At 47.1% G+C, this 72,089-nt stretch overlaps 1 protein-coding gene and 1 non-coding gene across 2 annotated transcripts; one reads left to right on the top strand and one right to left on the bottom strand.

The window, feature by feature from the left end:
* Positions 1–41,305: 41,305 nt before the first annotated feature.
* LOC149366285 (uncharacterized) lies at positions 41,306–60,525 on the top strand. Its single transcript, XM_089570095.1, has 6 exons — positions 41,306–41,369; positions 44,922–44,977; positions 45,907–46,059; positions 51,928–52,054; positions 54,454–54,546; positions 60,416–60,525. Exons 1-6 carry the CDS (start codon positions 41,306–41,308, stop codon positions 60,523–60,525), a joined length of 603 nt encoding a protein of 200 aa, XP_089426221.1.
* Positions 50,476–50,547, bottom strand: TRNAM-CAU (transfer RNA methionine (anticodon CAU)). The gene has a single exon. It is a non-coding gene; the product is annotated as a tRNA-Met (tRNA).
* Positions 60,526–72,089: the final 11,564 nt, after the last annotated feature.

The following is a 72,089-nucleotide window of genomic DNA, read 5'->3' as shown; positions in this document are numbered from 1 at the left end:
TAATGCGTTATTATTTCCCTGAATCGCAACAGCGGCTGGTTAGTCTCCGAGCCAGAAGAGCTGGGATGAGGAGCCCGGTGAATAAGCGCTCGGGCAGCCGCGTCAGCGGCCTCATTACCTCGTAAGCCCTGGTGGCCAGGAGTCCAAATGCTTCTTTTCGGTGTTGGATCAGTGGCAGTACGTCTTAGAATGCAAGCAGCTAAGGGGGAGATCTCCCCTGCCAAGTAATGATCACATGCTTTTTGGGTGTCCGTGATGATTCTGGATTTGGCGTGGGCGGCAGCAAGCGCTATCGCTACTTCCTCGGCTCGCATTGAATTCGGGGCTCGAAAGGAGAGTCCATCAATGTGCATTTCCTGGTGAACGACAGCTGCCGTGTAAAATCCCGTGGACGATGGCCCTGCTACGTCTACATAATATACACCGGGTCGGGAGCCGTGTTGTCTCTCAAAGCCATATGCTCTGGGTCTCCCCGTAACTAGACAAGGAGAACTGCATATGCATTGGCAGGAAGTCGGCGTAGCATGTGGATGGGTGGCGCCATCTGTTGTAAACGCCACAAATCACAATCGTTTTAGGTAAAGGACGGACGGACAGAGTCGTCGCCGCTAGTATGAGCCATTGAAGGCTTTCGCCTCAATAAAAACGACCGTTCACGTGGAAGGGCGTTGCAGCTAGTGCAGTTTATCGACTATGCAGAACAACGTAATGTGGGAACTGATCCTCTGCACACGGCGTGTAAGCGACACATCTATGATCGCGAACGCGTTGCAGGCCAGGGGGATAATGATTTACCGCCAGTCGTTCCTAAGGGTTCAAGGTAGAAACGCGGAGTGGCGGGCTGACGTGCGATGTATCAAGGTCGGAATGGGCTGCTGCGGGATGTGACGTAAAGACACAACATGGGGTGTCGGGCTTAGGACGCGAGACTCTACAACGCTCTCGTCAATCTGTACCGGCGTAGGCAGTTCTCCCCGCAAGTTATTTTTTCATTGATTTTAGGAAACAAATTTTTCTTCATCGGTATCGCCTCTGAAGGCGCTGATTTGAGGCGATTAAAGATGACGCATTACGCCCTAGATCACCTTCTTTTATTTGGTCCCCAGATAGGAGTGTCGTTTGGCAGCAGTCGCGAAGCGAGCGCGCGATTTTGTTTGGACCAGAAAGCAACCTTCAGGCCAGCTGAAAAAAGTAAAGACGCCTTCTAAAATACAACTTTTGACAGATTACAGCATCATTTATATTAGCTGTAGCATATCGTTGTCATCTTCTATCTTTGAAGAATAAGATATGCCCGCATTCAAAAGACCTGAGTGGTAGTGCCGATAGTCCTGACAGCTAATGATTGTTTCTTGAGCAGACGGTGCTATGACTGTATTCGGGTGCTCTTCTCAGCTGCATTCTTAGTGAAATTTTCTTTATTTTAATATTCGATCCCCACGGAAGTATCCATTTTCACTGCGGCACTGTCTCTTTCATTACTGGCATTGCGTACTGATATATCTGAGGCGATAAACCGATGAATACTAAGACGACAGGTGTCAAGATGTAAACATTTTATGATTGGCGATACACGTTTTACAAGAAACATTAAGGCTTTTCTATTTTTACTCTCCATCACTAACTTACAGCTCGGATTTGTTTTCTCTGTCTAGTGCGATCCTCGATCCAGAGTGGGGTTTCATTGCGGTCCCGACTGTTTGTGCGTGCAGCCCGTCCAAGGAGCCCCTGAAATCCCGCTTCCCTGCATATGGTCTCCAGCAAGCGAACACACCCGATACAGTCGCAAACGCAAATTGTGACCGCTTCAAAGGAGGCTAATAAGAGTAAGATCATGAGAAAAAGACATTTTCAGTGCATATGCTAACAAAACAGAATGACGACCTTTGTAAAAGAGAATAAAAGTTCACGTAATAAAAGTTGCCCCTCGTCAAGATTTTAATAGGCTTTTTGGCTGCGCACCTAGCATATTTGAGATGTTGAAATAAAGATGACTTGACTCGACTTGACTTGACTCGACTTGACATATACACCTGCGCTTTTGGGATTTCATTTTATTTCCAGGAAAGATATGCGGAACATTCTAAATTTCGCGTGCTATGCATGTCTTACGGTAGTCGTTGTGCAAAATTTTGGCCAAGCGCACAACCGTCCAGTGACGCTGAAAATGAACGCCTCTTTTGCCCTTAGCATGTTCGCTGCGTGCACTCTTTTCTATATTTGGATCAGCGTGACCTGTCGGTGGGTCACCGCGCACAACTTCCAACGGGACTTGGTTCCTACGAACACGGCGTGGCGCACCGGCGAACAGACTTCTGAGAGTATCTATTTTTGTTCCTACTTCGTGCGGCCTATTTGGCACATTTATAGAAACGGACCAAGCAATCAGATAGTTCACTTCCCGCCGTGCTTTGCCAGAAGGTGTTTCACCCGGATCCGTACTCTGGGAGGAATAGATGTTAGCAATTACTGATTGATATACTGGGGTCTAACGACCCAAAGCGACTCAGGATACGAGAGACGCCGTAGTGAAGGGTTCCAGAAATTTCGACCACCCGGGTTTTCTTGAACGCGCACTGACATCGCGCAGTACAGGGGCCTCTAGAATTTCGCCTCCATCGAAATTCGACCGCCACGGCCGAGATCGAACCCTCGTCTTTCGGGTCAGCAGCCGAGAGCCATAACCACTTAGCCACCACGGCGGCCGGTTGTTAACTATTACTGTTGAAATATCGATTATCGTTTATTTCTTGTTGTTTACGAATTAAAAGCTGGTTATTTGCTTTTAGGGTGACAAAGTTAAGGGCTCCAGATTTTGAGATAATATTAGATCCTTTCCATGCAGTGGTCTCGCATAACATAGTAACAGTATATCAAAGCTAAACTGAGTAACATAAGTGCACTCGCTAAAGCGCGTACTCATGTCGGAGTGCGTTCGCAAAGCACACTTTGAGGGCTGAGTGCGTAGCCTCGCCGGCAGCGACTTCAAAGGCACAATATGTGTAGTGCATAAAAAGTACTTACAAGTTTATTTTACACGCTATAACACTGTTTTTAGAAATAGATCTCTCGTTTCAGCAACGAGCGAAGCAACAAAACAAAGGAATGAAATCAGATGCGACATCGCCACCCGCCGCCATCTTGTTTATTGTCGGAATTCATTCTGGATAGTTTTGGCTGGTCTTTCTTTTCTTCTATTTCTGTTTTGTTTTTCATCGATAAAAACTGTTGCACCTCGTTTTATTGGCCCTATCGCGTTAAGCAATCACTTATCATGAGTACTTTTTCTTTTCGATCGACCTCTTCAAAAATTCCGCTCATTTTCCGTCACCATTTTTTTTTTTTTTTACTAAGAGTGCACTTTGCTTTCCCGTTTAGCACCGCGTAGCCTGAATGTCACTCGAGATGCCGAAGCGCACTCCCGGTAAGTGCGCTTAACTTGCGTGCTTGACAAAGAATAGGTTGGGGCAACCGAAAAGGAAACAGGGGTATTACTCCTTAAAGGCGCTCTATCCACTCTCCCGTTTCGCCACCGGTCTGTTGCAGACGAACTCTAGCAGGCAGCGTCCTCCAGGGCCACCTATGCGTGTATTCACGGTGCTAGTCGTCTGCTACTGTGCGCGGCTTGTTTATTGCGCTGTTTGAGGATTTTCCTTAGTCTATATCTGGCCATCGTTCGAACGGCGGTATTTGCGAGGGAATGTAGCTTGCGCTGCAGAAATGTCAGACTACACGAGAAGCTTGCGTGATTCGTCGGAAACACCGACCGGATAGAGGGCCTTTTGGGGATATGTCCGGATTCGCAACACAGATTAAAAGGTGCTTGCCACGGAGCCTAGAGAACATGAAGCCCTGTTTACATGAATGAGATAGGAACGCATCGCAATCATGTAAACTGTGATAATGCACAAGGAAAGCGCGTCGCATCAATGCACCAGACGGAAGTACATCGAGAATGGCAAGTCGACTTCAGCGGTGAATGGAAACAGATTTGGAGGTAACGGAATGCTAAAGGTGTCTTTAGCGCGTCGGGTGCGCGAGATACGCTAGGAAATGCGATGCGCTACTGTAGCGTTCATGTAAACGCGTCTTGAGACCCCGACAGAGCAGCGCTCAAATTTCGCATTAGGGTGATTCGTAATCGTTCTTAGAGCCGCCGCGGTGGCTCAGTGGTTATAGTACTCGGCTGCTGACCCGAAAGACGAAGTTTCTACCCGGCCGCTGTGGTCGAATTTCGATAGAGGCGAAATTCTAGAGGCCCGTGTGCTGTGCGATGTCAGTGCACGTTAAAGAACCCCAGGTGGGCGAAATTTCCGGAGCCCTTGACTACGGCGTCGCTCATAGCCCGAGTCGCATTGGGACGTTAAACCCTATAAACCAACCCAACCAAACCGTAATCGCTCTTAGAATTCATTTTTTAAATAGGGGTCATCTCTTATGGCTCTGGTTAGTACGGGTCCGCGTTGGCTTGGTTTTTAGCTATGAGCCCCTAAACCATCCTGCGTAGGCTGCATAATGACTTCTTATGAATCGAAATAAACAAATAAACATGGGTAGGTGAGAACTTTGAAGAAATGTAGTCCCGATGTGGACGCACGGAAACACGATAGAAATCGTCTAATTTCGAAGGGAGGAAATTTTTCGCAATGCAATCCTTGAAGCTGCGGGCAAAAATGTGAAATTTAATTAAAATTACTCCCACGGCGGATCATAAAATCCTTAAAAAATATTGAAAAAAAGCTCATGAAATCAGTGACATTTACTTGATCAATTCGGTGGCAGTCGAAATTTATACAGCAAATTTATCATTTTTTATTGTTTTCTTGCATTTTTTTTCTTTCCACGAACAGAAGCTAATTGTCAAATATCACCTCTTCACGGCGCACGAAAAGATGTAGGAAGTAGTAAAACACTAAGAAGCTGGTATTTATTGGCCATAAATGTCACGGCAGATATCAGAACAAGCCACCCTGTCACCCTGCACTCTAGGACGATTTGAGACCTCCTGAGATGCATTCGACATTGTTCTGCCTGTGTGTTCTTTTGGCTTTGATCACAACCGCGAAGTAAGAATTATAATTTCTCATGTAATTCGCGAAATGCAATTTGGGTCGACCAAACTGCACCAGCAGCGTAAAGCCAGGGTAATCCAGGTGTAGAATGCTGTGACGTTTTCTGTTTGATGCGCCATTTATAGGGATTCCTCACTCCTAGCCAGGCTGTGTGCTAACAAAATTCATCCCAAGGGATTCAGATCGAGAGACTGCCACTATACAGGGCATTTTACCTAAGACTTTACACAATTTTTAAAGATAGGCTTTGTTAGAAAAGCAACATTTCTGACTTAGGTTTGTCAACGGTGTAGAGTATGAGAATATAGCTAAGATGTGCTAACTAGAAGGCTGGTTGACTAATGCTGAACGCTTAACTTTTTTAACTATTACTGTTAGGCTCCTTAATCTATGACTAATTCTACCCATATCAGTTTTTTCAAATTTGGAAAACTGGTTACCCTCGGCGCTGTGGCCCAACAAAATTTGGCTACATCGCGCCAATACACATGCGATTTCAAGAAGCTTGCAGGCAAAGCAACCTCTCCAGTGCACGTAACTCGTCGAAATAGCCAAAATTTGTTGGGCTACAGCGCCGAGGGTAAGCGGATTTTCGAAATTCTAGAAACTGACACGGATATTAGCTACGGTTGGCTACACGCCCCTCCATAATTCAGGAGCCTAACAGTAATAGTTGAAAAGTTGACTATCAAATATTACTTATCAAACCTGCTAGTTAGCGCATCTTAGCTGTATTCTGATGTAATACACCACTGACAATGCTATGCTGGAAAAGCGCTCTTCTAACCTTCTAACTCAAAAAGCCCGTTTTTAAACATCGTGTAAAGTCTTAGGTGAAACGCCCTTATATGTTTGTAGAGATCCAGGACATCGCAGTGCAGCAAAGTTTTTCCGTCAATGTTTCGAGTGAGTCCCCTCCACATCGAGCGTCTGCAGCAGCATTGCCTCCCAGTTCACGTAGTCTTTCAGATTGTGGGAACTTTGTTACAACTACTATGGAGCAGAGCAGCAATAAACCACCAAATGCCTTCAAGTAGCCTCTAGAACGAAACATATTGAGATGCGTTGACGGCAAGGCTGCCTGCATCCATCGGTGGGGCTTCGGGAGGACTACGAATGTGGCCGAGGTGGACCGCAATACTTTGAACGCTTCACACAAACGGCAGACCAAAGTCTCTTCAGTGCCGCTCGGAAAAGCACAGGATGGGCGCTCTCGGGACACTGCTCTTAAAGGCGCGGCACGAAAAGGTATTCAAGCCACTGTACACTTAAAGGTGCACTGAAGAGGAATCTGAACTTGTCTTTTTGCCGCTGGAACTCGATCTACACGTTCCTAGCATTCTTAGAAACTGCGACTTATTGCCCTGTGTGGCCAATTTCCCTAATTAAATCGAACTAACGTCCGGCTCCCGCCCTTTTTTTTGAATTCTGCCTCGTACGGTGGGCGGAGTCGACCAACGCGTGGAGTGCCTTTCACCCAGTCCCGTGGCGGCTTGCCGCTCTGCCATCGGCGGAGTAATACGTAGTAGTCCGTAGTAGCAAATAGTCCGCGCGTATTTTTATTTCTGCGCGCTTATTTTGCGGCTATATTATCTGCGAATGAAACTGTTTATTCATGGAAACCTAAAAAACAAAATAAAGCGAAAGCAAAGCCTCCACGGAGCTGGCTGAAAGGAACTTCACGCGTTGGTCGACTCCGCCCATCGTACCAGGCAGAATTCAAAAAAAAGGGCGGGAGCCGGACGTTAATTCTATTTAATTAGGGAAATCGGCCATACAGGGCAATAAGTTGCAGTTTCTAAGAATGTTAGGAACGTGTAGATCAAGTTCGCGCGGCAAAAAGACAAGTTCAGAATCCTCTTCAGTGCACCTTTAATACTGACCCCATTTCTGTTCTGTTTTATTTCCTTAAAGGCCTCTTCTACTGGGAGAACGAGAAGAAAGGGTGGTCTGCTCCTAAATGCGCTGCTGAAAAAGATACCTAAGTCGTTTCTATCGTATTGCTGCGTCCACTACTGTTTTCTTTTATTTCATTAAATGCCTCCTCTGGGTGTTAGAAGAAACGGTGGTGTTTTATTCGCGTCAACAAAAAACAGAGATAATTATAGAACATGGAAGGTGATTAGCAGCATTTTCTTCAAAAGCGGATGGTGAAGCAATGGCTACGATGTCAAACGGTAGGCCGTTCCAGCCTGTAGCCGATAAAAAAAAACTTAGTAGATACTTAACACACCTGAAAAGTAAAATGCGACGCCATAAAGCTCTGTACTGTGAATTGTTTATTACCTCTTTTCTGCAATTATTTCGAAGGAAATAGTCATGCTCTGCAAGCAGAAGATAAAGATGGGCAATCCTGGCTAGTCGACGCCGAGAAATGCTTCTAATTGAATTTCCTACGACTTTTTTCCTGGTTCTTTTCTTCTCGTCGCTCAATTCTCTTTCTTGCTTCTCTTCTTTATTTCTTGGGCAAGTTTTCAGTACGTCACTAGGTCGCGTGACCTCTCTCTACCAATCATAAATTGAATTCCTGCCCACCACGGTGGGCTAGTGGATCTAGTGGATCCGTTGGATTCTAGTGGATCCGTTGCCAACTGCCCCAGTGGCGGGTTTTGATGACGTCATAAGTTCATCATCGTCACTACTTATTGTCCCTTAAGGGTCCCTAGGTGAGCGTTATATAGAGGAGAGAAAAAACGGAAGTACAATGCCATCACATAGCAATGAAATAAGGCGGAGATAACTTATAACAGAGCATTGCAAAAGCATGAAAAATTACATTGGTTTATGGTTGATGGAGGTTTAACGTCCCATAGCGACTGTGGCTATGAGAAACGCCGTAGTGAGGGGCTCCGGAAATTTCGCCCACCTGGGGTTCTTTAGTGTGCACTGACATCGCACAGTACACGGGCCTCTATAATTTCGCCTGCAACTAAATTCGACCGCCGCGGAGGGAATTGAACCCGCGACTTTCGGGTCAGCAGCCGAGCACCATAACCACTTAACCGCCACGGCGGCTACATACATTGGTACACTTTCGCCATCTAGAAATACAAGTAAAAAAAAGTGCACCCATAATATGGACAAGGATGCGACTAGTAACTCGGGCAAAAAAGCTAATAAGTGCAGCAGTTTTACACGAGGAGCAGTATCCAATATGCTCAAATTGGGGCTAATTATACATATGGTCTAAGAGAAGATTCTGAAATTTGTTCACAAGCATTCATGTTAACGTTGTGAAGATTTATTATCAAACGCACCTATTGTAAACTAAACTTTCTGCAGTGACTAACTGTTGAACTTGCGTAACCCTCTACTTTGAGTTAAACTTTTGGTTCATCCAATTGAGTAGAAATAGTATAAACTCGTTTATTTTTTCAGAAAAACTATGCTAACAAGCCAATTGCAAAGTAAAGGCGCCAAAAACCACACACACACATAAGACAAGAGAACGGGACAGAGCGCCACTCAAAACGGTTGCTAGTCGCACTCTGTCCCGTTCTCTTGTCTTGTGTGTGTGTGTGTGTGTGTGTGTGCGTGCGTGCGTGCGTGTGTGTGTGTGCGTGTGTGTGTGCGCGTGTGTGCGTGCGTGTGTGTGCGTGCGTGTGTGTGCGTGTGTGTGCGTGTGTGTGTGTGTGCGTGTGTGTGTGCGTGTGTGCGTGTGTCCGTGCGTGCGTGTGTGTGTGTGTGCGCGTGTGTGCGTGCGTGTGTGTGCGTTTCTGTGTGTATGTGTGTGTGTGTGTGTGCGCGCGCGCGGGTGCGTGTGCGCGCGGGTGCGTGCGTGTGTGCGTGTGTGTGTGCGTGTGTGTGTGTGTATGTGTGCGTGCGCGCGAGCGCGGGTGTGTGTGTGCGCGGGTGCGTGCGTGTGTGCGTGTGTGTGTGCGCGGGTGCGTGCGTGTGTGCGTGTGTGTGTGCGGGTGCGTGCGTGTGTGTGTGCGTGCGCGCGTGTGTGTGTGTGTGTGTGTGTGTGTGTGTGTGTGTGTGTGTGTGTGTGTGTGTGTGTGTGTGTGTGCGCGCGCGCGCGCGCGCGTGCGTGTTGTTTTGGCGCCTTTACGTGTCAATGAATTACCAACTAGCACAGCAAGAAGTTCTCTTCAGAAGCCAACTTTGGCACCACACAAGAGGATGCACTTCTGTGATACGGTACTGTAATCATAATGGAAGCACTCTAATTGCTACCTTGTTCTTTTCAGCTCCCAGCCTAAAAAAGGAAGACCACGAATGTAAGTATTTACGTTCAATTTTCTCGCGGTTCACTGAGGAGAGTGGGCGTGTCCGAATACATAGTATTTCACTTAAGATGCAGAACAGCGCAGACAATCGCTATATCACGAACTTTTGCCGCTTTTTAAGCGAGGCTTGTTTGCACTCCTTTTTATAACTTTCTTTCCTTTTTCATTATGCCTGGTGGCAAACAGCTCGAAAAAAAAAAGAACAGCGCAGACACACGGGACGGGAAAAAACACCGTGTCGACCTAGCCATTGCTCCCCGTCCAGTGTGTGTGTGTGTGTGCTGTTTTCCCTACTTAAGCGGGATACACTAACTTGCCCAAGTCTCCGCTTTAACACATATTTCATCAACAACATATTCTTAATAGACCCCATTGGCTATCGCCGTCATTAAACAACGTCAAAATCGCGGTGTATTTACTGCACCGTCAGTGCTCTTCCTGCAGATTTTTTTTCTCTCTTTTTTCAGGATACGTCTTCCTGCGAAGGTACCACGTCAACCTTACTGTCCTCGATGGGTGAAGCGATTTCAGATGCTCTTTCGGTAAAAATTCATGGAAACAGCGTTAAATGTGACGATACGCGAGTTATCTTGCCCACGCATTCCACTCTGCAATCGCAGTTCTGACTTTTGGTTTGCTTGTTGATATGAGCGAGTGAATATTACTCCATATTCTTATTAGTAATTTTCTTATTCTGCACGCATGCACCTCGCATAAGGTGCAAGGTTAGGTGCAAGCACGAGGGGGATTTTATACAGTGAGAAAGAGTACGGAATAATTGCTTTGCAAATTGGGACTTACAAGATACTTATGAAGTTAACTTAGCTAAAACCTAGTGATCAACATCCTAAGTGATCACTCAAGAACAATATCTCCTCCGCTATTTCGCTATTGGGAGCTTTCAGCGGTTCTATTCGTTGTGAAATCTGCAAAATCGTCCTATTTTCATATCACACAAATATGGGTTTCCTCGGCACCACTTGCTATTTTATTATCGGCACGGTTAACGCCAACACTGCGTACTAACGGCCGCGCCGATAAAACTCTGAGTGATCAAGCGTCGGTTTTAAACAATTAGACTTCTGGATTACCTTTAGCGGTGCAGCTTTTAGTCGAAACATTACGCTTCTCCTATTCCCCACTGCTAACTTGCTACTCGTATTTATACTCTCCCTTTAGTGCGATCATCGATCCAAGGTGGGCTTTCACTGCGGTCCTGACTGTTTGTGCGTGGAAGCCCCACCGGCATCTTCTCCATGGCCGCTTCCTTGCATATGGTCTCCAGCAAGCGAACACACCCGATACCAAGGCGATCGCAGACGGCGACGTCAAAATATGGCAATAAACTAGGGGCGCTAACAAAAAAAAAATTGCCGACGATTACGTTATTTCGTAATGCAAAATTTGAGCGCAGCTTATCAGCTGTTTCATATTTTCGACATACTGAGGCAAAGAATGCGAGCAAGACATGTATGTACAATTACAGACAACACGTTATTTTTCAAACATATTCCTTCTTCAAGAAACACTCCAATAACCGTAAAGTTACAGTTGAGAGAGATTACAATAGAAAAGAATTATTGCACTTAAAGTGCACTACCACAAGAGAGAGAGGCAAACAAAACAAATGCAATTTGTTCACTGAAGCTTAAACGGTGGCTCGGGCGGTCAACGCCCTTCTTATGTAGGCTCGCTCCACGTCTGTCTGTTCATCGCGCCAAGGCAGGCGTGCACGTACACACAGTGTCGGCTGTGCAGTCTCCTTCACCTTCTCGCGCTGGGCACGCGTCGTCATTGGTCAATGCCCGAGGTGCATCTGGAACTTTCATTCGCCGCGCCGCCGCCGTCGCGCGAGTGAAGAGGTGGAGAGCATCTCATAGCGCACGCAAGGCTACGACATCTACATCAACATCGCGTAGAAACGACTCGGACAGTCAAGAACATTCGACAGCAATCCCCCTGCGCGCCGCGTCGGCGAGCGGTGGGAGAGGGGACAGCCACACACACAAAGCCAGTCGCTCTCCAGGGGTTCCTTCTCCCCCGGTTTACGACGCGCGCCGGCGAGAGCTGTCCGCACGGCGCTGTATTTTTTTTTTCGTTTCTTGCTAAGGGCCGCCGCGGAGGCTCAGCGGTTATGGTGCTCGGCTGCTGACCCAAAAGACGCGGGTTCGATCCCGGCCGCGGCGGCTAGAATTTCTTTGGAGGAGAAATTCTAGAGGCCCGTGTACTGTGCGATGTCAGTGCACGTTAAAGAACCCCAGGTGGTCGAAATTTCCGGAGCCCTCCACTACGGCGTCTCTCATAGCCTTAGTCGTTTTGGGACGTTAAACCCCATAAACCAAACCAAACCAAACCGTTTCTTGCTAAGGAGGGGAGGAGGTTGCGCTTTTACCCTCTCCTGGTTACAACGGACAAAGACAACAGCGACGCCGCAAAACGCAGAAACGGGAGCCTAAAGGCCGGGATACATGCGACGTTTTTTTTTTCGACGACATTCGCGCGGCAGAAAACGTCGCCGCGGCGCGACGCCCGGCTGGAGATACAAGCAGCGTTGAAGCGGCGGTGCGCCACCGCGTATCCCTCGACGGGAAAGCAAATGTGATCAACAAGTGGCAAACACCACTGTGCACGGAGGTCTGTGAAAACAGCGACGCTGACCATTCTGTTAAAATCAGGAAAGTTTCACATCGACACCACTGTACAAATTTTAGCACGCGCGCTTAAGTATCTCTAAAGATTTGCGTGTTCAAACGCATGCCGTCGCGTACCTTTGGAAGCCCACTCAGCCGCGGACACCAGCGGCTGTGGTTGTCTTCGACACATTCGCTTCAGGGAGGGAGCGCAGGCATTCCTATCCAAGATTCGGCCGTGTTCTCCAAAAAAAGCGACATTGCAAATCTGAAGAAGCGTTTCTTTTCGCGACAATAACATTTCCGTGCCAAAAACACTGCGTAGCTCGTCGGCCATGGCGGCCATGTTGGCGGCGGCAGGCAGAGGACCGGAAGAGCGGGCTTTCTGCGCTGCTATTGGCTCGCTTCAGCCGCCGCTTCCGGTCTCACCGGACGCCGCGCGTCAAAATCTAGCCGTTCCTGATCGGCGGCGGCGGGCGTTTTTCTCGAAGCCGGGCGTCAAATCTGCGCCGTCGGGCGTAAACCGACGAGTCGCCGCGGTAAAAACGCTTCATTTATTCCGGCCTTAAGAGCTGCGCTCAAAAAGATATCGTTTTCTGCCCGCATGAAAACAAAAAATTGGCAGTGGCTTAGCTCTGGCTAAGCCTGGATATACAAGCGAAAAGCTGCAGTTATGCTTTGTTTGACGTCATGGCTGTCGCAGTTCGCGCACAATGCACTGGGAGCACCACGATAACGGTGTAGGCAAGCGCGTTATATAGCCCTCCTTCCGCATGCGTAGTAACTGTGGTAAACACGTGGCTGCAACTAGTGTCATACGAGGAAGCCGAGCGCGCGCCGATGCACACTCGGTAAACACAAGCAGAGCGCGCTAACGACGGCGAAGGTCGGCCGGCGGCACCTCCGACCACCTGCGCCTCTCCAGTGACGTCACGCGGCGAACTCGCGCATGCGCAGCTGTGGCTAAAATTGATCACGGTGCGCCAGACCCGGTGTTGACTAGACTAGTGAAGCTTTTCGCTTCAAAATGGCTGGGATTTAACTCAGACCTGATGAGACGAGCGAAAGACCGGCCTCTATCGCTCAGCAGGGTCGAGCCCCCAACAGCTCCCACTGAAGCGAGCGCGGCGAGGCGCGCCCTATAAACGGCTAATCACGTGGTCACGTCACGTGGTACGGCGGAGACTCGGCGCAGCGGCGAGGCGTGCGGCGTGACGCAGACGGAGCTCGGCTCCAGCTACGACGGCCACTCACGTGGTATGACGTCAGGCGTGTGAAGCCTGGCTCAAGGTCAAAGTGTAACCTTGTTGACCTTGAAATTTTCAGCTCAAAGAGTGCACATTTCGCTATAAAAGAAAATCACCTCCGTTGTATAAAACAATAAGCAGCTCAATGATATTTTGCACGCACCTACCTGCGCTTTAGGACATTCATTTCATTACTGCAAAAGATACGACGCACACTCGATCTCTCGCGTGCTGCAGCGTTTGTTGTCTGGTGGCCGTAGTGCAAAATTATGGTCAAACGAACACGTGTCTACTGACGGTGAATACGAACGCCAGTCGTGCTTTACATTTTTGTCCCCATTCATTTTCCTGCCACATCAGAGAGCGCAGCAGCAATGGTAGCGAATCGATGCTTCCAACTGCGATCACTGAGCTTTATGTTGAGTCATAGACAAAAAATTAGCGGGATGCTGTTTCACAGAAGATATTGTTGGATTGTTAAAACGTTTATTTGGGGACTGCAGTAGAACGCGCGCTCGCGCGCGCGCGCTTCGGACGGGGCGTACGTCGTCCTCTGGGCGCCGGCCGCGCGGCCTGGGTCCCCGCTCGCCGTTGCCGGCTCGCTGGGTCCCTGCCGGGCCAGCGCCTCGATGACCTGCTGGACGGCCCAAAGTTGTCCCTCTTGTTTGTCGCTCCCTGCGGCTGCTTCCAGTCGCGGCGGGATCCTCACAGACTTAGCTTCTTCCTGGTACTTGCTGCAATTCCACAGAATGTGTGCGAAGCCGGCCGTCTCCGTTCGGCAGACTCTGCATTTGTCTGTGCAACAGCGACGGGCTGGGGAGTGAGCCCGTCTGTAGCTGTCTGAATAAAACGGCTTGCTCTCGACTGAGCCCCGAGCAAGGGGGTGAAAGGGTTCTGCGAGCTAGGCGGAACGCCTTGGTTATTTCGTTGTATTAGGTCATTCGGTCCTTGGTGCTGAACCACAGCGGCCAGTCGACCGAGGCGCGGTCCGTTAGCGCGCGCGCCTCGGCGTGTGCCGTCTCGTTGTGGTTAGCGTTGCGGTCTGACGCCTCGCCCGCGTGCGCCGGGAACCATTTGATTCTCCCTTGTTTGCTGCCATCGTCGTTCTTGGTTGCCTGCAGTATGCGCACCGCTTCCTGCGCTATCCTGCCTTTGGCGTAATTTCTCACCGCCTGCCTCGAGTCGCATGGCACCGTGTGGCAGTCGCGGTCGGCGATGGCCACCTCCTCCGCTTGCTCTGCCTTGGGGCATCTCGTGCTGGCGGTCGTGCGAACGGTGCCAGTCGCGTCGACGACGACCGTCGTGAAGCCGTGTATCTTGGCGTACTCAGCCGCGTCAACGTAGCGTGCGTGTGTGTCGGCCGCGTGCTGGTCTATCAGCGCCTTGGCTCTCGCTGCTCTCCTCCCTTTATTATACTCCGGGTGCATGTTCTTCGGTATCGAGTCCACTCTGATGTTGCGCCTGATCTCATCGAGGACGGGGAGCTGCGTCTGCTCCCTGCCTTGATATCCAATTCCCAAGTTGTCCAGGATTTTACGGCCGGCCTTGGTCGAAGACAGTCTTTCGAGTTGTGCGGCGCGTTGGGCCTCCGCTATCTCCTCTAGCGTGTTGTACACCCCCAGCTGCAGGAGGCGTTTGGTGCTCGTTGTTTCGAACAGTCCCAGTGCCGTCTTGTAGGCTCTGCGGATGAGTATATCTATCTTGTTTCTCTCGCTCTTCTTCCACTTGTGGTAGGCCTCCAGGTCCGCTACGTGACATATGACGAACGAGTGGATCAGTCTGATCAGGCTCTCTTCCCTCATTCCGCTTTTCTTGTTCGTGACTCGTTTGAGTAGTCTCGTGGCGTTCACCGCTTTCGCAATGAGCCGGGTGACGGTCTCGCCGTTTCTGCCGTGCGTCTCGATCGTCATTCCCAACACTCTGATCTTGTTGACTCACAGAAGGTAGCAATTATTTCCGTGCGGTCGGGAAATGAAAAGTATTGAACCACGAGGGGACTTGCATGTTCCATTCGAAGGAAAAATATCAGCTAAAGTACTATCGAGGCAACGCAGAAAGAATTTTTTTTCCCCATGAATCAGCAACCAACAGCTTTTGTCCCAAACTATACTTTTATGTGGCTGCGAAGCTCATCGGTACAGGCAAATGGCTATAATTCCTGGTCTTTTTTCTGGAAAAAAAAAATAAAATGGGTTGTTTTCCATGCCAGAAAATTGCGGAGAAATGACTTTTTTTTATCAGTTACGCCAAGATGGTTCATTGCGCGGACGCTGTCATGTCACTAATCCCCTACCTCTTCTAGGAGCGGAAGCAACAGCCACAGCACAACCATTTCACCCGTAAAAAAAATGGACAGATAATTGCGGCAGTCGGTACTGCGAAATTTAACAGCAATTAAAGGCTCCGCCGTTACACGAATATTAGAGAATTTTAGCCTAGCGGAGACGTACTCGCGTAGACGTGTACCGGTTTACCGGATGCTGGCTGCGCCGGCGCAGAGCATCTGGTAGATCGTTATACGTCTCCGCTACGCTAAAAGTCTCTAATGTGTCAGCATTACGAGTGGAGCCCAAAGAAAGCACGAAAAGAAAGCAAGGGAGGATACTACGTACTGGAGAACAAATTTACAGTGACCTACAAGATCTACAGGACTTTAGCGAAACAAATGCATCCATCGAACCTCATCGACTCATAATTATAGCGCAAAGTAGGGCACCTTAACAATTTGAACTAAGGGTTAACTGCGTGAATGGTTAGGATAAAAGGAAGAAACACATCGACATACACGACATTTTTCAAAAATTCGACAATGTTGAACTCGGTTACCTCTATTGCATGAAGCATTCCACGTAAAACTGAGCTACTCCACACGTTACGTCAGCTTTGAGCGCATCAGGCTTAAGGGCAGTGAGCTGCAGGTCGACTAAATTTCAAGCGTATCCTGAGCGGGGCAGGCGCGAGAAGACTCGTTAGCGCGCTGGTGTTTCTCACTTGAGCCCTTACTTAAGGACACTTGTTTTATTGCCTGAAGAAGGACATATTTACTATATCTTGTCCTTGCGTATCGAATGCTAATTGGACTAATATGCCAAGACTGAAATTTGAAAGACACCGTAGGTATGCGCAGACGCTCAACTTTAATCGCAATCACTATCTGCTGAGACGTCTCCAAGGTTTAGTCCTCTTCACCCTCTACGCCAAAAAGAAGCAGCTCTAGCCTAAAGAATCTATTTTCCATTCTTAGCATCTGTAAAAAAATGTTATAAACGTGGGCATAAATCGCGCTCAGAGTATTTTCAGTGAGAATAGAAGTAGGTGCGCCAAATGAACCTGTAATCGTGTCTAGTACTTGTCTAGTACTGTCACTCTCAATATCAGATTCTTTGGTTAGTTATCGGTAGCATCCCGCTTTTTTCTGAGGTCTGATTTAAATCAGTACTGTATTTCTGCTGGCTTCAGTCCTTTAAACAGTATGCAAAAGAGTATTGAATGTGTCCCTTTCGGTGCGCTCATAGAGGCAGGATTCTTTTCATATTATATTTTTGTGACAGCTATATATCTCATATACAGGGTCTGTTCTGAAAGTAGTAGGACTGGTTTTTTCCTGGGCGAACGGGCGGACGAAAGGCGGTCTGCGCGCGTGCAGGATCGTTGAAGGGGGATATTCGGAATGCTGCCTCTACATCAAGGATCGGTAGAGGCAGTCCAACAGGCCGTGACGAGGGAGCTAAACAGCATTCCGGTCCAGGCGTTCCTGTAGGCGTACGAAATCTGTAAAACTCATTGGCAGCAGCGTGTAGGTGCGGAAGGGTGCTACCTTGAAAAATTGTAATCGTTTGTACTATTCACTTGAATAAATCTTGTTTAAAAAAATGAGTCCTACTACTTTCAGAACAGACCATGTACAGCCGCCCAAATCTTTAGCTGGCGTGCGCGATGGCCGCTTTTTCTGCGCTCCTGCGCTTTGCGACGAAGCAAACTTGGGGAAAGCTCAATACTAAGCAAGGGTTTAGTGAGCCTGCGCTTACGTTTGATATCTTAGCAAGTTTGCGCCGTCATAGGCTGCAGGAGCACGGAAAACGCGGCCGTCACGCACGCCAGTTAAAGATTTGGCCGGCTGTACATATGGAAAAGCGTATGTTTCCATATATACATATGGAAACATATGCATATGGAAACGGTACCGGTCTTATAACATGGGAGATGCCGCAAAATTTTTTTCCAGCTGGCCGTAGGCACAGCTTCTCCTGCTCTCTGAATTAGGAGGAAGGTAATGTATATGATGTACAAAGTTTGTCCTAATTAGTTACTTCCATTGAAAAATGCAGTAGTAGTCCCACCTTCATGCTAATATATATGCGCGTTTCTTGCTGTCAGAGAGCGCTGTTCCCGCCGTCAAAACGGGCGGACGGTAACAGCGTAAGGCGAGAAAGTTTTCACGAAACATAAATAATTCAATGTTCCATTTGCTTTGCATTTTGGTAGCTTTTGTTACCATCATAATCGTTATGGACGCATTCAGTGCGGTTTATTTTGATTTTCTGAATAAAGTGTGGATTTTTTAAATATTAATTAATGTAAAGTAAGAACACCATTTCATAAATGAAAATGTCTTGATATAAAATTTATTATTTTTTTCACTAATAAAAATTGGGTACTTTTTGTCGCAAAGTATTCTATTACTCCGGAAGTGGCTGGAACTAGTATTTCATCCTAGTAAATTCTTACCGCCAGAAAGCCTAGGCTATCCTAACCAAATTTTTAATGACAGGAATAATGTGATGTGTAATGTTTCCAGGGCAGCAAAAGCGTTTTGAAACTAAAATCGGTGTCTCCACATCCCGGTATGAGAAGTAGCTCTACTCCTTTCCATGAGTGGAGCTGTGGTGGTGGTGAAAAACTTCTTTTGCTGTCCAAAGAGAAGTACGTGGGGGGTATGCATGAGCCGGTCCTTCATTTTATACGGTTACGCTACCACTCCAGACTTTAGCCTTTGAAGCTGCACCGCATCTCACTCACGGCTGCCATTGGGCTGATGAATTTTTTTTTTCATGGTAGTCCTATGTGGGAATCTGTTTATGTAGCGTTGCGCTGCTTTTGAAAAATATTTCAATATTCATGGCCAATGAAGTCTTTTATTCAGCATTATATTTCAAGTGGCTGAATGTCTGAATTACGCTTCACTATTTCAAGCAGTGAACATTCTATGTGTGCTGCAGAAAAACGGACTTGTAGGTTGAGCTATTGCTTTATGTATGACTAGACCAAGAATGTCACTTTACCAGTATCCCTCAAGAAAAAAGTAGAAAACAGCTGCATGTTAGCGGTAGTCACCTATAAGGCAAAAACATAGAGGCTGACGAAAAGTACTACTTAGCACAACGCAACCAGCAATAGAAACGAAATTTGAGAGGTGTAACGCTAAGAGACAGGAAGAGCATAGTGGATAAGCGAGAAAACTAGGGTTAATGAAAAGCTACTCCAAATCAAGAAATGGGCTCAGGCAGGGCACTTAAATCGAAGGCAAGAAGCCGATGGGCGTTAAGGGTAACGGAGTGGATTCCTAGAGGAAGCAAGCATAGTAGAGGACGGGAGGTAGTTAGGCGGGCGCAGGATATTAACAAGTCTGCGGTGATGAGGTGACCGCAGCTGGCGCAAGACATGGTTAATTGGAAAGGCTTAGAAGAGGTATTCGTCCTGCATTCGTCATATTTTGACTGCTGCTGCTGATGATGACGATGAAAAGCAAGACAAATATCTTGCGACAGATATATGACCCACAGAACGGTAACCAAGAAGCTGCTGCTGTGTTTTTGCGTCCTCTGAGAATGATGCATGCGAATACTGTGCATGCACCAAAAATCTTGCGAACATAGAAGAGCAGATGAATAGAACACAAGTCTTGACATCAAGCTCAAAAACGGCAATATTTGTATAAAATCTACGTGCTGCTTTCAAAACTTTCGCAAAAGTAAAAATATTTAATTGTTTTTATCGTGTCTGTCTCTATATAACAATAGTGCCTGTTTTCAGTTTCTCAGTTTACGGTGTGAGGTGTTTCTCCTTATTTCTAGCTTTTCTTGCGTGGCGCGGATGGCTATTATCATGCACTAATAATTGCACTCTCACTGCTTCGTATCATCAGTCGTTCCCTGAGCAGCACATTTATCCACCGTTTGTGGAATCTTTTCATACTAGTGAAATTTTTGCATAATTTTGCATAATTTCGAACACGTTTCATCTAACAAAAAACAACTTTAAATGTAATGCTACGAACAGTCAATGCTTTGGCCGCGAAAGACACAAACAATGCGCGAAGAACAGATTTACGATTGTTTAATAGATAAATCATACCGGCATAAAAATTATTTGGCGTTGCTACCAATGCTTATGAGGGTTTTGAATCGAAGTTGGAAATAAACAAGCGTTGAAGAGAGCCCTGCAACACACCATAACCGTTCACTTGGAGTCTCGATCCGTTCACTTCACAGGAGACTGCTCCTATTAGCTGACTGCAGGAAGAGAGCAAAGAATCGAAAAACACAACTTGTATGCCCAGTTTCCTAATAGAACAAAATATTATTCTAATGAGGGCTGAAATCTTGATTTAAAGCAACGAAAATACTCACGGGTGAATTTTCTGTTTTAGCTTTCTCAAAGTTACACCTTATTTATTTATTATTTTACAATACGCTGACAATTCAGTAAACAACCCTTTTGAAACCCGGAACAGTGTGCCAGCCACCTGTTTCGCAGAGGAGGAACTCATTTTTTACCTGTCCAGAAATTAGGGCAGAAATATGGCGGTGTTTGCCCAAGGCATGTTTAGTTCTTGCTTTCAGCGCCAATGATTTGTTATTCTTCAAAATATGAACGAAATCAGTATTCGATACGAGTACATTGAAATTGAAGCGTAATTACGGTTCTGAAATGCACAAAAGAGCATTAAGCTGGTTCTATGCAGTTTATCTTTGTCAAGACAGTCTGCTAGATTTCTGTTCTTTGGTAGAGTGAATGAGCCTCTGATAGCTGTCAGGAAAACTACTCGCACTGATCATTTGCATTGGTAATACCACTAATAGCTGTTTCACCATATTGCTGACAGCATAAATTAAGCATACTGCCAACTTTTCTTCTAGGACAAATCACATAACTCATCAATAATAACTTCTGTGGCGCATCTCTTTACTCACCGGAGCTTCATTCATGTATTCATACTTCCTACGCAATCTGTTCGTCGTTGCTAAGCAAACCCTCTTGCCGCATCTTTTTACTCACCGGAGCTTCTTTCATGTATTCATACTTCCTACGCAATCTGTTCGTCGTTGCTAAGCAAACCCTCTTGCCGCATCTTTTTACTCACCGGAGCTTCATTCATGTATTCATACTTCCTACGCAATCTGTTCGTCGTTGCTAAGCAAACCCTCTTGCCGCATCTTTTTACTCACCGGAGCTTCATTCATGTATTCATACTTCCTACGCAATCTGTTCGTCGTTGCTAAGCAAACCCTCTTGCCATGCTGCTTAGCAGTGCTCGCCGATCACTTTATATCTTAACATTTTTTTTCATGTTAAGGCTAAGCTTGCTATGCCCTTATATATTATAACAAGCTTCATCTATGCTTCATCTTTTTAACACTTGTAAAAATCTCCCGTTCCTTTGAATTTACACTTTGTAAGTTTGTTCTGCCTCTGGAACATTCAGTGGACAACTGAATATATAATATTGGTATCTGTTGTTCCGCTCCGGCTAACAGGAAACTGAAGTCCGGTGTCAGAAACTATTTTTCAGCTCGAAATCACTTCTACCTGCACTCCTCGCCTTTGCGCGCTTGGTGTCTGTGTATGTGTGTGAAGCCTCTGAGTGGAAAGTGAAACAGGCTGGTCAAATGTTTAGGGGAATCCCCCAAGGTGGAGTAGATTTGTAATAAGGGAGTAATTACTCATTGGCATCCACCCGAGCGCAGCCATACGGCTACAAAGGAAGGCTATACAGCTTTCTCAGAAACTTCATAGGTAAAGAAAAATTCGTCCTGGTCCGGGGTTCGAACCCGGGACCACCGCTTCACCGGAGCAGTCGCTCTACCAATTGAGCTAACCGGGACGGCAAGCTTATGGTAGGGCGAGAGCGAATTGATCAATAACTCGAAGCGGGAACAGTGTTGGTCAAATGTTTAGGGGAATCTCCCAAGGTGGTGTAGATTTGTAATAAGGGAGTAATTACTCATTGGCATCCATCCGAGCGCAGCCTTTGTAGCCGTATGGAACACTGTTCCCACTTCGAGTTATTGATCAATTCGCTCTCGCCCTACCATAAGCTTGCCTTCCCGGTTAGCTCATTTGGTACAGCGACTGCTCCGGTGAAGCGGTGGTCCCTGGTTCGAACCCCGGACCAGGATGAATTTTTCTTTACCTACAAAGTTTCTGAGAAAGCTGTATAGCCTTCCTTAGTAGCCGTATGGCTGCGCTCGGGTGGATGCCAATGAGTAATTACTCCCTTATTGAAACTGGCTAACTGTATCACTGGACACCTCAACGCCGTGAGTAAGTGGTGGTGTCCACCTACAAATGTAAGCAGTTATGCTCCCCTTTTTCAGAACCAGCGGAACGTTTAGACTATAATGAATTTAAGAAAAGGAAAGGTGCTTAAGTGGCTGCCTGGGTCAGCAGGCAGCTCAACAGCGCTTTCAAGTACGGGGCGGTTGTGTACACGTACAAAAATACCGCGCTCTCGCACAATATTTCGTGCTTAGAAATGCTGAACTGCCAGCCATTTTTCACCTGTAAAAAACATCGCCTTTTTAACTCAATGGAGAGCTTGAAGAGAAAAAATGGCGATTAATGCCCAGTACTCTGTAATACCAAAAATATTTATTAAATTGATATTTAATCAAAATATCATGACCATTCCAAGCGGCTGCCGACCTAGCATCTTTGTTGTGAATTTCAAAAAGAGAGTTGAAAAAAGATGCCCAGGCTTAGCTTGGTTAAGCCAAGAATGCGTTGCATATTGCGCGGTCTTTTTGCGCGAGGTATTGCTTGGCGGCACTCGATTTTCTCAGCAGCTTTTCCTCCGTGACGTATGGATGGATGGACGGATGGATAGGAGCGCCCCCTTTGAAAAGGGGCTGTGGCAACCGCCACCATGCTCAGCCGTCTTTTTTTTTTAATAGTTTGGTGACGTCACGTCACCACGTGACGTCACCAAACCACGTGACGTTACGTCACGTGGTTTGGTGGCTGCCCGGCCGCGCCCAAGGGCAGAACTGAGTGATTGCAATGTGCTACGCATAAAACCCATCAACAAATCTTTCATACTAGATGTACTGCTATGAGCGCAGCCTTTCCTTCAACGAAAAACGGTGCCCTCTTCACTCCAATACTCCCCATTATCATCTCTTTCCTGGTCTTGTTTCCTGATTGGCTGCAAATAAACTGTATTTTGTACCCTAACACAATACTCGCTCTTAACAGCTCTCAACACCTCCTCAATCTTTTTCTTTTACATAGCTGGCTGTGTCCACCGCCCTCTAATCAGAAGCCATTATACATACCCAGTAGGAATAAGATATTCTGAATGCAACGAATAGATATCACGGGTGAGTAATATCGCATTTTTAATCAAGTGATAGTCGTTAGCTTTTGCAGCTACGCCATTTGCACGCTAAGGACACGCTCAAATCGTCCTTTAGCATCCATTAATGTCAGCTTGGCATTGAATTTTCTATAATGAAAGAGCACAAAAATACACTTTATAAAATCAATTCATTAAGCTTCCCAAAATCCTTGTCCTGGGTGGCTACTAAAAATTTGGTATGAATATTTCGAACATGCTTCTAGCCATTTTTCACATCCAGTAAAAATGCATTACACGACGTGAAAAAATAATAGCGGCTAAAGTGTGATGAACAACTTTTCGTTGGGCTTACATGCAACAAGCAGTCCAATCACAGAGTTGTGCACTACAGGACGACTCGTCAGCAGTATGAAGCCGATACTTCTTTGCTTGTGTGTAGCATTAGCTCTGATCATGACCTCAGCGTAAGCAAAATGTTTCTTTTTTTTTCGTTTTCACGCGCTTCATTGATCTAAAAGAGCGACAAGTAGATACAGCATGAAGGCAGGGCAAGCATTATGCAACGCCTTATCTAATTTTTTTTCTTTTAGATTTCCCACTTGAGATACTGTCTTGTTGCCGGGTTAGATGTTCACAAAGAGCCCGATTCATCCTTCAAAAGCTAGTCGCATTGAGCGATGAACCCTGAAAAAGGTGGAAACTGCCACTTTTTAGCTGCACTGCTCGGCGAAATTTTTTCGGACAGCAGCATTCGTTATTCAAGCAAACTGTGTTCTTCTATGTTTGTTCAAGGGCACGCAATGTGGTGGTTAAAACATTTATTTGGAAGGGACAGGAGGTATGTTTTGATCAGCCCGTAAGGGACCGATCCTTACAAACACTAAGTGGAGGCCTCTAGTTTGGGACCCCAGTGGCTGTGGCCGCCGCCCGGGCGCGCCCGCCTAAGGCTTGTTGGGCCTGTAAGTCGTGGCAGCCGAGCATGCTCTCCTCCCCGTCCTCCCGGGTTGGGTTGGGGATGAGGGGAATGACCGGGTTGGAGGGGCAGGCCCCCACCATGTCATAGGTGTCCGAAGATACCGCACTAGAGTGCGGGCAGTCAGCTGAAGGAGGGGTCAAAATGTTTTAGTGCTGCCGGGCAGAGCAATGTATTGGTGAAGAGGCGAAGGAGCCGCTCATCCGCCCTGAGGCCTTTACATGGGCGAGGGTATAGTCGATGACTATCTTATATCTTTGAAGGTTGGGGAGGAGAAAACAGCCCGGTGAGAGAGCGCGCGGGCGGCTGCGTCTACTCCTGCCAACCCCTGATGAGCAGGGGCCTATATAAGGTAACGGTCAGCGGGGTCCGTATCCCGTAAGTAATTTTGGTAGATTCCATAGGCTAGGAAGGGAGTTCAGCCCTGTTCGACGTTCCGACATGCCCCTCACGAGTCGGTGATTATGCATTTTGAATCGGAATGTGAGGCCGTGAGAGCAATCGCTACCTCTTCTGCTTGTGTTCGACTGCGGGCTCTGAAAGTTAGGCCGTTAACTGTGTTGCTGTTGTGAACTACCCCAACCATGTACCATTCCCTGTGGTGAAAGCCGGAGGCGTCCACGTAGTATACACCTGTTTTGTTGCCATAATGTCGGGCTAGCGCTTCCGCTCGTGCCAGGCGCCGACCATTATGGTCTTCGTGTGACACGTTGGCTGGAAGAGGCCGCACGTGGAGAGCACGTCTCCACACTTCTGGGATGTGAAACCTGTCTTCCATGGGAGTGGTTTGTTGGATATAGAGTCGAGCAAGAAGGCGGCGACCCGACTCCGTTAGCGACAAGCGCGTGTACTGGTTTGTAAGGTGCGCCTCCAGGAGCTCCTGGAAAGTATCCCCCCCCCCCCCCCCCCCCCCGAGGTCCATAAGCCGGCTGTTTGAAGTAAATCCTGGCCTAGCGGAGTTAAACCACTGCCAATTTTTTGTAGGCCACCCTGCATAGTAGACATATCGGCAAGACATTCACGGAGCGATACATGACACAGTCATCGGCATAAGGTCTAACGCTTGATTTAAGGTCTGCTTAGATCATCTATGCGATGATCTGCATTCAGAACTATCTCGACTTATTGGAAGTAAGTGGGTATATCTGCTTACTCGTTTCGTTCTCCAATACGATCATAAAGAGCCAATTTTGGTACAGCCCAAAATAACCACCTGCTGTGTCGCATCCTAGTAACCAAAACGTCCGCGATCTTGTTTCAATCATTTTTTTTTTTTTTTTCAGAATGGAGCCCAAAAGAGGGAGACCAAGGCGGTAAGAGTCCTTACATTCAGTATACACGCGTCTAACTGGAAGTAAGCTAGGAAACCAGACTGCGCTCTTCATTAAGCACTCAATCTCAATGGACCCATTTTGCTCCCGCTATACCAACAATTTCGACGCCCTTTACAACCATTCTACGGGCACCGCTCTTATTGCAGTCTTCTGTTTTCAGAATACGCCTTCCTTCCACGGTACCACGTCAACCTTACTGTCCTAAATGGGTAAACACATTTCCTCCTAACGTTTTCTTGTAAAGATGCAAATATGCAATTCATGCGAGTTCTATTGGCGCGGCAATCCATCCGCGATTGCTGTTTTGGGTTCAAACGCATTATAATAATCATGGATTTTCAGGGTTTGGTTTCGCGAAAAATAATACTTTTCGAGTTGTCATGAGAACAAGGCCAATGACAAGCTAGGCGCACGAGGACAAATGCGTGCTTCGTCCGGTAGAGCCAATGGCATGGAGAAACTGGATGTTTTTTTGTTTTTTTTTTCTTGCGCGGCGTGACGTTTCCCAAGTACGGCTACAGAGAGCAGGAAAGACACACCGGCTTTTCCGAGGTCACGGTGCGGAATGCAGCGACACTCGCTGATCTGGCAGGCGTCGCCAATTCACTCCGTCCGAAGATCTCCGAGGAGCTCGTCCTAGTCCCAGGACCTCGTATTAGGCTCGAATCTTACGTAAGCGACTACGCCACAAAAACACATGCGCTGACCAAGGGCACGACCTGCGGTGCAGTGTTAACACAATCACAGAGTCTCGAACCGAAAGTGATTTTTTTTAATCACAAACTGATCGTCCCTCCACTTGAATGAATAGAAAACGCGATCTAAAATCTTGCATTTCCCAAAGCAACTGATGATGAATACTCTCATTACAGCGAGATGCAATCGGCCAGCATTATTTTTGAACAGCAATTTTTGCCTCCCATACAACGTAATCAAATGAACAGCACAGATATTGAGCGCGGGTATTGCCTTGTGGGGGTTTGTCGTCCCGTCGCGACTATGGCTGTGAGGGACGCCGTAGTGAAGGGCTCCGGAAATTTCCACCACCTGGGTTTCTTTAACGTGCACTGACATCGCACGTACAGTACACGGGCCTCTGGAATATCAGCTTCATCTAAATTCGACCGCCATGGCCCGGATCGAACCGACCTCTTTCGGGCTTGTAGTCGAGCGCCATAACCGCTGAGCAACCGCGGCGGCAGTACGGGTGCAGGATCCGTCATCTGCAAACATACTTGGCTCTTGTGTCGGGAAACTTTCCGGCAGCATTTAATGCAAGACTTTCAGTCCTAGTATTCTGCAGCCAGGGATGCCGAGGGATACCATTATCTTGGCACCACCAGGTCTTGGCATACTACCGTCTTTAGTTAGTATTAATAGTAGACACTATAGAACGCTGGAAGTTGAGAGCATATATTTGAAGACGTAGACGTTCCAGAAATCTGTTGAAAACATTTACAGAAAACACCCTGATCTACCTGATCATAATTTCCTCCTCAACCTTGAAATTACCGTTTATTTCCTTTCTTTAGTGCGGTCCTTTCTCAAGACCAGGAATTCACTGCGGTCATCCTGACTGCTTGTGCGTGCAGCCAGCGCCAGGAAGCCCTTCACGTCCGATGCCTTGTATATGGTCGCCAGCAAGCGAACACCAGCGATACCAACCCGCGCCGAAAAATACACGCCCGTGATAACATGGAAATAAACTTTTTATGTGAAAAAAAACCTTTTGCTGTCCGCGTTTCAAAATTGTGACGACGAATATCTGTGAAACAAAAACATTATAGAATTGCACAGAAATATTCGGTCGCATTCCATCTCTCATTGTACATATAGTCCATTGTAGAGAGAAGTTCGGCAGATGATTCTTGGCAATCACAAAGTGAACAAGGGATGAAAAAGCCTCAGGGTGTTTGGCAACGCTTGAACAAGAGGACTTTTCTTCGTCTCGGCAAAGCGTTCATCATTGGCCGGGTTTTCTAGGGTCTTCAATCCGAGGAGGAAGGCCCGGTTAGGGGACGGAGGGTGTGAAGCGGTAATAGTGTTCGGATGGGGATGCTGAATCTTGTCCAGGCATGATGGCTGCCCAAGCTGATTAACCGGTTGACCTGCAGAACTGTGAAAAGAAAAAAGCCAGCTCAGCAGAAAGGAATTCGGGGTTGTGGAGAGTGGAGAAGTAGTGAGCGTAGGATTGAAAGGCTGTTTGTCCAGCTAAGACAGGTGACTCGGTATGGCTGGATGCGCTGACCTGAAAAGCTCAGATAAAGAAATTAGGGAGCATGGCGAAACGAAATACCGGAAAAAAATGAAGGAAAATGAAGAAACATGCGGGCGAGTTCAGAGAGAGAGAGAAACAGAAAGACGTAAAGACAGGGAGGTTAGGCAGGCGATGCCCAGCCGGCTGCCCAACACGTGGAGGTGTGTGTCTGTGTTGGGGGGGGGGGGGGAACAAAGGGCAAAAAGAAAGGAAGAAGACCGGAAACGAGATGAATTTTTCAAGTGGCCGTCGCCCACTATGGCAAGGAGACCGAGGGCGCACAATTAAAGTTACCCAGATTTCTTTAATAACCTCAGAAGCGCTTTCACTGCTTTCCATATTGAGGAAGATTTTTTCCAAGTCCCTAGAATCTTGGATTCTGTTAGAGGACGAGAGTCAAAGCGGCGGAGAGCAGCAGCCAGGGAAACCGTGAAAGCAATGGGGGTGCCGTAGTGCCGCAGTGGAGGCCTCCATCAATAATTTCGACCACCTGGGGATCTTTAACGTGCACCGACATCGCACAGCACACGGGCGTATTTTGCGTTTCGATGAAGGCGAAACGCAGAAGGCGCCCGTGTGCTGTGCGATGCCAGTGCACGTTAAAGATGCCCAGGTGGTCGAAATTATTGCCGGAGGCCTACACTGCGGCGCCTCTTTCTTTGTTCTTTCACTGATCCAATGTTCGTTTCTGTCATACATCATTTGTGAGTATAAACTCGAGAGGCATGCGAGCTGCTGGACGCCATGTCGCTTTTTCGAGATAAGCGCACCGCAACGTTTTCCTGAGCGTGTGTGAGACAGCAGCCATGCGACAAGCGTGATGAAATGGGCCTGTCTAGTGAGCGCAGTCTCCCCACCGTTCAGACACAGGCAAAAGACAAGTCGAGCAGTCAAATCGAGCTGCGCTCCAGCTATCGTCAGCCGCCGCAAAGAAATCGAGATTTTATCTCCTCAAGAGCTGCCAACGCTTCGCGGCGCTGGTGTAAGTCTAACCGAGCTACGGTGTCGAGCGTTCGTGTTACGGAGTCACTGCACTGAATTTTATCGGACATATTTTCTTTGCGGCAATCAATAGCTCTTCGCCCAAATTACCGTTTGGCCAGGTTCGGTGTCAAGAAGGTCGGTAGAACATTTTAAAATAGAATTTTTCGATAGAACATGCAAAACGTTGACTTGAAAGCTTACCGAAAAACTGCTGCTACGTAAAAAAAAATGATTGACAAGGCACAAGACAAACATTTTCGCACCGACCTTTTGCAATATGCCATGTGTCCAATCAATGCCCGTTGCTTCATTCTCCCGCATGTGCTTCCTAATGGAATGCTGCTTATCAGTTACGACATTCGATACAGTCACGTTGTTAGACCGCAGGTCCTCAAGCCCTTCGAGGAATCCGAACTTCTTCATTTTGGGCTCGTCTTTGCGTCAGGAGACTGAAGAAACAAATAAATATACTCGATGGTCAAAATTTTACTGAAAATGCTAGAGAAGAAGCAACATAAGGACAGCATATGCAGCATAACAAAAAAATGATATCGCCTGCCCGACTTGAACTTCAACAAAACTAACAATGCTTCCATAAGCGTGTATCTCAAATACTTTTCCGAATGGTCAGGGGAGTCGCCATCTTCCACCTCCAAGCAGATGCAAACTGCAGCTCCTCATTTCATTCAATACTGCACTCTGTTTTTCTTCCACACCCGTAACACATGATCAACAATGTCATTCATGCCTTTTTTTAAATGCCTTCCTTACGTCTTCAATAGCTGGAAGCAGGCAGCCTTTCTAGTAGATTTCATAGCTCGCTTTAGAAAAGACTTGTATATTTATAGAGCCGAGGAGGAGCAACCCCTCTGTTGGGCTGGCGCCGTTATACAAAATTGCCACGGCAAGAAAAATATCTCCTGCAGCCACACAATTTACAGATGGCTGATTGTTCCAAGTCAGAGTGTGGCCAAAGCAGCACCTCGAAGTTGCGACAACCAGTATGCCTTTGACAGTTTTTAAGATAGTGCAGCCATCTCCACAGGTCCTGAATGCTTTAAATGGGTTGTTTAAAGCACTGTAAGAAATAATGTGATTCTTTCGACAGTGCAGTGGTGTGGCAGTCATTTTATTCCTGAAAAAGAAGTGATTCATAAGCTAGAGCCATCATGAACTCACAGTTCAGAACTTCCATCCAGCGTCGGCTAGTAGCTCCTATCATGATCCATTTTGGGGCTCTTAGAGGAGGATATCGGTTCAGGCTGAACTGCGCTGTTAAATTGGTTTTTGAGGAACGGAAATGGCGCAGTATCTGTCTCACATGTATCGGCGGACACCTGAACTGCGCCGTAAGGGAAGAGAGGAAGGTTGGAGGGATTGAAGGAAGGGAGAAAGAGGTGCCGTAGTGGAGGTCTCCGGAATAATTTCGACTACCTGGGGATCTTTAACGTGCACTGACATCGCACAGCCCACGGGCGCCTTTTGCGTTGCGCCTCAATCGAAATGCGGCCGCCACGGTCGGGTTCGAACCCGGATAGTCCCGCTCAATAGACGAGCGCCTTAACCACTGAGCCACCGCGGCGGGTACATCTGCGCTGCAGTCCATTTTTGTGGGAGTGCACACATTGACCGTAGTTGGAGAAAATTCCAGCTGTGGCATCTGTGCAGTTCTTTGCATTTTACTGCATAAGCAGCGCCTTTCATCAGCTTCCTGCAAATCTGTGTGCACTGCGACTCTTCTGCTTCGGCATACCTCTGCCGAAAGGTCCAGGTTAGCTTAAGTGCCTGAAAAAGAACAGTGTGTTTGATAGAGCGTACGATATTTATGTGAGGAGAAAAAACATTGTCAGGGCTGCTAAACAGAGCTATCTTTGGCAACATACTTCAAAATTTCAAATGACTTGCTCACCCTGATGACACCATGCTATGCACTTCAACAGTCCAATATTTGTTATTTTGTTCACAAATGTGCACACTGAGAACTCTTTTCGAAATTATTTTCTTCAGCCAGTCTAATTTGCTATGGTTGTGGTTTAAATCTAGCCAATACGCCAGTTTACTAGAGCTGTTGGTCCGAAGAAAACACCAATAAATGTACCGTGCTACTCAATTGCTGATGAGCACTGCCTGGAGTTTCCCTTCGAAGCTGATGCCAGTGATTGCAGCACATAGCAGGGGTCTTCATGTGGCTGCATAAGATCATGAAAAAGAACAGATGCATAATTAACATCTCCTGCCAACAGTACAGCTCAGGAGCCTATTGCACACACTGCCGGCAGATACCATAGGAAGAAGATACAATAAACCATTCCTCATTACTTTTGACACTGAACCTGTTCCGAGTCTGGAAGATCTTACAGCAGTCATCACTGTGCGTGTTGGCAATTCACAATCACTGGAGCCTTCAATTCTTCACGCCATAGTGTCATCTGTTCCACAGTCATCCGGCGATCAACCAGCAGACAAATTTTGCTAGCACTGCCATCCACCTTTGCTGCCCGCAGTTGACCACTCTAATAAGTGTATCAAACACGGCAAGCTTCAGTTCAATACCAAAAGGACGTATCTGCAATCATGCACCCGCCATTAAACATGATGGTAATTCAGGTTCAGATTCAATTGTGACAGCTGTCACATTCGCAACAGTGTCGTGAAACCTCAGAAAGGCAGTGGCATCAGCTCCACTGTAATCCTGTAAAAAAAGAGCACGCAAGCTTTCAGTAACTCTTGCTGCCAACAGGTGACAAACTGAATATACCTTGGAGATTCAGCAACTGAAAGCGTTAGGTCTACAGCACAGGAACACCTTAGCATGATTCATCGAATTCATACTTAGCAAAGTACACTTCCTGACAACATGTGAGGATAATGGAGCACTTCAGATGAATTTTGGAAACTGATCAGGCATTGTTTGAACGGAGAACCATAACTCTAGGCCACACACACCACCTCGCCTATCTCAAGCCATTGTCACAGGCCACCTATTTATATCGTATTTTTATCCTGACCTAACGCAGATAATTTTCAGGGCAGAAGCACTGATGCTGAGCAGCCGAAAACGTCAAAACGTAGGCTACGAAAGCACAGATGACGTGTAAAGCGTGGCCCGCATGGAGCGTTTTTCCGGGCGATTCGTCGGTGTAGACGGCACCGGAGCGTTTTTTTGCCGCCGGAGGGGACGTTTTTGCCAAATCGTCGGGTTCTGGCGGAAGAGAAAAAAACGTCGACGCCGCGCCGATGCCGGGACAGGGCAGCGACAGAGGACCAATGAGGGCCGGAGCGGGCGTCACGTGATCCTGGACGGAGCCACGCCGGCCGAGAGAGACGCGCTCGCGAGCTTGAGCTGGCACTGTAGCTTGACCAACGTTTTTAGATTACACCTAATCTAGAAACGTTGAGCTTGACCCACAAAACTGCGTCGCGCTTCTCGGAAAGACGGGTGTTTGGCGCTCCGAGGCTTGGGTTTCGGGTTTCTCGGCCGAAACGGCCGAGCAGCGTGTTGTCTTTCGGAGGAGTCGCTTCTAATGCGCTTCTAGCTTTCCGTGCCGTAGCGTCCCTCCGGGGCACGCGTAGAGTTACTGTATATGCTTGTAGCATATACAGTAACTCTAGGCACGCGTAAACGGTAGCGCCATCTAGTGACAAGACGTCAATGCTCATCAACGCTGTGTTGAAGAAATTTTCATCCGTAATTACCCTTAGCAAAAACTAATACGTTTGGAATATACGGAGGGCTATTTAAAATGTATTTTAAACATATTTTGTAGTCATGAATGCACTAAAAATATGTAGGAAATACATTTTTGAAATTTCATGCTTCGTATTCGAAATATATTTTTAAAATGTGCCAAAAATACCTCACTTAAAGCATACTTCGAGCACTTTTCAATACATGAAAATATATGCATGCAGTTTTAGTATCTTGTCAGTGTATTAAAAGTGTATTTTCAGAAATATGAAATTAATTCATCGAAAGTATACTTCAATTCTAGAAAACGGGCAGCCCTTGTAAACGTATATGTATGCAGTTTTAGCATCTTGTCAATGTCTTAAAAGTGAACTTTCGTAAATACGAAATTAATTCATCCGAAATATATTTAAATCCTAACAAACGGGCAGTCCTTTTAAACGTCTTTGCACACTTCTAGCTGCCATGAACAGTCGAGTGCTCGAAATCGCGTTTCGGGAAATGGCATTTGCGTGTCGTCAATGTATTTGAAGTGTACTTCCGTAAATACGCAATTAATTCGTCCAAAGAACACTGAAATTCTAGCAAATTGGCAGTCCGCATTAGCATGTTTGCAGCGCACTACAAGCTGTCGTTGAACAATCTAATGCTCAAAATCGAGTTTCGGGACATCGCATTTTGGTGCTGGCCATCTATTTAAAGTCTACTTTCGTAAATACGCAATTAATCCGTCTGAAGTATATTTAAATTCTAACAAATGGGTTGTCCGCGTAAACATATTTGCATTACACTTCAAGCTACCGTGGAACAATTTAGGGCTCGAAATGACGTTTCAGCGAAGAGTGAAAACTTTCCCTTTCTTGTCATCCTTTCGTTTATGGTAACTTCTAGCAGGAAGGTGATCACCACTTATACCCCTGCTACACGGGCGCTTCGAATGCCTTCCAGCCGAATGTCATCTAACGATGCTACACGTGTTCTGTCTAAGGAAGTGCTTGAAGATAATATTACGCCAATGAATATTAACTGCGTCAGCATGAAATTTCCCCGGGAGTGCGCCGATGAGGACGACTGCACTCATATTGTTGTTTACATCGCTTGTTTACATAGCATAAAACGCAATCTGCGCTTTGGTTCTATCAAACAATCTGTTTTCTTTTTTACTGGTTGTACTCGTGATTGTTTACGCAGTGCAACAATGTGTGGGAAGCGATGATGCGATCGCACGCCTGAGAAAGCCGGGTTGTTGGCATCGCGCAGGACTGGCGCTTCTCGCTTCTTGTCCCGGCTTTCTCCGACGTTACCAGTACTTTTTTTTAAACTATTTTATCCAGAAGTATGTATGGCGACTGTTCGCTTTAACTGAAACGGCCTAACTTGTTATCCACAAGCTAGCGACGGCGACGACTGCTGCTGGCCGTAAAGCACGGCTCGGCAGTCTGGGTCACACCGGCGATTCCCGTTCATCGTACGCGTGCCCTGCGATGTAAGCAATAGTTGATTTCAGGTCACTGTTGCCAAAACTACACCTGGTGACCATTTGCATTCGCTAAAGCTTGTGATTCGCTCTTCACAACCGCCGAAATCACAGATCCAACCCTGCGAACTCGCTGGGCCTAGTCGTCGCGGAAGGGAACAGAGCCGTCGTCGATTGAAACTGATTTGGCAAGCGCTTATCGCTGGTGAGTGTTCAGGTATGCACACGTGAAATATAGCCGTTCGTTACGCTCATTTAGAAGCGCGAGCATATACACACCGCCGCCTCATCACCGTGCTCTCGCTCAGCCGCCGACAAGGCTGACCGTCCGCCGACCGGATTCGTCGGTGTCGTTGGCCTGAAAAGTCCCTCTAGAATCATATTATAGTAAACTAGATATTTCACTATAATTACATGCTGTTGTTCAGCGTGATATATACTGTCGTTGTCGGACTAGTCTGACCGCCGTCGTCGTCGTCGTCGCTGTACACTGAAAACGAGCTGAGGCTTTCGAATGCGTTTCGAAAGTGTCGTGCAGCACCGCGGCAGTCCGTCGATTCCGAATGCCATTCCTATTCTCGAATGTCATTCCACTCAATGTCATTCGAACATTTCCGTGTGAGAACGTGATAGCATTATACCAGCAAAAGCGCCTTGGGTACTTCTGGGTCCGAATAAGCCAGCGGAAAGGACCCCGTGTGGCAGGGCAGACCGGCTCCCTTACACGCCCATGTATCTGTTGGTTGACAGTTCGACTCCTGACCTGTGCCTGACGCAAGTTTCAACTAGCAATTCCGTTCTCAATTAATCCCAGATTCGAACGCGACCAGTAGGGTACTTCTGCGATAATTCGGCAGCCCACAGTATTTGCGCAAAAAAAAGGCATCACCGTGCAAAATAGTGCGTCGCTTTCGCTGGGTATATATACGGCAAGCCAAATTTAGGGCTTGTCGTAGGATTTGTTGTTTGCTGTGTCACTGTCCTCATGGCATGCTGTGTGTAGGTATCTGCCGTTCAATCACGTGACCTTATAATATCAGACTCCTGTTGATTATTGATTAAAACCCGTGCACGATTTGTTCTCTAGTTGAAGAATTAACCCGTGTCATTCCATGGAGCCGCCCAGTAGACTTTTTTTAAGCCCGAGTAAACACATTTTTAATGTATTAAATGTATATTTTTAGTATATTTCTAATGTATATTTTTATTATATTTTTAATGCATTATAAATATGCTAAGCGGGCAAAAATGTACTTTTCACGTATTTTTAAGAACGTTTAAAATATTATTCCTAGTATACTTAGAAAGCATTCGTATTGCAGTTTAAGCATAGGGACAAAAAAATGCGAAATAAATATGAAATTAATACAATACGTTTGAAATGCATTTTTAGCACATCCTCTTTTTCGCTAAGGGTACGGATAACTAGGGAGGGGGGGGGGGGATGCATTGCGAGCCTTTTTTCGTTCCAAGAAGAAAAACTGCAAATAGATGAAAATGTAACAAGTGACTAAAAGCTAGACAACTGCTTCACCAGATGTCGTTTTTGCGAGGTAAACACTGCATTTAGTTAGGCCTAAGAGATTGAAAATCGCCAAATTATCTGAAAGACAGGGGCTAGTTATCGCTTATACATTTACGTGTAGGCAAGCTGTGCGAAATGAAATCGAACCGCTACCATTTGAGCGAGATATCGCGTCGAAGAATCCAGCGGTGACATGTATTTATTCCGAAGCGGGCGAGCAGGGCGCCGCCATCTTGTCAACGTATCCCGTAACGTGCCCGCAGCGCGCGCCGCTCGGCTGCTGACCATGCCGGAGTGAATTCGTCGACGCCGGCGCGGGCGTCGGGCGCGCGACGCGATTTCGCGAGCAAAAAACGCTCCATGCGGGCCACGCTTAAGATATGATAAGGCGTCGGCGGCAGCCGTGCAAGTCTAACAGCTCACATTTCTTTTTTTTCGGGGGGGGGGGGGGGGGGGGGGGGGGTTGATGCCTGAGCATGATGAGTTTCCTGCACATAGTTAGGCTTGTGAAAAATTGCAGACAGTTATGTGGGGAAGGCGTTGTGGCGTTATCGATTGATAACTTTTTTTTCTGCTCTTACCACTGAAACAAGTGCCGCAGCAAGATGCGAGCAGCTGCAACGAAATACTAAAATGTGACCAAGGCATGGCGCTGGCTTTATGCCGCACTGAAGTTCATTTCAAATCAAACTGTCTAACGTATTGTAAGGGGAAAATCGATATAGTGCCTTTTAAAAGAAGAAAGTGAGCGCGAGCTTCTGCGTGATTCTGAACACGCAGTATATTGTCATGTCGGTGTGTAAAGGTCACGTCGGCGCTCCATAGTACCGCAGCATAATTAAAATAGGCACTTCAGGCAGTGCTCGTTAAAAGCCAGTCCAAGTCGTCATTAGCGCCACATTGCGACGACAAAAAAACGGTAACCTTGGCGCCTACATGTGCAGAATGCGGCATGGGCATTACAAAAACCACTCAGAAGATGTAATACCCCGAGCTTCGCTCCATCATAAAAGTCTGGGATGATCCTTCCTTATTATTCAGGCTGCTTTCGGATACCGAATATAAGACTGCCAAGCGGCGCCACTTCATCAGTTTTTGAGCAGCAGCGCTGTGCTTCGATCCTTCGGTACAGGTGCATAGAATCTACTTGTTCCCTACAAAGCTGCCGTAAGTATACCCATGCTTTTTAAGGACATTAAGCTATTCTTCCCCAGTCCCAATACTGCGCCGGTCTTGCGAACACCGCGTGTCTCCTAGTGCTTATCCACATTAAACATTAACCTTTTCACACAGACCTCGTCATCATCATCATCATCATCATCATCCCTTAGTAACAATAAGCTGCGTTTGCAAGTGAGCCTTGTTAGACTCAGGCATATTCTTCATATTTATAGCATATACCCTCGACAGCAGAAGGGTCATGGGTGCCCCTTAGTGCTCCTTACGTGAGGGAATGTGTAGGGAGCTTTCAGAATCCGGGGTGGCCCTTGAAGGGCGCCTTACGTTCAGGGAGCATGAAGGCCTCCTTTGGTAAGGTAAGGAAATGGTCTTAGGTAGGGAGCGTTTTAGAATTCGGCCCTCATAGTGGGACTTTCTTTCTTGTCTGGAACCATTAAGTGTTTTACGCTGCTTTGTGATTTACACCTCTATTTTGAGTAAACCGTGCCATCTGAGCCTCCAAGCCAAATGGAAGCGAAGCAGGGCTCTCACTGCCCTTTCGATTAGGAGAATTAAGCTGCTAAAGAAGGATGTCGTTCCTTCCAGCCCTACAAACGCTCTCACGACCTCGTTTGAGCATCCTTTCCAAGCAATTTTAACAAAACTATGCACGCCGTCCATGCATGCAGCCTCCTGTGGTCATCATTATTGCATGAACGCATATATAGAATCGTAAGACAGTACAAAGCGATGTCATCATGTGGGAATGACACAAACGATTCCCGTGGTAGTCCATGTACGCGTTTTTTTCCATAACTTAAAAGGTGTATTTGAACAAGCAGGTGTTAGAGTACTTTTTTTTAATGCAGCCGCCATGGTGGCTGAGTGGTTATGGCATTCAGCAGCTGACCCGAAAGACGTGGGTTCAGTCCCGGCCGCCGAATTTCGATGCAGGTGAAATTCTAGAGGGCCGTGTGCTGTGCGATTTCAGAGCACGTGAAGAACCCCGGGTGGTACAGATTTCCTGAGCCCTTCACTACGGCGTCTCTCAGCTTGAATCGCTTTCGGACGTTAAACCCCATAAACTAAATCAACCAACTTTTTAAAAGAAAAATGCACGCAAGGGAAACTAATGACCGTATAGGGTATACCAGGTTAGATTCCTATAAAAGGGAAGCGTAAGGAGCAGTAGACTATATTCGAGAGGGGGGGGAAGAGTCTCAAAAGTTGTGGGGGATTAGGTGGCCGCAGCTGCCAAAGGATGGTGTTAATTGGAAGGATATAGAGGAAAGAAGTTATTCCTGCCGGGAATTTACCGCAGCAGATCATGATAATAATGTTGATGGTGCGTCTTATAGGAGTGGTTCCCCGACGGTTTCTGCCTGTAAGCTTTCAGAAACATTCTCAGAAATCACGAAAAGTGTACGCTATTCGCACTTTCACCTGATGCCCAAACAACTCACATCGATCTGAACAATAACGAACATTATAGACTGAGCATGTGGCGTGTCGAGGAACATTTAAAAAGTGTTCAAATAGCTCTGGTTTTACCAGGAGCATGGGGCCCCAGTTTAAAGGAGATGGTAATTAATCGGAGGCGGTGGTAAGGAAAATGTGTGTCTCGACCACCTCTGCCTCATGACTCATCCATCACGTCGCTTAGCGAGTGCTCGTTAATGCGCTCATACATCACTCGTAGTGACATAAGAACCCCCAACGGCTCAGGCAAGAAATGCATTCCGCAATTGATAGATTTAGTGGGACCAAATTAAACTGCATATTTTCCTATTATTTCCAGAGATCGTTATGTCTCCTTGTCTATGCTACCAAATTCCTAATAAAGTTCAATGCGGTGCCACAGCTCCCTAAATTAGTTCCAAGTAGCACCTTCGTATTTGTGCAGCCTGCGCCGTTAATGTGTTGCATTACATTTTTTTTTTGCATTCTGCAGAGGTCGGTGGGACAGATTATATTGGCCAAAGTAACAGCCGATTTAAACGAAAGACTCTAAGATAGTCCCTGCAAATAGACTAAGCCTATCTTTGGCATCTTAAGAGAGCATATCTTCCTGCAAGCAAACTACTATTTTACACAGGCGGAGTGAAAGAAAGATTGAGGAGGCTGGGGCGACTACAGGGTGCTGAAGAGTTTGTGTTTGTTCCTTATCATCCTGCAGTTAATTTGTCGTCTCTCCAAGACTGTTTCCAATGACGGTAAAGAAGTGTTTTTTTTTCGCTCTGCGTTCTACTATGAAGGCATATGTAACCATGTAGCGAAGGCAAACTCTTATCTTTGGCAGGCGGACTAAAGCTTAGAGCATTCTATTCATCATAATTATTAGCCTGACTACGCCCACTGCAGGGCAAAGGCCTCTCCCATGTCTCTCCAATCAACCCTGTCCTTTGCCAGTTGCGGTACCGTATTCCCGCAGATTTCCTAATCTCATCCGCCCACCTAACTTTCTGCCGCCCCCTGCTACGCTTGCCTTCTCTTGGAATCCACTCCATTACCCTTAAGGACCAGCCGTTATCTTGCCTTCGCATTACATGTCCTGCCCATGCTTATTTCTTCCTCTTGACTTCAACTAGGATGTCATTAACCCGCGTTTGTTCCTTCACCCACTCCGCCCGCTTCCAGTCTCGTAACGTTACATCAATCATTTTTCTTTCGGTAGCTCGCTGCGCTGTCCTTAAGCGGAATCCTTTTCGTTATCCTCCACGTTTCTGCCCTGTAGGTGAGCACTTAATTATTGAAGCCGTTTGTGTAGACATCGGTCTAGAGGGACGAGGGGAGCACGGTGTGTCCGAGAATAAGAAGAGGAGTTAAAGAAAAAGCAAAAAGGAGGGGCACAGCAACCCTGGCTGCGTCCATTTCTTCCATATTTCCGCCATAGGAGAGAAATGTGCAGGAGTGTGAAGCATGGCGACACATTCGGGTGTTGTGCACTGCAGTGTAGGGCCGACGAGGGCAACCAAAAAATTGTTCCTATGAAAAGAAAAACGTGGCTGGGATCACGATGGAAGCTTTGCACTGTAGGCGAAGCGGAGAGCTAGATAACTGGCTGCTGCGGCTAAGCGCAGCTGGAGGTTGCGCCAGTTGCAGCGCTCAACAAAGAGGGCAAGATTGTGGCTACAGCGCAGGGCAATATGAGAGTATTGCTAGTTTTTTTAACCTAGAGGTGGCACCTCAATCGATCCAGAAATCACTCTTCCTGAGGCCCTAGGATTTAGAGATAACAATGGTCATGTAAAAACATCTGTGGTGGAAGTCAGCAAAAAGCGATTGGAAGACTGGTAGCTGAAAAGCGGAGAGGTGACATAAGGTTAGAAGTGTAGGAAAACGTGTACTGAAAGAAAATGGCGAGTTTAATAACAATTTACCACACGGTTGAACAAAAATAACGGAAAAAGCCGAGCATGGTAGCAAATGCCACCACTCCGTTTCAAAGGGGGCGCTGTTATCCATCCATCGATCTATCCATCCATGGCGGCTGTACGAAGGACTGCTGCTTGTTTCAGCCGATGTATAATCGCGTCTCTTTTAAAATATCATAAATTCGCACTTTTTTATCGACGCTGCAGCTACGTGTGAGCCAGAATTTTCTTAAGTGTAAAGCAGTACATGAGAGGCAAGGAATAAATCATTGTCTGGCGTTTTAGAACGCCCAGTCTGAACACGGAGAGGTAGGCGGTCAACGCCTGCTTTGGAGAGAATTTAATATCAGTGACATGAACGTAGAAGAACATTATCGATCTGGGAAATAAAAAACTACAGACGCAGAATTTTGCATTTAAGAATCCAGTCATTCAAGAACCAGCAATTTTCATCCGGCTTTACGTAAAACAAGCTAAAAATATTTACCAGTCTCTATAGCCCGGATTCGAAAGTTTAAAGCTTTGCCCGTTTGTGTTTTTCTCGTTGTCATCGTTTTTGCTGATGATGTGCTACTTGAAATGCGAATATTCATTTCCATTTGTGTAAATGTGTGGAAATTAAGAAAAATTACGTTGCCTTTTTCAGAATATTCGTGCTAAGGGGCTCCGCTAGAAGACTTTTAGGGTTGACTGCAGACTGGGTTTCGATTTCTTTATTTCGCTTAAACTTCTAGACTAGTCATTCTAGTACGGTCATGCAAAATAAAAAATAAGCTTCGTCTCAGACTGGCGAAGCTAGTTAAACAGAACGAAGGTTTTTTTTCTTAGTTAAAGTTAGGCTGTATACCTAACTGCAGCTTTAACGCGCGTATGCGAGTACTACAACGTTCATTTATCGTACCCTGTTCTCAATGAGGTACGCACATAAGGGGCAAATCTATTCACTCAAATCAAGTATTTAGTGCCAATGCGGACGTTATATGTCTGCAGAGACTACTTCTCGTTTTGTTGGTGGCGTGTCATTTTTGTCACACATGTGCACTCGTTAAATTAAATCATGTCAGATGCCTTGCTAACCCAGTGTCCACCCCTTATGACGCTCATTCTGTATGTACTGGGGCTGTGTATGTGCAAGAAATACTGTCATATCTCATTGCGATTGTCCTAGCACGCTGGTGTTTGGACGGGTCGCTAGAATACCATTATTTCTTGAACATAGAAAAAAGTTCACAACACGACATTATGAACTGCCCGCCAGAACAGTTGCCCTTCTGCAGGTGCATATGAGCCAGGATTCTTTATGGGACTAAAGAAAATTAATTTATTTGCATACTTGAATAAAATAAATTTTGCTGAAATGATAAGCAAGGCTAAACTAGACACACGTTTAAAAAAGCTGTATAAAACTCTAAATCAAGGGCACCTGTATGACTGGACATCATGAATGACCCCATGACTGTCCGCGCACCACTCTAAAGAATGTATTCAAAGCGCGTAAGCAGTCTTAAGTGCCCTTCGTAATTTTAGAACTTTTAAATAATAAAAATCATCGGTATTGCTACCCGAATAAGGCTCCTTCTGTGGTATCAAAAATAAAAACACCTGGCAAATGTTTTTTCACCGAAGCCAAATAAGCTGACAGTGACCACGCGCTCCTAGGCATATTCCGGCGCCATTTTCAGACAAAGGCCAAAGAAAAAAATTCTTTGTCCTCCACAGGAGCCTACAACCACTTGACTTCTTTTGTGCCCTGAACCAATAGTTCAGACCAAGCAAGATAATGATATATCCGAAGTCCTTCGTTATAATGACATTTGTATGCTGCACTTGGATCCTTGGCAGCTGTGAGTTTTTGTTTATTATTTTTATTCATCTCAACGCTTTCCCGCAGCTCACATGCAATCGCAGCGTGTGCTTTCACAAGCAAAAAGAAATTACACGGTAGTAATCCTTATAAAAAGACAAGGTTCACACGCGAATCACTCATATGGTATGCGATATACTTTTGAGGTGGAAAATCAGTACGAATAGGGTACCTTTCTTTTTAGAAAAAAAAGCTCTTGTGTTTTGTTCCTGAGTTGAACAACGATGGCCAAGCACTATTACAAGCGTAAAATGGTGGAAAAAAATTATGACTGTATCTTCAAGTCTGAAAACCATTACGTAGCTCAGTCAGCAATAACAAATATTTTTTTCGTACAGATGTGATTTTTGCCTTGCTCATTAACATTTTTTTAGCTGAGATATTAGTATCAAATTATTTATTCCTCCTCTGCTAATATGTTTCCACCTAAGGTCACGTGGAACAAGCAAGCGAACGCGGGTGTGCAACCACCGCTCATATCCTATTTTCACCGTGCTGTTCTTCTTAATTACCTTGGAGATCAATCTGCATTCAACGCGCAGCTGCAAAATAAAGCCATGGGTCAAATCTGTTGCAATCACTTGCGTATTATGATCGGTGCCTTCACTGGGAGTCTTAAATTATGTCTTCTTTGTCGCCGATAAGGCAACGAACTGGTTATTATAAAGAGCGGACTATAAAAACGCCTAAAGATGGGTTGCAGACGACGGCCACACTTTGACGAGCTTTGAGGGCAATCATACAGCCTTGTCAACCATCCGCTGCATGATCAACGGCTACTGGCGCTTTTGTATATTCAGCGTACAAATCATCACGTAAAATAACAGCATAACACTGTTCCTGCTGGAGCATCGGTTTGCAACAAATGTTTAGTGCCTTTTGACACCTTTTGACATTTCAACGCAGCACATGGGGACTCAGGCTGAGGACTCATGGGATGTGGTGGGGACTCAGGGGATGTGGTGTTTCGCTGTGTCCGGAGAAAAGGGGTTCCTAGTGGTTGAGATGGCGTTGAGTGCTGGAACCTTTAACGCCCCTCCGCACATGCAACACACCACTTTGGTCTCCGCTTTCAGTAGACGGGATCTCGGATGGGGTCGCGATTAAATTCTAAAACAACGTCCCTGCTCAGGAAATACAAATAAATGCTCAAGTTGAGCTTGTTGCAGTAGTGTACTCCCGTACAAAACCATAGCCATATGCTGTCTATACCTTCCGCCACACCTAACAAAAGTAGTCAAACACGTAGCGGGCTGCCTCAAACAGCACCCAGAGCCTTAAATGGTAGCAGAGATTTTTATTGCTAACTTCACTGCATTATTTACCCTCAGTCCCACAAAAGCAGTGAAGGCGAAGCCTATAAAAGCACGAGGCCTATAGAATGCGGAAAAAAAATTATGCCAAATAAAATAACAAAATACAAAACGAAGTATGATGTTAACTTAAAATTGGTTACGAGAAAACACGTACATGGTGAACTGTGGAAAAGGACAAGGTCTGTATATAACGGGGCGTCTTGTGGAAAACGATTCCAGTCAGCTTAAGTGCGCGGGATGAGTCAATAAAAGAGAGATGCTGGTACAAGTTACAATATGAACTTTGTGAATGCGATCGATGCGCGCACAGAGATAAAATGGACAGGTGAGGAACTTATGATTGAGTTTTAGATGATAACAGACTTTATCAAATAAGCAGAGTTGAGATACCCTTCCAGTTTCCAAGACGTGAGAGTGTTAGAATTTTTTTCATATCTATGATGCTGCTTCTGCGGTTACAGGTGAATAAGATGAAGCGAGCTGACTTACTCTGTATTATGTCACGAGAAGATCGGCGGTAGAACAAGGGCAGGAAGATGGAATTCTTGGCTGTCCAAAACAAAGTAAACTAGGATTGAGGGGAAGACTCTGAAGTAAAGGTGTCGAAAGTCGAGGGTACCATATTGATGACCGGTATTCCAATTTGGGCCTAAAGTCTTGTACATTATAGTTTCATTGCAGCAGGAGCATTAAAAAGTTCCAACATAAATAGCCCATAGTTCGGTTTCTAATGTTATGGATGACAGATATACTAAATTAAACCTAACTAATGTCTTATGCATCATTAGTCTGTTGTGCAAGCAGTAAAAGTTCCGACGTAGACAGACCGGAGTGTGGTTTGCGTTGTTAACAATGTTCGAGGTTAGTGTAACTGAGAAAATATCCAGAAGGGAGAAAATTAATGCGTGACACGCGCATATCCTTGCATTTGTTATTGATTAACTTCATTACCTCAGTTTAAAGCAAGAACTATTTAAACCGTTTTGCAGCTGCAACACGTCAGTGTTTTTAGCCATTTCACAGTAAGCAACCCAGTCGTCAGCGCATACGTGAATAAGAGAGACGATAGGGTTTGCCAAGTAAGTAATATACATATTAGTAATAGAGGAGGACCAACTGTGATATTTGTGGTACGCTGTATCCCGCAGGCGCAAGGCACAATTGGGAAGTTGACATTAATTAGAAAAATTGGCTAGGCCTATTCAGAAACTGCTCCATTCATTTTAATAGCGTGTGGTGAAGGTATATAGACTTCGAAGCTTGATTAGTAAAATATGGTGATTAATTTTGCAAGAGGCTTTGGCGAAATTAACGAAAACATTTACAGTTAAAGTGTGGTGGTAGAGAAATAGATGCAAAATGCTTAAAGAATAGCAACTGCGTCTGACATGAAAAACTTTTTGAATCTGTGCTCCTCTGAAATGAAGAAAGAACTGGATGCGATCAAATTAGCTAGTTGGAAATAAATTTCGTGTTGAGGTAATTTGCTCTGTAATCTTTGTAAGGGAGATGGGCGGATAGTTTAATGAACGTATGGGATCGGCTTTATGAACTTGGACCACTTACTCGATTTTCCAGCCGTCGGGCACTGCACTAATGTCAACTGTCTGCTGGTACAGTTTACTTAAGATAAGAGAGGAAGACATTTTTTGTTTCTTTGAGAAACCTAGCATTAATGTTATCCACATCAAAAGAGCGAAACAGTTTTAAGGAATCTGTTAACTGCATAATACCGACTTGCCCAATTCCACAAGCTGTATATAGACCTAAATTCCCAATGTATGCATGACGGTTACACACTTCATGTAAAAGGGGAAAAAACAATGATGAAAATACACCATTCAGCGCGGACAAGCGTGAGCATCGGGAAGAATAGGCATATCGCTAGAGCCAAAGAGAAAATTTTATTTTAGTCGTTATTACCAGCAATTTTTCATGGCTTCGTCGGGCTATCAAAAGCCATCGCAGGAAATGTTTGATTGGAAAATCTATCCTTCGCATCAATGACCACTTGATCGTAGACGGCAGCAGCATCCTCACAGGCTATAGCTAACAATCCAAGTGCATGTAGCTTTAATGCGCGAAATGATCGTTTTTTCCTCAGCTATTTTATAATCACCCAGAACCAGTAACTCTGGAATGCCAAATCTCTGGTAATGTTTTCTTCCTTCAGGATGTAATTAGTTACGTTCTCAAAGCTTTTGTTTCTGTTTAAGGCTCGAAAGATGCTCAAGAACTTTCAGGAGGAGACATTGTTGTGAAGGCAGGCAAGGTAAGCACTGCACTTAAGCATATTGGTCTTGACAAACTCGCGCTATAGCACTCACTATCTTTATAGTGCACATCAATAGATACCGCAGTTTCCATTCGAGTTTCACATGCACCAGTACAAAAACAAGGCTCAGGCTACATAAACACTTTAAATCTAGTACAAGGATAAATGGTTTGAGCTCCTGGGCCACGAAATAACAAGTAGAATTCGACAATTGCGATAACTAGGCCAGATAAAAGCTAACAGCCTACTTCACTCTTTATTCACGGCAGCCGTCCTTTGCGTCACAGCGACACAGAAATGCGGTGGTGCTCTCGTAGGATTCCTAGAGTATGCAAAAAGCTATGCATGCCTGTGTTCACCGCAGGTACCGTCGACACTACGCTGCTGTTTCTGTCGCATTTTAAGCCCATGTAAGCCATATGCAACATTTTGCTACCTGCACCAGTGCGACAAGTCGAAAGGTGTGAAAGGGGAACTTGGGGAGCTTCTAAAGGGTTCTTAACAAGGACACCCTTATAAGCAACGAGCATCCCAAGGAAAAGAGCAGAGGCTTGCTCCCTACACCAGCTGCATCTGCTCGCCCATGCGGCATGTACTTTGTCAAGGAGACGCTGTCAGGATCATGCACCGACACATCAGCATGGTATGTTTTGAAGTGAAACACAAGACATTAGACGTCTACAAGTAATTTCGATTCGAGGTGGTGTCCTTTCGTCAGACCGTGTGTGTTCAGTGTTTAAGGTCAGTTGATGGTTTAGTTCTTTAGTCACAATTCTGTGCAGCGGCAAGAGGAAAAACGCAACGCATTTCATTTTTCAAACGAGAGTTCGGAGTAGTTAGACTGAAAGCAAATTAAATGTAGGTGATGCGTACACCGTTGCACATTTACTGTCAGACATAGAAAGTTTGTGAACTTGCTCGCGCAGCTTCTCAGAGGGGATCACGAGCCTCTCATGTTACTCTGGGGTGGAGATGTTCCGTCATCGATGGGTAACCGTACCTGCTGGAGAAGTACAAAACACGCAATGGGACCTGAGGGGACGATCGACCATCTTGTCGAATCATCATGCATTGGAGCGGTGAGTACGAAATCGAGCTTAGTGACGTCTCGGCCTTCCTAAATATTACCAATAAAGCTTACCGTACCTGCCGATATTCTGGTTTCAGCAGTATATTTGCTGATCCTCATAGGGTATCGTACTTTCGTATTTTCATATGGAATAATGAAAAATAGGAACACAGCTCAAATATTTTTACAAAGCACCCACCCTGGCACAAAGCGAGTAGTTGAGCTCTTTGGGGAGTGATTTGTTCTTGAAATCCTCCCAGTCATTAAATTTTTGCATGTTTTAGGATTTTTGCGCCTCTGTTTTTGCGAGGAATCTTCTCGGAGACTTGATCTTGGGCTCCAAGTGTAGGGCATCTCGATGTGCCACAAACGCAGGAGTAAAAAACGAGAGCCTTGTATTCGTTGTCGGTGAAGCCATTTTAATGGTAACTTTGGCATAAAGATAATAGTAAGCCATGTGTAATGCTATAATCGTAAGCCATATATAATGGTAACGAGCTCAGGGTCCTCTTTAGTGCATCTTTAATAACGCTCATTGCATGTGCAGGTCAACTGACATCGAGATGATGATAGGATGAACAGAGGATATTTCAGAGACGCAATTGATACATTTTTAAGGTTTAAAATGCTAAGAGGATTCAAAATATTAAATTTACGGAACTAAGAGGATTACATGTCGTATACTGGAAAGTATTCTAGGTCCAGCGGTTTATAATTAGGATTTTCTTAAATACATGGTTCCAGCCTGTTTGCGTTCCTTTTTCGCATATGTTTATTCACAGATGAATTGCTGAGTCACTTTGCTGAAGCTAATAAGTGTTGTACTCCATTCATCGGCAGTAAAAATAGTCTAATAATTCATATCTCGCTAAAAAGCATCGTGGCGAGTATTTTTTAATCCATGGAGCATTCACGTGAGGCAGATCGCGTTGAACGTTTCGAGAACGTTATATTAAAGTGTTTTTTGAAGATAAGGTGCTTGCGACGGGCTAGCCTAATTTCCTATAGGTTCACTTTATTGCTAGCGCTATACTAAAAGCTCTCATTCTACCTCTAAAACTGGGACTCCCTTTTTTTCATGCAAAGTTCACAGTTGGTCATCAGCACCACGTGAGTTAGAAAATGCAGCGGCCGCAACCGGTAAAGGTTTTAGGTTTCACTCCTTTTTATTTTATGTTTTAACATGTGCACTAATGTGCAGCCTTCCTTCCTGATGCTGCTTTACGATGGGCAAGTTAAAAGGCAGCACAAAAGGAACAGTTCTGCGTGGCTCACCAATCATTTCTCGCACTTGTAACGTTCCCGGATGGCTTTCAAAACCGTAGTGCTTACCATTTTTCTTCTCTTCAGGCCATTAGGGCGGGTGCTTCTCTGATTCAAGCAGAACCGAAAATTGGGCGAGTTGGTGAACGTTCAACATTATGTACAGCGCGAAAAACGAAGACAGGGGAAGAAACACGCAAACAAACAAGCGCTTCACATACTTCAAAATACTTGACATGGTTTTAATTTGAGAAAAAAATAAACAGCAGTATCTGCTGACATCGGTAGTTTTCACCATTTCATAGGATAATAAGAGCCTTCATGCCCAATATATAATGCTAACATCATTTACATGCCTTCTTTTTCAGCAGTCAAGTCAACCTGAAGGAGAGCAGTACGTATTCCGGTTAATGTTGTTATCTGCAGAATTCATCCGGTGGTTCAGTGGTTATGGAGCTTGGCTGCTGACCAGAAAGGCGCGGGTTCGATCCCGGCCGCAGCGGCTGAATTTTGATGGAGGCGGAATTCTAGAGGCCGGTGTACAGTGCGACGTCAGAACCCCGGGCGGTCGAAATTTCGGGCGTTAATTTCCGAAGAAGACTTTTCTTTAACGAAAAGTCTTCAGATCTTGTTATGGGCAGCGCTGTGAGCTATGAAAAGTAATTTAAATAGTGCAAAGCTGACAGACTGGGAGGAAGCAGGCAAGGTCAGGGAATTACCGCCAGTTAATGATATCCTAGCTTCTATCAAGAACAAGTGGCCGTTAGTAGGACACGTAATGAGAAGGAAATATACCAATTATTTTTTAAGGTCACGGAGTTCTGAATTCCAAGTCAAGGCAAACATACCATTGGCCTGCAGGCAGTCAGATAGGTAGATGAGATTTGGACGTTTGGGGTCATGAGACCCGAGCTAGTACAAGCATGATTAATTGGAGGCCAGTGAGTGATACCTCAGTTTTGAAGTGGGTATAGTTGGGCTTAGTAATTTAGGTTGATTTTAAAAAAGTCGCTGTGCCCGACATAAGACGTTATGTCTTTTTGGGCGGTCCTTTTATTGCTCAACATATCAAAAATTATTTACATTTTTAAGTGCAAGAGACATGCAAAAGCGGTCAGCTGAATTATAATGACTGCGAAGGTATTGCAGTTCGGGGCTAAGAAAATACGGCAAAAGTGAGAAGCGTTCAAATAAAAAGTTTCAGTTCGAGAAAAGAAGCGTTCTTTCTAGAGTGCCTAGTAAAAAAAATACTCGTATGCTGAAATCTGTGCCATTCCTCTCTTTGCATGTCATTTTTTACTGCTTCTCATCAAAGGGTACCCGCAAAAGAAAGAGGTTCCAAAATACGTAACGCCAATTCACTCCACAGGCAGCAGTAATTGTGTACTAAGATATGTCGATTTGTTTTTCGCACCTTTCAATGAAAAAAAAAACGCTACGTTAATCCCTCAAGCTGCATCCCAACGCAACACATCATTGGATATGTTTCTGCCTTTTAGTACGTTGCAGACTAACCTCAAGTTGTGGCAAAAAGGAAATGATGCAATACTGACAGTTGAAACTACAGGTGAGTGTGACCTCTGGCTCTTTTTACATTCTTGCAGCGTGTATTCCCCTTGATGGAAAAGTAATACGTAGAGCTTTTGGTGTGTGACAAAGTGAAAAGGTGAAAAATACCAAAGTGTCGGACGCTACCATATTGAATTGTTGCTCTTCTATGGAAGATCTTACAAAGAATGTGTCAGCAATTCATTCACAAGCCCAGTACAAGCATTTATTACCATAAAAAAATCTTAACTGAGAAAACTAGCAGGCCACCCAAGTCGAAAAATAGGACAGAACTGGTCCCAAAATACGACAAAAGATTTTATCTTGTGTTACAAACTTTTCTGTAGTTTTGCGAAGTTGTCTTTTGTTACGACAGAACTGGCTCTGTCCTTACGACAGGGTACTGCACATAATACAGGAACTTCTGCTGTTACTACAAGAATTTCTGTTGCCAGGTCCCAAAAAACTACTGAAATATCTGTTTTTCGACAGGGGTAGAACGTATGACGATAGCCTTTAACAGCAGTAACAGCAAGGAGCAGTTGAAGGAATACGAGAATGTTATGTCCCTTCGTTCGCTACGTCTTGCGAAGGCATTCTCTTCCACTCTTGAACATGCACCAACCACCACCTCTGTCTTTTTAGTGCGCTAGAACTAATAGCGGCCATTCCCCGCATTTAGCCAGTGCGTGTCTGTCTGTCTGAAGCCTGCTGGTGACCCATCTGCCCAGGTGTATGTGTGCGTACACACACACACACAGATATATATATATATATATATATATATATATATATATATATATATATATATATATATATATATATATATATATATATATATATGTATGTATATAGACAAGGAAACTGGAATGAGGGGCTCGTTATAAGTATGAAAGAAACTAACAGCCACAGAAACCAAGGGGCACAGGGGATTTTTAATTTATTTATTTATTTTGTGCTGTTGTTCGATTTAAAATATTACTGAATATGTTATCGCTTAAAGGTTATTGATTAGAAAAGCAGAAGAAAAAACAACCACATGCCGCCGGTGGGATCCGAACCCATGACCTCCGAATTACGCGTCCGGTGCTCTACCGCTGAGCTACGGCGACGGCTGTCAAACCTTCTGCTTTCGGGGGTATTTATGTTTACAAATAACCTAACCTTGGGAGTGTTCACCAGCGCCACCCACGTTCTCAAGCGGCGGACGTAGCACGTCCTGAGTTACCGCTGATGTGACGTAGAACGTCATCGAACGGCGAGGGTGGAAGCTGTGTGAGAACCCTCTTATGCTTCCTAAGGCATCAAGGCTGCCAGAACCGAGGCCCTCTTTAAGCAATGCTGTTGTTCGATTAGAAATCGAACAACAGCACAAAATAAATAAATAAATTAAAAATCCCCTGTGCCCCTTGGTTTCTGTGGCTGTTTGCTTCTTTCATATATATATATATATATATATATATGACAGAAGCCAACAGCCACAGAAACCAAGGGGCGCAGGGGACTTTTTTTAATTTATTTATTTAATTTGTGGTGTTGATCAATTTAGAATATTACTGAATATGTTATCGCTTAAAGCTAATTGATTAGAAAAGCAGAAGAAAAAACAACCACATGCCGCCGGTGGGATCCGAACCCACGACCTCCGAATTATGCGTCCGGTGCTCTACCTCTGAGCTACGGCGACGGCTGTCAGATCTTCTGTTTCCGGGGGTATTTATGTTTTACAAGTAACCTAACATTGACAGTGTTCATCAGCGCCACCCACGTTCATAAGCGGCGGACGTGGAACGTCCTGAGTTACCGCAGGTGTGACGTAGAACGTCATCGAACGGAGAGGGTGGAAGCTGCGTGAGAACCCTCTTATGCTTCCTATGGCATCAAGGCTGCCAGAACCGAGGCCCTCGCTAAGCAATTAAGCTGTAATGGGTTTTTCGGGTACAACGCACAAAGCACAGCTCGACACAAAGCACAAAGCGCGGAACGGCGTTCACCGACAGGCACTGGTTCCAACGGCACCAACAGGAAGCGCGCGCTCGCCGAGAGCAGTCCGGCTGCCGCGCGGGCACTTCTTCTTCATCACAATGGCCCCCGGCGAAGGAGGAGCCATCCTGGCTACTCACGGCGTGGTACACATCACGGGTTCGTGGTAGGGCTTGAGGCGGCTGATGTGAACGGTTTCACGGCCACGGCGGCGGTGGTCAGAGGAGGGTGTCAAAGGTTCCACAACGTAGTTCACGGGGGAACTCTGACAGACAACACGGTAGGGGCCGTGATATTTGGTGAGGAACTTGGACGACAGGCCAGGAGGACCAGAAGGGACCCAGAGCCAAACAAGGGAGCCGGCGGGTAGGTGAACAAAGGGTTGACCAGAATCACGCCGTTCTTTCTGACGATGTTGGTCGTCAGACGTGAGGAATCGGGCTAGTTGGCGGCATTCTTCGGCGTATTTGGCGATTTCAGAAGCAGGCGAGCAGTCAGATGCGTCAGGATGGTAGGGGAGAACGGTGTCAATCAAGCAGGTAGGTTCGCGTCCATAAAGGAGGAAGAATGGCGAAAACCCTGTAGTAGACTGGACGGCGGTATTGTAGGCGTACGTCACAAATGGGAGTACGAGGTCCCAGTTAGAGTGGTCGGGATTGACATACATAGTGAGCATGTCACCGAGCGTCCGATTAAACCTTTCGGTCAGCCCGTTCGTCTGAGGATGGTACGCCGTGCTTGTTCTGTGAACTACGCGACATTTTTGTAGAAGCGCCTGAACAACGTCGGATAAAAACACGCGGCCGCGATCGCTGAGAAGCTCGCGGGGAGCACCGTGGCGAAGAACGAGGTTGCGAAGAATGAAGAAAGCGACTTCTCTGGCTGTAGCCGTCGAAAGAGCGGACGTCTCGGCATAGCGCGTAAGATGGTCGACAGCGACGACAATCCAGCGGTGACCAGAAGTAGAAGGCGGCAGAGGCCCATAAAGGTCGATGCCCACACGATCAAACGGACGGGCAGGACAAGGTAAAGGCTGCAATGGCCCGGAAAGGCGCTGCGGTGGTGACTTGCGGCCTTTCAGCAGACCATCCAGGCACAGGTCGCAGACGCCCTGCAGATCGCGGATGCCGTGCCACCAGTCCCCCAGCAGGCAGTGGCTGCCCCGCTTACCTACGCCGCCGTCCTGTCCCGCCCGGCTCCTCATACTACGGGCAATTTATCCGACGCCACAGCAGCTCCGCCGCCCTTGGCACCACGACCTGTCCGGCCGTATCGGGTTCCCGCCCCACCATCGTTGCCGCACATGGCGTCGGCCCCCCTCCCCTACGGTCGCCCATGGCGCACTCGGGACAACAGGCCCATTTGTTTTGCCTGTGGCATTGCCGGACATGTCGCTCGCTACTGCCGCAATCACTCTTATTATCCGCCTACTGACGTCATGACGCACTCAGCATACGGACCTCACACGCAGCGGTACCGCATGCAGCCTAGTTCGCCACCATCTGCGTTCACCACTGACAAGCAGTCCCGCGCTGCAGCCGGACTGCTCTCGGCGAGCGCGCGCTTCCTGTTGGTGCCGTTGGAACAAGTGCCTGTCGGTGAACGCCGTTCCGCGCTTTGTGCTTTGTGTCGAGCTGTGCTTTGTGCGTTGTACCCAGCACCTCCACCACTTGTAATGGGTTTTTCGGGTACAACGCACAAAGCACAGCTCGACACAAAGCACAAAGCGCGGAACGGCGTTCACCGACAGGCACTGGTTCCAACGGCACCAACAGGAAGCGCGCGCTCGCCGAGAGCAGTCCGGCTGCCGCGCGGGCACTTCTTCATCACAAAGCAAACAAGGGAAGGGGTGTGAGGGGCTCGTTATAAATATGAAAGAAGCCAACAGCCACAGAAACCAAGGGGCACGCGGGATTTTTTTGCTAATTGAGCTTTTCTAATCAATTAGCTTTAAGCGATAACATATTCAGTAATATTCTAAATTGATCAACACCACAAAATAAATAAATTTAAAAAAAATTCCCCGTGCCCCTTGGTTTCTGTGGCTGTTGGCTTCTTTCATATTTATAACGAGCCCCTCACACCCCTTCCCTTATATATATATATATATATATATATATATATATATATATATATATATATATATATATATATATATATATATATATATATATGGTATGTTTGATGACGACCTATGTGGCAGGCTGGCCCCCTGCTTTTACACGCAGAGCACCGCCGAGGATGACGACAGCGCTGCATTTTTTGCAGTGATATGCAAGCATAGTACGACTGTAAAATACATTGTGTCATCTAACTATAGTGCTTCATTTACGTCGTGCAAATACACACAGAATACAATACGCTTGATATGCCACTTTAATCCCGCACCAATTTCACATAGCACATATAGCGCGCTGTAGGATCCCAGCTGATTTAAGAATGAGGCGTTGCTTCTTATTCATCATTTCAATAAATACTGGAACAAACATCTCAAATTTTTCAAGGAGATTGAAGGCCACTCTGGTCTAAGATTGTCAAATCCGGTCGGCATGGTTACGAGCAGTGGCGAGTATGTATAGACTTGGTCTTTCAAGCCAGCGACAAAAGTGTCCTGTCCGGTGTGAAAGCTGTGTCGAGTTACTTTTGTAATAATAATAAAGCTTTTATTTGTCACACATTCTTTATACACAGCGGGACTACGGAAGCCAGAGGTAGGCTTGAAGGGAGTACCCGGTAGCAGAGGGAATTATTCAAGTGCAACTCACAGGAAGTACACAAAAGTACATGATGGAAAGCACAAAAGAAAACTATTTGTATGTATCAAAAATACTGCCTCTAATGTGCTTTCTGGTACTCAAAGAAAACATGGAATCTGGCGGTCTGTTTACTGTTGAAGGAACATAATACTCCGTGTCTCATTCACCGTATCTAGTGCGAGCAGTCGGTACGACGAAACGATCGCGTGGGCATAACACGCGTACTGGCTGGTACTGAAAACAGTATTTTTTAGTATATATTTATCTTCGTACAATTTTTGGGGTGAATATAGTAAAATCAGGCATTTGTGTAAGAGCAAAAACATCAGCATGGTTATCTATAGGGAGACCATAGAGCACGAATTTGATTATCATTTTCAGGACTAGCCAGCTTTATTACGAAAGAAGGCTGAACAGAAGGAAAAACTGCTAATTCCCAGTTGCTGTGGGCTTCGCTCGTTTGCAAGGGCACTGCGAACAAGCACAAACTGTGCGTCAGGGCTATTTCCCATGGCTAAAAGCTGAGAATCGGGGTGCAAATGCAGCATAACGCTAATGGCGACCACTTAATGCGAAACAATACGAGACCATGTTGCGGCTTTTTGCTCCCCAAAAATAACTTATCTCCAGTCAAGGAGCCAAAAAGTGTTACCGAAGCTTAACAGAAAAGATGTCGAGCACTCATGATTAGTTTGTGGATGTCTCAGCCATGTATTATCTAATGTAGCGTCCCATAAATTTCGTCCAGTAACTTCAAAGATAAAAAACCTCGAAAAATTTTATTTCTAAAGTCTTGAGTGTTTTGGTCTTGATGTTCACAGCTAAATATTCTGCATACAATTTTATCCTAACAGCAACGACTGACGTTGCAAAGCTGATGAATGGAGACTATACTATTATGTACGTTGATGATGCCTGCATTCTTCTCCGCTCTAGAACCATTGGTGGTAAGTACGCTATTTTGGATGCTTCAGTGAAAGTTACTTTTTAAAATGCCAGGTCTTTTTCGCTCTCCTTGAATAAAGGAGCAAAGCCCTCACTGTATTACAACAGTGACAACTCACCCTAAAAAGTAGGATTAGGCTGATTTTGCAGGTACTGGAACACCAGACTCCGCAAGCAGTTGCGGCATTCTGTAATCCAAATTTCATTGAATCCTAACAAACAAATGTTTTTCAAGTGCAATTACCTTTTCTCACTTATTTGTTATCTTAAAGTTTGTTATTTTGCGTGTGTTGTGCTTAATATCGCATAAGCAACTAAAGCTATCATGGGTCAAAGGCAGTTAAACTATTGCTCGTCATAGAGACTTTTAGAACAGGGTGACGTTATGGGTTAGACACATAGGGGAACAGCGGAGGGAGCAGAGCGCAGGGCAATAACGACCCTCCCTCAGGTTATTGGCCTGCGCCTGCGCTCTGGCGCCCCACTATTCGTCTATGCCCTTAACCGATAGCGCCACGCTGTTCGAAAAGCCCCCATCAAAGTAGCGCTCACAGTATCGTATGGGAGGCATCTTCAATAATAGGTTAATTTCGCGCAATGTAATAGCCTTAAACGGCGCTATGGAATAGCAGGAAACGTGCGAATCAAACCAACGTCCTCCGAAAGCTGCGCAAAAAAATTAGCATTGTGTCCGAAGCTTGTTCACTCAATTCCCCTATCTTTTCTAGAACGTTATAGGCGCCAAACAGGACGCACCATAAGAACGTAAGCAGATACAAGCAACAGCTATCACGCAACTGCTGCAGACACCTGCAAAATCTAGAGCATAGAATGGACACGCTTTTAGAAAGGAGATTTTGCTGTCTTCCACTTTATGGCCTCTCCTCCTGTTTATCTAAAGCAACAGCATTAGCTCTTTGGTGGCGTTGTGTATGCCCGCTGCTGTGCGTCTACTCGAATTGGTGTGGCAACCCCAGGCTTGGGAAGAGCATTCTTGGTCCCTCAAGAACCACCTGTGGCAGCACCTCTCATCGCAGGGCAGTGGCGCATCGCTTAACCGCTGCACCACTGCGCCAGGAGGGGGGTATGAGGACACCCAGGGTTCTATGAATGTAACGTACAGAATGGCTTTCTGCATACATGGGAATCAACCCGCTACGCTATCGCGTCATACCCATAGCGCAGATCTTAAGTATCCTTTTCAATTTTCAAACATGGTTTGCCTCTTGAAAACAGGGCACCAAAAACTTCAAGGCAACATACTTCAATTGCGTCATTTATTAAAAAAATCAAATGGTAATTTTAAAAAATAGTAATGCGTAAATGCAACGATAGCTGACATGCGATGATGATTACGCAGAGACAGATGGTATTGTAATCAAATGAAAGTGCGATGAAATTATTCTCCCTAGATGCCAGTCGATGGCGGGCGTCTTTAGCTCGCTCTTCAGGAACTTCTGGGTTTCGAATTCGCTACCAGAAGACTTCTGTCTTCCGCAGCACCTCTTAGTCTTAGCTATTTTGGTTTATGGTAGTTGAACATTCCAAACCGACTAAGGCTAAGGAGACGCCTTAGTGGAGGGCTCCGGAAATTTCGACCACCTGGGGACCTCTAACGTGCACTGACATCGCACAGTACACGGGCCTCTAGAATTTTGCCTCCGTCAAAATACGACCACGCGGCCGGGAACGAACCCATGTCTTTCGGGTCAGCAGCCAAGCACCATAACCACACCAAGTTATGGCGAGGGACAGGCTATGTGCATGAAGTTGTCAAATGATCCCGGACGCGGGGCAACTATGAACAAAAACACGCCTTACCCGGGAATCTTTGCTTTAATAGCTCACTAAGTACAAGCAAAAGCCAACTGTAGTAGGCTTACTAAACATGCCCCCTCGCGAATTACCGCGCAGATAATAAAAAATATCAGTGTAGCATCGTTAGCTCTCAGCTTCAACCTCGCCTTAAAAATAGTTACTTCCACTACATGCAAAACCATTGATGGGGCTGCGGGGCTGTTCAACTGTGATTGTGCTTTAGGCCTTGACATTTTGTGGCTTCTCTACAACCATTATACAACAATAGGTTGTATAAAGGGTGTTTCACATGGCGCGACGCGCGCTAAAAAGTACGGCCCAGTCGCATTGTTATTCCGGCGACAATCGCAGCCACTATTTCGCATGCTAACGAATTCAGTCGGTGTGGCACGAGCGGCTTTTCTTTGGCGAGAAATACTTTCGCGAATATAAATGTCGAGCACCTTATTATGCGCTTACTTTAAATCATCACTAAACCTATCAAGCTGTCGTGCATTTTTATTTTAAATAAAACATTTTACGGTATTTTGCGACCGTTAACAGATACGAAACTGCGAGAAGCCAACCTCCCTTGAAAGCTTGAAATCCTAATTGTTGCTTGATGGTTGGGCCGTTCTGATCGATCGCGCCTACGGTGCGGCAATGCGACCAACTCATCATAAGTGTGTCACAACTGGTTTGCGACGGCACCGAAGCGCCGTTCTGTCGCAAAACGTTCGAACTAGCGCAGCGCTGCAGCTGCAGTCGTAACATGTGAAAAAGCCTTAACGCGATGAAGCCACCGCTGCTTTCAACAACAGTACTCCTTTTCGCAACACATATCTTTACTTATTCGACGAAGACTTTGACTCTTTCATATATGCTCTATATCTAATGTTTGCTGAGTTTACTTTTGTGTGCTAAATCATGACTCCAAGGAAACTGATCATCGCCGAAATGTCAAGCAGCAGTGAAGGTAAGCGTGTAGTAGAAGAGGGATCATTCTGCACTCATCGAAAATCCCTCTCGCAATGTACGGCGCTGGTCCACAGATGGCGCAGGAGGCGGACTGCGCACAGCTTCCGCACCGCGTGAAAACGAGGCGAGAAAGGCTCGGGCGGCCTAGACGCCCGAAGAACAAGAGGAACGTCTCGCGAAGAGACGTCACCAAGCTGCTGAACGACAACGGCGGCGTGTCGCTGCCGAAATGTCAGTAGACGAAACTGCTTTCGCTGCGTACATCCTCGCCTAGCTGAGCTAAGCCACTGCCAGTTTTTATTGCGAAAGCAATACTGCTTGCACTTTTCTACCATCGATGGTCGTGGCGCCTCCTTACACAGCGGCGCGTCACGTGACCGTGTGACGTCACGACAGACCGAGAGACGGGGCCCCAGCTCGCGCCATCGATGGCGGAGGCACAGCCTTACACGCCAGCTGCGCTGCTCCACCATGTGACCGCGTGACGTCACGACAGACCGAGAGCCGGAGCCCCAGCTCGAGCCATCGATGGTGGAGGACTGGAGGTACAGCCAGTACAGCTTTAGACGCCGGCTGCGCCGCTGCCGAGAGAGGGCGCTCGCTAGAGCGGGATAAAACAAGGGAGGGGGGGCTGCAGCTGCGCTGCTCTCAGTGCGCTATGTCGGATGATATTGTAACGAGGACAGGACTTGCACAGGTCACAGTTTCAGCGAAGTTCAGCGCACAGCCGAGAACTCACAAGATGGCTGTCCGAACAAAACACACACTTCGTATTTGTCCACCCATACACGCACACTTCGTCTTCATCGTCGGCGCGCTCCCATGAGCACGCGCCATTACCCCCTCCGTCAAAGCGGCGGCCCGACGCTGGGAACGAACACGGACGGCAAAGTAATGTTCGGTATAGAGGACGGAGGGCAGAGAACACAGAGAGCTGTTAAGCTGGTAAAACGGCGGGTTGCAGCCTGTCATGGTAGGGCTTCATGCGCACCACGTGGACAGTCTCGGTCGGATGGCGCCGACGCGGTAAGGAGGCCGTGTCCCTCGGGACAACTTCAAGTGACGTCACTAACACGACGAATCACCTCGTACGGACCGAAGTAGAGTCGGAGTAGCTTTTCGGAGAGTCCGCGGCGGCGCACAGGTTTCCACACCCACACAGAATCGCCGGGCTCGTACCGAACGTATCGGTGTCGGAGGTTGTAGCGATCGGCGTCGAGCTGTTGTTGATGTCGAATCCGGCACCTTGCGAGTTGGCGGGCTTCTTCAGCCCGCTGGACGAATGTGTCAACGTCAGCGTACGGGCCGATGTCTGCATCGTTGTGACCAGCGGGCAGCACAGCATCCAGCATGGTGGTGACACACCATCCGTAGACCAGCTGGTAAGGTGTAAGACGGGTAGTCTCCTGTTCTGCCGTATTGTAGGCGAAAGTTGCATAAGGAAGAACTTCGTCCCACGTGCGATGCTCAACGTCGACATACATAGCAAGCATATCTGCAGGCGTCCGGTTGAGGCGTTCAGTCAAGCTGTTTGTTTGGGGATGATAGGCTGTTGTTTTCCGGTGACTGGTGTGGGTGAGTTCGAAGAGAGATCGCATTAATGCCGCCGTAAAGGCGGTTCCACGGTCCGTGATGACGACTGATGGCGCACCGTGACGCAAGACAATGGATGTCATAAAAAACTGAGCCACTTCTGCAGCACTAGCGTGGGGAAGCGCCTGTGTCTCGGCGTACCGCGTTAAGTAGTCCGTCACCACAACAATCCATTTGTTCCCAGAGGAAGACAATGGGAATGGGCCCAGAAAGTCCATGCCCACTTGTTGGAAAGGTATTGTGGGCGGTGGGATGGGCTGGAGAAGCCCTGCGGGTTTAACTGGTGGTGTCTTTCGTCGCTGGCAGTCACGGCAGGTCCTCACATACTGCTGGACTGATGCGAGCAACTTTGGCCAGTAATACTTCGCACGAATGCGGGACGTAACACCCAAATGGCCAGCCGATGGCTCGTCATGGCAGGCGTGCAAAATTTCTGGACAGAGTTCGGATGGCACAACCAGAAGAAAGGTTTCCGTGTTATGCGCGAAGTTCCTCTTGTAAAGGACGCCATCTCGGAGACTGTAGGAACCCAAACCTCGGACGAAAAGCCGCGGAACAGCGACGTTAAGGCCCTCCAGATGCTCTATGAGCGGACGCAACTCTGAGTCAGCCCGTTGACACCGGGCCATATCGGACGACGTGACGAGAGCAAAAAATGGCGAGGCTGGAACGATCTGCTGCGGCCAAGCGACGGCGCCGCGCCGAAGAAACAGACGAAGAACGGGAAGAACGGCTAGCTAAACAACGTGAGTATGCAGCAGCCTGGCCAAGTTTAATGAGTGGTGTTTATCTTTCCTCATATCTTTCAATTCTCTTTTATCTGCACGTGGCAGCGGTGGTGGCTCGGCTGGAGCCAGTAGGCAGGCCCGTGCACTTTCCTTTTCATCATTCTCTCAGTCGCAACCAACCAACTATCGGCGCAGAGCGGCGGTAGACACGGCGGATGCGGGCTGAAGAAACGGATGAAGTTGCTTTCGCAATTTCCGGGCTTAACCAAGCTGAGCCTCTGCCAATTTTTCTTTCCATAGCTCGCTGCGCTGTCCTTAATTTTCGTTAGCCTCAATGTTTCTGTCCCATAGGTGAGTATCGGTAGGATGCATCTGTTGTATACTGCATTATGCCGCTGTTGTAGCTGCATAAATGGCTTGGGGCTATGAAAGTAGCTGTAGTGGACGCCTCCCAATCGATTTCAACCACCTGGCTTTAAGAAGCGCTAACATCGCACAGTACAAAGGCGTGCTTGCATTCCACCTCTAAAGAAGAGGCTGCCGAAGACGGGAGTTCTCGGAACCTTAGGTTCGACAACCAAACTCCATACCTACTGAACCCCCCCGGCCGTAGGTATCAGCGGCATCTCCTGTAGCCTCGGTTATATGTTTTAACCAATGTATCCTTGCTCATGTAGTTCGCATATAATCATTACGCATTATTATTCACTTTCTGTCTTGATCAAATTTAACATTTACTGTGTCATTTTCTCCTTTCTTTGATCTTTTTTTCCAGAAAATGGACTCTGTACTGCGTGGGTGCGCGCCAGCACTGTTCTTTTCCGCCACAGTAAATGCAAAAAGGCATTTAACGATAAGTGCTTCAGTGATAGACAATGCAAATGAACGACAGAAGTACATATCGTCACAGAGTGGATTCTAAAGGGGCAGAAATAAAGGCTTCCAAGGCATTCGTTTATTCTCCCTGTCTTTATCGCCTAGATTGCTCTCATGGGCCACTGCTATGAGCACTTCCTAAACCCGCAGGGTGGAGGGAAGAAGAACGGGACGACATGCTACATGAGGCGACGTTTTAAGGCCGACGGGCCTAACGCGAGAGCTTCGCCCCGCGCCTCAGGCAGCTTCATCGTATTTACTTCCGCAATATCATCCCATCTTTTGCCCGAGGCTCCTTCCCTATCTGCTTTAGAAAGATGTTCAGAAATTTTTTGAGCCTCAAAAAGAACATTTCGGAGCAGTTTAGAGAAGACCAGCCCCATTTCTGTACGTGGCTTGTAAGCACAGCCAGTTTTGAAAAAAATCCAGTAATATTGTTACGTGGCGGCCAGCCGAAGAATGAGGCGTAGTGAACGATGGATAAGAGATGATTTAATGGCCGCTGGCCTAGCGCGAGCGCTCCGTCCCGCGGCACTGCCAGCTTCGTCTTCTTCTCAGGTACACGTGTTGTCCGAGGCTGAAGAAGCATCGAACGCTTAAGGTCGGTGCATATGTTTGTTCGGTACCGCTGTTCGCACGATAGGTCGCGGTGAAGAACTGCGACTGACAGGCGACGCGTTCTCCATAAATGCAGTGGCAAAATCGAAGAAAACAAAAAGCGACGCTTTAAGAATAACTAGGAGGAATGTACTATACAAAACTTTAAAAATTGGCAAGGTGATATCAGCAGCCACGGGGAAAATTTCAGGGGACACCTGTGCTCCTCAGTAGCGATACGACGCGAAAGCGTTATTGGGTCCCATCAGCGGCGTGCTTGTACTCTGCGTATCGCATCGCAGACACGAACACTGTTCTTTCTTTCGTCATCACATAGCGGTTAACTTGTCCTTAACAGCTGCGCGCGAAAATTGGAGGAGACACTTAAGCTCATCTTTAAGGGTATGACACGATTGTGTGGTGGGCTAATGTCCAGTATATGGCGAAGGTCATTCTATACCTTACATTCATAGATCCCTGTGAGTCCTCCTACCACTCCTGGCGCAGTGGTGCAGCGGTTAGGGGATGCGCCACTGCACTGCGATGGCAGGTGCTCCCGGCGGCGGGCTATTCCCGAGCGACCAAACATTAATTTAACTGACATCTGCCACGGTGGGCAGTTTGTTCGCTATCCAGTGGGCGGGTTGTAATGGCGTCGCACGGTCACGTGACCTAGATGGCCCACCTGCCTCCTAGGTAGAGCTCTGCGGACCACCTGTCATATCGATGTACGTTATCTTTCACTCACAACTCCGAAACTGACAGCGCCGACACCGGATAGCCGGGTGAACGGGGCCTTTAACGCTTTCGCGTAAATAGGGATCCCTCCCGCGCAAGTACTATGTCGCCTACGTTCTGCCTGCATGCCAATATACAGTCGTGCCTTGTTAATATGGACAATTTGGTTCCCGAGTAAAACTGTCCATAAAGCGAGTCGTCCGCAATGACGAGTCGCGAAGAAATAAAATACTTAAGGGGAAAAAAGGCTATGATTAGGACCTGCTCCTGTGCTTGATTATGGTCAGTGAAGTTGAAATTAGAGACAATTTTGCGACCTCCAAGCCAATTATCCTGGTCGCCATTATGTTTGAAATAATGTGGTGTAGCTTCATGCGCCTAAAATATATGTGTGATCCGCTTCATGGCTAAATGACCTAGCTCCTAATACAACTCCACATCCTTCAACCCCAAGATCCAGTCGGCTGGCAGCTCCTGAATTGGCTTTCTACGTAGCACAAACATTTTCTACATAGCCATTCATGCAGTATGGCAAATGGTAAGGGGCGTCGACTCGGCAGCGTTGCACTATAAAGCATAAAACCTTAAGAGAAAAGGACATCAATCCCCCCTCCCAGTTGGTAAATTGAAATTTTTCATTGCAATACTCTGGTGCTCTGCACTCAAAACGTAGAAATTAGACCATGCATTTTTGGAAGTGGAGATTTTTTTTTCATCGCTGGCCTCTTAACGCGAAAAAAATACATAGACCCGAATGAGCTGTGTGCATTTTTCCTTTGTCCATTGTGCGAACAGCGAGTTTACGTATTAACGAGGCTTAAATGTATTGGACAAGTTTAGACCCCACAAAAATTGCCCATAATTAGAGTCGCCCATATTAACGGGGGTCGTATTAACGAGGCAGGTCTGCATGCGGTTCGAGAAAAAACAGCGCCGCGGCTTGGAACAGGACTTGTTTCTGAGTCGAGGACCTGAGTCAGGACTTTGATCCTAATCCCTAAATCCTGTCCAAAGTCGCGGTACCGTTTTTTCTTCAACACGTCGGATCAACTGGCCAAAAAATTCATCCTGTAGAACCATATATGCGGAAATGATTATTCTTTAGTTTGCATTCATAGATCCCTGGGAGTCCTCACATCACACCTGCCGCAGTGGTGCAGCGGCTAAGCGAAGCGGTGCTACCCCGGCAGGGGGCTGTTTCAAACATAGCTACGGTGGGCCCTTTGCTCACAGTCTAGTGGGTAGGTTGCAATCACGTCACAAGGTCACGTTACTTAGGTCGCAGGTTAGGTACCCGCATTTTCACTCGCAACGCCTTCGACGACGACGACATATTTTCTGCAGAATGGAAGCATTAACGCCATCTCGTTGTAAAAGAATGCGGCGGCTGGACACTACTAAGAGGCAAACATACAAGAACACATTCGCGAAAAACGCAGACACAAGTTGAGGAGAAAGTACAGGAAGCAGAAGAGCGAAGCACGATACCACAAACAATCAGTAAGGGTCAGGGGAGGAGCTGACGTCCTTGCTGAGAGAGAGGTAGAGAAAAAGCACGGAGGTTACCGAGAATGGTTTTCCGGTTGCCTGTCGTCCACTGGGTGAAAGGGAAGAGGCGGCATAGGAAAAATTCGATCTTGAGCAAGCACAACAAAGATACGCGCGCTGAAAGTCACAAGCCGCCGCAGCGGTAGCGTGCACACCCTGAGGGCTGCCGAGCGCTGCGGTTTCGGTACAGCGCAGAGCAGGTACTTCGTCACCAAATACACACACACGTCGACAACGATTCACCGTGAAGCCAGGCTGCTTCCCGTCGCGTTGGATAATGCGGATGGAAATGTGTGAATTCTCGGTACGCTGGAGGTGGGGGAGCCTTTGTACCCCCTAGTGAACAGCTAGCTCCAAGAACCTGATTCAACAAACCAGTACCAGCAGTGCATTCCGTGCCACTGGCGTGTGGAGGCTAGAGAGCAGCGCATGCATGGTGCTCATAAGAGACTTCAGGATTGCAGTAACTTGCTCGTCTTGGGCGTGGACCGGATCCTTGTCTAGTGCTGGTCACAAGCAACAGGCTGTTGAAAGTATGGTGCGCGGCGGTTTCTCCCATTGATGCTGTGCGGTGCTTCGGTAGTGATGGCCAAGTCTCTTGCGGGTCTCGCCCTTGAACGGACTTTGGCCTTGTGCTCAATGAGCAAATTAGGCTCGGGACACACTGGGTGCGCAGTGCCTTCTTGCATGTCGCTGCGGAAGCGCATGGCTCACTAAGGATGGTCAAGGCACGCCTGCGGCAACCATCCCGGCTTCGCCAGTCATATCCTATAGAGCGGCATGTGGAGGGGGACACGTAGCACAATCGCTTGGTCATCTTTTCCAATAGCGACCGCACTCTTACATGCCCTTTGAATAAGGTGACGACGTCGTCGTGCCTTAGCCGCGGCCTCTCTGTGTGTCCTTCGAGGCAGCGTCATAAAGGCTAGGACAGTATGCGCACTTCTACTGTTGCTCGGCAAGTACCGCCAGTGTACGGCTCAGAACACCGTGGGCACACTATGGAGAAATGGCGCACGCTACTCACGAGCCCGGTCTTCATGCATTTCCGCCACACGAGAGGCTTTGGGACGAAAGGCCTAACCACGTGTCGGAAGAGCCCAACCTTCACGTACTCTGCAAAGCATTGCCCCTGAAAGATCAACTTGATGCAATTTATATTACTGAGGCACTGAGTATGCAGTATTGCAACGCCGTTGGCAGCTAGGCGGTTCAAAATGGGCAAGTCAGAGTCGCAGGTGGCCATGTCAACGTCGTAAATGGCGCCGGCCGTAGCGCCACTGGGCCGGAGGACATGGGAACGAACGCTAATGCCGCCGAGCAGCTCAAATTTCAACGGGACAGTGTAAAGGAGCTCGTGTGACTGAAAAATCGGCGTCGTCGTTGGAATCGTTGACTGTGAACGAAAAGTCCCCACAAAAGCAACCTAGAAGGCAGGTGGGCTACCTAGGTCACCTGACCTTGTGGCGTCATCACAACCTGCCCACGGGCTTGTGAATTAAACTGCGCACAGTGGCAGGTAAATTAATGATTGGTCGCAGGAGGCCCAGCACTTCCATCAGCGAATGGACGGGGTTCTGGCCAAGAACTTCATCGTCCTCTCGGAGGTGAAAGTAAAATGTAACGTCATGATAAGGCCGAATAGAGTAAGTTAGCTTTTTGCTAACTTGAAATAGAGTAGTTTTAGGCGATAGCGTTAGGGCTGCATTTGGACGAAAAGCCAGCGGTGCGAAACACTTGGCAAGAGAACGTCCACCTGCCAAGGTTGGTGCATGGCAGGGTCAGCTACGACCTGCCGCGTTTGGCAGGCGGCAAAGCGGGGAAAGGGATGGCCCCTTCTGCTCTTCTACGGGACAGGAGCGAGAGTCCGGAAGGTGGCTGTCACTGGAAGAGCCCTGTCACCTGCCAAGGATGGTGCATGCAAGAACCAGCTGCGACCTGCAACGGTTAGCAGATAGAAAAGTGAAGAGAGGAAAATTCCATCTCTTCTAGGGATGAGGAAGGAGAGACCGGAAGGTGGCTGTCACTGGAAGAGCCCTGTCACCTGCCAAGGATGGTGCATGCAAGAACCAGTTGCAACCTGCAACGGTTAGCAGATAGAAAAGTGAAGAGAGGAAAATTCCTTCTCTTCTAGGGGAGAGGAAGGAGAGACCGGAAGGTGGCTGTCACTGGAAGAGCCCTTTCACCTGCCAAGGATGGTGCACGCAAGAACCAGCTGCGACCTGCAACGGTTAGCAGATAGAAAAGTGAAGAGAGGAAAATTCCATCTCTTCTAGGGGAGAGGAAGGAGAGACCGGAAGGTGGTTGTCACTGGAAGAGCCCTGTCACCTGCCAAGGATGGTGCACGCAAGAACCAGCTGCGACCTGCAACGGTTAGCAGATAGAAAAGTGAAGAGAGGAAAATTCCATCTCTTCTAGGGGAGAGGAAGGAGAGACCGGAAGGTGGTTGTCACTGGAAGAGCCCTGTCACCTGCCAAGGATGGTGCACGCAAGAACCAGCTGCGACCTGCAACGGTTAGCAGATAGAAAAGTGAAGAGAGGAAAATTCCATCTCTTCTAGGGGAGAGGAAGGAGAGACCGGAAGGTGGTTGTCACTGGAAGAGCCCTGTCACCTGCCAAGGATGCTGCATGCAAGAACCAGCTGTGACCTGCAACGGTTAGCAGATAGAAAAGTGAAGAGAGGAAAATTCCATCTCTTCTAGGGGAGAGGAAGGAGAGACCGGAAGGTGGTTGTCACTGGAAGAGCCCTGTCACCTGCCAAGGATGGTGCACGCAAGAACCAGCTGCGACCTGCAACGGTTAGCAGATAGAAAAGTGAAGAGAGGAAAATTCCATCTCTTCTAGGGGAGAGGAAGGAGAGACCGGAAGGTGGTTGTCACTGGAAGAGCCCTGTCACCTGCCAAGGATGGTGCACGCAAGAACCAGCTGCGACCTGCAACGGTTAGCAGATAGAAAAGTGAAGAGAGGAAAATTCCATCTCTTCTAGGGGAGAGGAAGGAGAGACCGGAAGGTGGCTGTCACTGGAAGAGCCCTGTCACCTGCCAAGGATGGTGCACGCAAGAACCAGCTGTGACCTGCAACGGTTAGCAGATAGAAAAGTGAAGAGAGGAAAATTCCATCTCTTCTAGGGGAGAGGAAGGAGAGACCGGAAGGTGGTTGTCACTGGAAGAGCCCTGTCACCTGCCAAGGATGGTGCACGCAAGAACCAGCTGCGACCTGCAACGGTTAGCAGATAGAAAAGTGAAGAGAGGAAAATTCCATCTCTTCTAGGGGAGAGGAAGGAGAGACCGGAAGGTGGTTGTCACTGGAAGAGCCCTGTCACCTGCCAAGGATGGTGCACGCAAGAACCAGCTGCGACCTGCAACGGTTAGCAGATAGAAAAGTGAAGAGAGGAAAATTCCATCTCTTCTAGGGGAGAGGAAGGAGAGACCGGAAGGTGGCTGTCACTGGAAGAGCCCTGTCACCTGCCAAGGATGCTGCATGCAAGAACCAGCTGCGACCTGCAACGGTTAGCAGATAGAAAAGTGAAGAGAGGAAAATTCCATCTCTTCTAGGGGAGAGGAAGGAGAGACCGGAAGGTGGTTGTCACTGGAAGAGCCCTGTCACCTGCCAAGGATGGTGCACGCAAGAACCAGCTGCGACCTGCAACGGTTAGCAGATAGAAAAGTGAAGAGAGGAAAATTCCATCTCTTCTAGGGGAGAGGAAGGAGAGACCGGAAGGTGGTTGTCACTGGAAGAGCCCTGTCACCTGCCAAGGATGCTGCATGCAAGAACCAGCTGTGACCTGCAACGGTTAGCAGATAGAAAAGTGAAGAGAGGAAAATTCCATCTCTTCTAGGGGAGAGGAAGGAGAGACCGGAAGGTGGCTGTCACTGGAAGAGCCCTGTCACCTGCCAAGGATGCTGCATGCAAGAACCAGCTGTGACCTGCAACGGTTAGCAGATAGAAAAGTGAAGAGAGGAAAATTCCATCTCTTCTAGGGGAGAGGAAGGAGAGACCGGAAGGTGGTTGTCACTGGAAGAGCCCTGTCACCTGCCAAGGATGGTGCACGCAAGAACCAGCTGCGACCTGCAACGGTTAGCAGATAGAAAAGTGAAGAGAGGAAAATTCCATCTCTTCTAGGGGAGAGGAAGGAGAGACCGGAAGGTGGCTGTCACTGGAAGAGCCCTGTCACCTGCCAAGGATGGTGCACGCAAGAACCAGCTGTGACCTGCAACGGTTAGCAGATAGAAAAGTGAAGAGAGGAAAATTCCTTCTCTTCTAGGGGAGAGGAAGGAGAGACCGGAAGGTGGCTGTCACTGGAAGAGCCCTTTCACCTGCCAAGGATGGTGCACGCAAGAACCAGCTGCGACCTGCAACGGTTAGCAGATAGAAAAGTGAAGAGAGGAAAATTCCATCTCTTCTAGGGGAGAGGAAGGAGAGACCGGAAGGTGGCTGCCACGGAAATAGTCCTCTCACCAGCTGTCACAAAATTCGGCGCACATTCGGAAAGCGGGCAAGAATAACGGCCGCGCGCACCGTAGACGGTTCTGGAACAATGGAGAAAATATCATCCCCTGCCGACGGAGAGCGCGTAACCTCAAGCGTGCCGTGCCGAGTGACGTCCTATTCTCTCTTCGCTCGCGCGCTACAGAGTCGGGTCGGAAAGGAACGTCTCGGATTCTCTGGAGACCACTCTTAGCGCCTGACCAATGGCGACGCGCGCCCGGCGAGAGGGTGAGTGCAGTTGTACAGCTGTTACTGTGCGGATGTGCGCGTCTGCCTTGGCGCGAAGAAACGAACAGACGCGGCGCACGCCTACATATGAAAGACATGGAGCGCTGTCCATCTGCCGGTGCCGCAGTCACCGCAGTATAAGCTAGGGTGCCTCGATGCCAGCACTGCGCCGTACAGGGTGGAGACACGACCTTCGTGAGCGCCATCTTGGGGCAAGCGATGAAATGCGGGGCTACGGAGCGTCGGCCGGTATCCTCCTTTAGAACGCGGTTTCGCTAGCAGGCTGAGCTGTATAAGGTTTCTGCATATATGCTCACAGTTCTGAGCACTTTTTCCTTAGTGATATAAATGAGAAGAGCTAGCGTTTGCTTACAAGCGCAGCTTTTAGAGCAAATGACCACTGTGCAGCTAGGACAGCACTTACTTTTTGGCCTTCTCAGATGCTCAAAGCGGTTATTTTAACTGCAGTGACTGCTCTATAGAGCAATGCCTTTTGTACTGCCAGAACATGACGGAGTTTATAAGGTGCATGACATGCAAAAGGCTTTAACTGCGTCTGTTGATGCAGATGAACAACTAGTTGACGTTTTAGTCAGCCGCGCATATCAAAAATATTTTGCACCGCAGTCGTCTATGGTAGACAGTAAAATAGACACAGCAGAAAAAGATTATCCGTGATGAGTAGACCAAACTGACTCCTGCGACACGATGATGTACACAGCATTTTATTTCAAAACAATCATCAACCGCTTGAAGCTGCCTCTGGCTGCATGCCTAGGAGGAGACATCTCTTAACAGTTTATTCAAGGTTTGTGCAAGCGACAGTTCTGCTGCCGTACCCATCATCCGATTCTTCTGGCTGGCTTAGCCAACTCAAGTAAATGCGCAGGCGCATCGTCACAAACCGCTCTAACAGTCTGTTCACAAGATTTGGGTGTTCCGACCCAAACGTTGGAACCGCCGTTGACTTGAGGAGCTGCCGTCCATCCATCCTGTTGCCCTCAAACTGATCTTCCTCGAAGTGGCGCTAAAAGAGAGAGACGATGAAACTGTCATTTTGCGCCTATGGTCGTGTGCGCGCAAACAAATGAGATAACAAACAAGCGTTAAGGAAGCGGTGCGATATTGCAAGCACAGGATCACGAAGTATTTCTGTGGACGCCAACCAAGCGACAGCACTAATTCGGGTTTCGGATGGGCAAATTTAACTTCACTTAAATTTGGCTTAACTTTGGACCGGTATTTGCGCGTTTGACAACGGTGCAATTCGCCTCGCGATGTGTCATTACATGGAGAAGAAAGAGCTGTATTCGGGATGAACTTCTGTACTGCGCAGGAACCTTGCTTCCTCGCGACCGCTTTCTTAAAGCGACGGCCAGTTCACAATAGAAGTTTCTTCGCGACTAGTCGAATTGCCAGCCATATACTGTAAACAACTTAATTTTCGCGAGGGCCTAACTTTTGCGTTCGTTGCGAATCGCAAACACCTCGAAAAATTATTCCAGTGAATAATTTGAGAAAACGAAGGTGGAGGGGCCTATTATTTGTGTAAGCAGGTTTTTGCAACCAAAACTGCCTGTTCATAGACTGCATTTTCACTTCCTACTCTGGCCACAAAAGGGGGTAGGTAGCATGTGGGAGGTTCACCGGTCAGCCTCTATTATATTCTTTCTTGAAAAGGAGAGAGGGGAATGCTCCTTAATCTGCGTGAACTGGAAGCCTCGACGGCTGCTACCAGTGTTCAAGATCGAGTGTAAAGGGCAGCTGTTGAAAGAGTACAATGGCGCATTCCTTCGACAAATACCGGGCTCCAGCTGCTTCACGTGTTTTCACCGTGGCTCTGAACAAAAAAAATGTGCATCGCGAGAGAGTAAAGATCATCGTGAGACACTCCGTGAATGACACGGAAGTTGAGTGTAGCTCACTGAAAGTGAAAATACGCAATGATTCATATATTTAGCTTGTAAGCCTTCACATAACTGGTAATTCAAAATGTTCCGCCTCAAAAACAAAGCGCGCTACTTCCAATGCCAGGCAATGCGATGCAACACGTGCTGTACTCACGTTTCTAACTAGGCTTCGAGCTGCAGCTTTGAAGGCACACAAAAATTCCTGTTGCGCACAGTGCGAGATTGGTGAACAAGGCAAAAACATATATTCAAACCGCACGAAGTCAGTGCTTACAAGCGGATGGGCGAAGCGGTGTAGTATAATGTTATTCCTACTGTATGCACATAACTGTGAGCGACATTTAGAAAAAGATCTAAAAGGTTTAGCGCAAACAACGACCACGAGAAAGACAGCACACAAACACAAGCGCTTGTGTGTGCGTGTGTCTCATCTTCCTCGTGGTCTGTGTCTGTTCGCGCTAATTTTTTTTACATTATCTACATGAACAAACTAGCCAAAAAAGAAGTTTTAATGATGCATAAAAACAGCACAGACATTGTGGCTTTTCTCGCAGATCTTCGCGTTGTCATTCGCCTTCCAGTTCTCACGCTTCACTTTCGCCTCCCATATTTTTCTCCGTCCCTCATTCCGTGGAAAACGAAAACATCGCGCTCCTTTCTTCGCCGAGCCGGCACACAATGGAACACAACACCCTGGTATGCTATTTTTCGTGAATTAAAGCAGTTCTTCAGCTCAGAATCCAGCGCAAAAAGCTTCGAACCCTCCACAGCAGCGGCACGAAAAGCGACTTGCCCCAAGATGGCGAGCGCGGAGAAGACGGCGGCGCGGCGCATGCCAAAGCGTGTCACCACCCTGGACGGCGGCGCTGGCATCGAGGCACCCTAGTATAAGCTTCTGAGAAGCGCCCCCGCCCGGCTCCCCGGTCAACACCACTCGCCTAGCCACAGATGAGCGAGGCAGTACGCTCCAGCCTTTGGGGCGGCTCTGTCGTGGTCCTCAGAATGTCGCAGTACCCGGAGCACACGGTTTTTTTAGTTCGTCTCTCCTTTGTATTAGTGCAGTTTAGGTGCAATATCCAGCTTGTTATCTCACTCTAGCGTTCCATTGTCTTGGAATCACTGTGTCTGTGTTGCGAATGATTGGAAACTCCACTGTATCGTCTCTTTGCTATATAAAGTTTGTTTTGTTTGTGAACCTTTGGCTCCTACCCATTATCCTACCGTACTGTGCGATGTCACTGCACGTTAAAGAACTGCAGGTGGTGGAAATTTCCGGAGCCCTTCACTACGGCGTCCCTCATAGCCTGTTGTTGTGACTGAGAGAAGGATGAAGAGGAAATTACACGGGCCTGCTACTGGCTCGAGCCAAGCCACCACCGCTGCCACGTGCAGATAGAGGAGAGTTAAAAGATCAGAGGAAAGAGAAAAGGGAAAGAAAAGACGCGCGTCGCAGCAACAACTGCGTCCGCCGGAACGGACGCTGCTCAAAAAGAAGCGGCCGAAGCCGCGCTCGCCGAAGCGAGACGCTTTGGGACGTTATATATATATAATATAATAAACCCCCATAAACCATGAACTTCTTGGTGGACACCTGAACCAGAGGGACGGCGCTAAACTGTCCTCTTGGAACAGTGGACACCTCAATCATATTTTAAGCTACCTGGTGGTGGTAGTGACAGATGTGCACTGCATGCATTGGCATTGACAACGTTGTGCCAGAAACGCGGCGCTGAAGCCATAGGCCCATTAGCGTTGGGTTCAGTGGCGTTGGTGTTGACGTTTTACACTCCGATCATTTTAAGGAAAGGAAGTGCCTATAACTGGCTCCCATGGTCAGTGGACGCCTGAATCGCGCTTGTAGGTGCGTGGGGTGATGAGAGAGAGAGAGATGTGGGCTGCATGCGTTAGCGCTGACAACAGTGAGCGAACTCTCGCGATCAACGGTTAACTGCCACCTGGCAGGGTGGGTGGGGACTTAGTGTAGATATAAAAATAAACACGAATTTCTTACCACTTATGCCAGAGAACATCGCATTCACTCTCGCGATCAACGGTTAACTGCCA

Source organism: Amblyomma mixtum, chromosome 1, assembly GCF_055824585.1.
Source record: "Amblyomma mixtum isolate Tamu chromosome 1, ASM5582458v1, whole genome shotgun sequence".
NCBI lineage: Eukaryota > Metazoa > Arthropoda > Arachnida > Ixodida > Ixodidae > Amblyomma > Amblyomma mixtum.
This window is presented reverse-complemented; position numbering and strand designations above follow the sequence as displayed.

Coding starts and splice junctions, on each gene's coding strand:
- LOC149366285 (XM_089570095.1), top strand. CDS start 41,306: ATGATATATCCGAAGTCCTTCGTTATAATGACATTTGTATGCTGCACT. Junction 44,978..45,906: donor TTGTTGTGAAGGCAGGCAAG/GTAAGCACTGCA, acceptor TTGCTCGCGCAG/CTTCTCAGAGGGGATCACGA. Junction 46,060..51,927: donor AATCATCATGCATTGGAGCG/GTGAGTACGAAA, acceptor GCCTTTCAGCAG/ACCATCCAGGCACAGGTCGC.